The sequence below is a fragment of the Neovison vison genome, chromosome 1 (genome assembly GCF_020171115.1).
Source record: "Neovison vison isolate M4711 chromosome 1, ASM_NN_V1, whole genome shotgun sequence".
In the NCBI taxonomy this organism is placed as follows: domain Eukaryota; kingdom Metazoa; phylum Chordata; class Mammalia; order Carnivora; family Mustelidae; genus Neogale; species Neogale vison.
The window spans coordinates 96,979,585-97,051,455 of NC_058091.1; the positions used below are offsets into that span (position 1 = coordinate 96,979,585).

General features: G+C 42.2%; 1 protein-coding gene and 1 pseudogene across 4 annotated transcripts; both read left to right on the top strand.

Moving 5' to 3' along the window:
* The first annotated feature begins 10,200 nt into the window (after positions 1-10,200).
* TFAP2B (transcription factor AP-2 beta) lies at positions 10,201-36,091 on the top strand. Of its 4 annotated transcripts, none has more exons than XM_044252606.1 (8): positions 10,201-10,316; positions 10,517-10,653; positions 15,096-15,554; positions 20,414-20,474; positions 28,079-28,298; positions 29,956-30,074; positions 32,292-32,433; positions 35,429-36,091. In XM_044252606.1, exons 2-8 carry the CDS (start codon positions 10,573-10,575, stop codon positions 35,727-35,729), a joined length of 1,383 nt encoding a protein of 460 aa, XP_044108541.1. In that variant the 5' UTR covers positions 10,201-10,316; positions 10,517-10,572; the 3' UTR covers positions 35,730-36,091. The 4 variants fall into 4 exon arrangements, with proteins under 4 accessions (XP_044108541.1, XP_044108557.1, XP_044108533.1 ...); XM_044252622.1 differs by lacking the exon at positions 10,201-10,316 and adding an exon at positions 13,820-13,846 and having other exon boundaries at positions 10,337-10,653; XM_044252614.1 differs by lacking the exons at positions 10,201-10,316; positions 10,517-10,653 and adding exons at positions 12,619-13,616; positions 13,820-13,846.
* Positions 36,092-54,751: 18,660 nt separating this feature from the next.
* Positions 54,752-55,223, top strand: LOC122899690 (annotated as a pseudogene).
* Positions 55,224-71,871: the final 16,648 nt, after the last annotated feature.

The following is a 71,871-nucleotide window of genomic DNA, read 5'->3' on the forward strand; positions in this document are numbered from 1 at the left end:
TGCACCACAGATTCGTGAACATCAGAAGAATGCCTGCCAGGTAGAGCTAAGGTGTCTGTAGGTAAGTCCTGAAACAGATCCTTTTTAGCATCTCTAAGTATCTGACTAGTTCCTGCCCCCATCTGGCTGTTTCCATGAGCTGTCATTCAACAGGCCAACACACTCACTCACAGAATCTCATTCCTGGATGCTGAGACCCAAGGAGAGAAGGAAGACCAACCAAAGCCACAGGCTACATTGGTGTCCAGACCAAGACTTGCCCCCTTATAGGTACACAATCCAATGCTTTTGTTGCCCAAGGGTCAAGGACTAAAAGCTATGAAGTGATAGAGATGTGGCTTCCATTGGTGACTCATAAATCAAGACCTGGGGACACTTGGGATGTATGGACAAAGTCAGGACTGGCAGAATTTAGAAGTTTCTCCTATTAAGAAATGGGAGAGAGGCACCTGGGTGGCTCAGTTGGTTAGGTGTCTGCCTCCGGCTTGGGTCATGATCCTGGGGTCCTGGGATGGAGCCCCACATCTGGCTTCCTGCTCTGCAGGAGACTGCTTCTCCCTCTCCCTGCCACTCCCTCTTGTACTCTCTCTCTGTCAAATAAACAAAATCTTTAAAAAAAAAAAAAAAGAATTATAAGTTACTTAGAAACTTAAACTTAGAAACAAAATACCCCTAAATGTATGTAGTTTCATAGTAAAGATCACAAGCTCCTCACTCCATAATATTTCATTTTCTTTACTAAGACAGCAAAACATTCCAAACCATTTCCTTCTCCGATTTATCTTCATATGTACTTAATACATGGCAAAGAATATACGCCCTGAATACATATTTTTTGAAAGGATGAGCCCCAGAAAGTCATCAAATGGCTTCAGAAGCTACAAATATGACCTCACGCAAGTCCCCATTTCAATTCCCTGAAGGTTTTAGGTAGTTTTCCCAATGAAAATGCGTATTTCACATATTGACCAAAATTCTGAAGGAAGTCAGAGAAAAAGGACTAAAAACTGCTCATTCTTGGCAGGCCTGGGCGGCCCAGTCAGTTAAGCATCTGCCTTCACTCAGGTCATCTCAGGGTCCGGGAAGGGAGCCCCACATCGGGCTCATCAATCCACGGGGAGTCTGCCTCTCCCTTTCCTTCTGACCATCTCCCCCACCCCGTTGTGATCTCTTTCTCTTCTCTCAAATAAATAAATAAAGGGGCACCTGGGTGACTTAGTGGGTTAAGGCTTCTGCCTTCAGCTCAGGTCATGATCTCAGCGTCCTGGGATCCAGCCCCACATTGGGCTCTCTGCGTGCCATAGAGCCTGCTTCCCCCCTCTCTCTCTACCTGCCTCTCTGCCTACTTGTGATCTCTGTCTGTCAAATAAATAAATAAAAATATTTTTTTAAAAAAATTATAAATAAATAAATAAAAATTAATAAATAAAATTAATACGTCTTAAATATTGTTTTACTCTTTGTTTAGATCATAATGCTGGAGTTAATAAAAAATATTTACAATATAGCAGGAAAAGAACATGCTTCATGATTTCTTTATAAGTAACCATGGGGGTTTTATGAAGAATCTTCGCATTCTTCCGCAGTTGAAGAAAGTCTTGGAAACGATTGCTTTTCTATTTGTTATGCACTTATTAAATCACCTAAAGATTTTTTTTTTGCTTTTATTGTTGCTTTTTAAATTATTTACTCTTTTAATATACCTTTCTGTGAGGTAAGATGACACAGTGTTCCTATAATACGGAGAGCAGAAAGATTTGCTTATAGAAAAGAACCCAGAAATAAAAGTTACTGTACATTGTTTACAAAAGCAAACTTATAATAGCTTAAAGATTTTGGAAAATTGCTCAAAGGGAGTCTGGCTTGGAGTGTGATCATTGGATAAATCCTCTACCAAAGGATTTATTTCTTTTAGGAATGAAACAATTGTTTCTCAAAAATGATGGCAAACAAATGCCTAAAACGCCTTTCATCCATACTCCAAATAAATAAATTTCCTTTTTTCCGTTCTATAAAAGCACCCACAGAAATTCTATTAAATATGGGGGGAGCGTGATAATTACAGAAGCAAAATAATCAGAGACTGACAGACCAATAAGGTTATTGAGTATAATTACTGTGATGTTATTTCTACTAATAGAAATCAGATAACATATGCAGTATGTGGAAACATGGGTTCAGTAAATGTGCACAATTCCCCAATCAGATAATACTTACACAGATGCAGAAATAATGGGATCTTCCACATATACCTCTCAATGCCCGTCCTTCACAATTATTAATCTGCTAAATTCGAAATGCAGCATCCAGCTGAGCACATGGGGTAGAATCACAATATGGTGTCCCTCGTAAAGGACCTCATGGCCAGGCTCACGCCCACAGACCTCCTCCCTAGCGCTACCACATCCCTGACAGAGGTCATCCAGGCTCTTTTCGAATCCTGGAGGGACTGGCAGTTCACCACAATCAAAACTGCTTTGTCCAGTACATCCAATTTTTAGAAAAATGCTTTTTTTCTTACACTGAGTTAAATCAACCTCCTGGGGAAACATCCCTCTACTGATCTTTGTTCTGCATCTTTAGAGGAAGAGAATTATTTCACCTAAAATGCGTTGAGCACATTTGGGCTAGCCACTTCGCTGGCTCTAGAGCAATGAACAAAACAAATACCAACTTTTTTCTCCATCCATTACTTCTTCCCCAAGACCAGCCCCAGATATTGGAAGACAGAGTTCACATCCCTACATTTCCTCTGGTCTACAATGACTAGCCCAGGTTTCTCAACTCTTTGTCCTTTGATGTGGCTCCTGATAATTTATAAAAAAATCTGATTGCTTTCTTTTAGAAACCATTCAGTTTATCAAGGACAATCTCAAAGCAGGCTACTTGAGTGGAACACAGTGCCTAAAATGCCATTATATAGGACTATGGGATTGCAAATTCTCCAGAACCGAACACAGGACCTTGACTAACGTAACCTGAGAGGTCACTCACTATCTGTGCTTACCAGTCTCAGTGCATTGTTGGAAAGAATGCCAATGTGATTATTGTGTTTCAGATACCATAAAGACCCTGAGCAGTGGAAAACTATAGGTGGTTTTTTGTTTTGTTTTGTTTTTGAGGTTGGGGAAGAGCAGGGGACAGGAAGAGAGAGAATATCAAGAAGTCTCCTTGCCCAGCACCCAGCCTGGAGCCTGATGTAGGGCTCAATATCACAACCCTGAGATCATGACCTGAATTGGGATCTAGAGTTGGGCATTTAACCGACTGAGCCACTCAGGTGTCCCAACTGTAGGTATTTTATTATCTTCCTCTGTCAGTCTCTGATTCTCCCCTTCACACTTATATTTTTGTTACTTTTGTGTTTGTTAAAATTATAGATTGGGGGATTTGTTCCAGAGTATCATCCCGTTAAAATGTTTTGATTTCTTATGCTAGTCTACAGCCATACCACCCTGAACGCGCCCGATCTCGTCTGATTTCTTATGCTATAATCCGGTGTATTGACTGTTCTCCCCAGTGTTTAATACCTGAGCAATACAAAACTCTTCTCCTGTTTCATCTTCTGATTCATCAGTTTTTCAAAAAATATTAGAATAAGGGGCACTGGGTGGCTCAGTGGGTTAAAGCCTCTGCCTTCGGCTCAGGTCATGATCCCAGGGTCCTGGGATCGAGCCCTGCATTGGGCTCTCTGCTCAGCAGGGAGCCTGCCTTCCCCCTCTCTCTCTGCCTGCTTCTCTGCCTACTTGTGATCTCTCTCCCTCTGTCAAATAAATAAATAAATAAAATCTTTTAAAAAAATATATTAGAATAAGACTAAAGACAACCTCCCATGGAAACTATCCAAAAAAATGCCCTCAAATTGTTTTTCATTAATCAATCAATCACTTCAGGAGAGAATTATTCAAATAGCTATAAAATCTATGATGGTAACAGTAGATAGAACATACCAAGTGGTTCTCTTAAGCTGGAGACCAAGATACATATTTTGTATGTATTATCTCATTTAATCATCATCACAACCCTCATCCAATCATTATTGCTATGTGCAAGTTTTATATAATTAGTAAGTCTCCTACATGGAAATGTATTTCAAATATTCCATATCAGGAAATGGAGGCTGAGGGAGGTTAAGAAATTTTCCTACCATCCAGAGAGTAAGCGGCAGATCTGGACTTGACACACATCTGTCCCACTCCAAAAGCTCATGTCTGTAGTCAAAAAACAAACCGCTTCTATATACCATGGCATCACTGAACTCAGATGGGGGAGCCAATGAGAAATTCTTGACACATCTCTGTGTGCTCCGGATAGATTATGTTCCTGCTATTCAGTCTACTAATCCTATAGCAAAAGGGAATGGGAATGTATGGAACAATCTGTTCTTCCTGTATCTATGTTGGCTCCCAGGGATTTCCTCTTCCCCTTCCAGAGTACATGGCTAACTACTCTTGACAACCTAAGCTATCATTTTTTTCTGGCTAGACAATAGCATGAGTCCCTACCTGTGATTTTCCCTCTTTCTGAAAAATGGAGTGTTTTCCAACCTCTATTATTAGCCATTCCTTCCCTTTTGCATGTTTTATCAAAAGGTTATTGGCCATAATTTCAAGAGCACAACCACAAACTCTTTTAGTACATTAGGATATAATTCTTCTAGACGTAGACGCTTGACCTCCTTCAAAGTGCCAATTAGGTACTGTTAAGATTACATCCTCTTCCTAGAGCTGTATTCTTATCCTTTCTTTCTTTGCTTTCTTCTCAGATGATACTCCTAAAAACCGTGTGGATGTGTGTGTGTGTGAGATTAGTATTTATCAAAAGATCAGAGTCAATTCTCTTAAACTCTTCCCAGAGTCCCAGAGAGTTGAGCTTTTGCTGTAATGTGTTCAAAAAGGAATACTTTCATTTTAACTTTTCTTTAATTCCTATTTGCTGCTTTCATAAATCTCACAAAGTCCATTTCTAAGGAAGAAAATTGGCTATCACCTAGTAAATTTGCTTCATTTTATAGATAAGAAAATTGAGATCTGCAAAGGTCAAAGGACATGCCCATGGTGACATACCTGACAAGTGGAAGAAACATCTTTTGTTAAGGGAATAAAAAGTCATAAAATGAATATCACTTTCTGTTTTTATCAAAATTCATAAATGTGAATTTTAGCAAGTAGTTCCATGGTAATGTTAATTTCTCCCAAATGTCCCTTGTACTTAAGAGACATTTCAGCCCTGATGTTATACATTGTATGTGTTTATTCATGCTTTAAAGGTTATATTTCTGCTCTACATCTTTCCACGTCTTTATTTGCAAATTTTTACTCACAGATATGTATTGGTCTATTGCTTGCATTTTGAAACCAAATTGTTTAGTGTTCTCACCCTTTGAGATTGCTCCTTCTTAAAGCAATAATATGGAAAATGTCCACAATGATGGAAATACCTGTCTTCCCGCATTAGTCACACCAGGGAGAGCGCGCACCTCTCACATTTTGTGTATGAAATATCCCTTGGTATTGGGAACAACTGTGCTGTGGCTGTTTGCATCATTTACTCCAACCCCCCATCTTCCATTTCTTAACCTCTTTATCTCCAGGAGATAAAAATTTGAAAATTGTCCCCTGGGCAACTTCATACCCCTGCAATTAAACAGAAAAGCCTAAGGACATCAGAACATCTAAAATATGTAATAAAATTACTACTGCTCCTCAAAAGTCCAAGAGAAAGTAGTTTCTACAGGCACAGCGATTTTCATTCTTACAAGTGATTTCAACTAAATATCACTTTACAAGTTCACAAGTGCCCAACTGTTTGAAGATTGCGGTTAAAATAATAAATGCTATTTCCTTTCCAGTGTTTGTCTCACTCTATATAATCACAAAGAATCAATAGTCACTCTGTATAGTCACGAAGAGATCATTTCATCTTCGTTTAATTTTTGTAAACACTCCTGTGTAATTAGCTCCTCCTATTTTGTTTCCTCAGACCCAGACCACTGAAACCTATGTAGTAGCAAGGTCTTCTATAGCCAAGGATAAGTACTTGAATTGTGTTTACACATTTGACAGTAATTTTTCCAAGTCAATGTTAAAAATATATGATCAGGGGGCTCCAGGGTATCTAAGTCAGTTAAGTATCTGCCATTGGTTGAGGTGGGATCGAGCCCCATGGCTGGCTCCCTGCTCAGTGGGGAGTCAACTTCTCCTTCTCTCTCTGCCTGCTGGTCCTCTTGTTTGTGCTCTCTCTCTATCAAATGAATGGATAAAATCTTTATATATATATATATATATATATATATATGTATATCTGATCAAGATTCTTTTAAAAATGTGATTACAAGAAAGCTTCAAGATAGAACCGTGTTAGAAAAGAAGAGTCAGGCTGTCACCAATAAAAAGGGCAACTGTCATGTCTTATTAATCAACTTGGTAGACAATCAATGGTTCTGATGGGTGAAAGGTGGGAGTGGAATCTGTACATGTCAGAGTAAGTCAGTGCTCCCTTTTGCCTTTTCCTTTGCCTGTTTATAAATCCAGAACAAAAACAACTCTGAAAAAAATCCAAAAATGCTATCATCTTAATTTCAGAAGGAAGGGGAGAACGAAGAAAGACAGCATCATGGTGCTGTGAAGAAAGTGCTCAGTATGTGGAAGACCTAAACTGGTATTTCCATCCCACTTTCCAAGCAGGGGCTTATTCGAGCTCCTGCACCCAGACTGAGGAGGATCAGGGTCTTGACTTGGCACAATAATCCTAATTCTAAGTCTTGGCTTTTTCCATTTTATTATTCCTGTGTTTGTGGATGATTAAAAATAAAAATAAAAAGGAAACCTAGGCGCCTCACGTAATGTCTAAAAGAAAAGGTAGTCCATCAGGCAGCCGCAAAGGGAGCTAGTTTATGACCTGAAATCATAGGTGCCAAGAGCGGAAGGAAGGAAGTCTGAGAAAATTAGTTAATTCGTAATTAGATTCTTAGAAAAAAGGAGACGTGACAGTGCTAGCAGTTGATCTTGATTTAATATAATGGTATTTTTCAGGGATGCCTGGGTGTCTCAGTCATTAAGTGTCTGCCTTCAGTTCAGGTCATGATCCCGGGGTCCTAAGATTGAGCCCCACCTTGGGCTCAGCAGGAAGCCTGCTTCTCCCTCTCCCACTCCCCTTGCTTGTGTTACCTCTTTCACTGTGTCTCTTTGTCAAATAAATAAGTAAAATCTTTTAAAAATATATAATGGCATTTTTCAGTAACATTTTTAAATGGAAAGTTATAATCCTACTCCGAAAACCACCAGCAGAGGGCTCTCTCCTAGGTGCTGTCGCCTACGTTTATCAGAAAATACTCCCTCCATCTGAGACTGAGAAAACGAGGGCATTATTAACTCTCCTTTCCGTTCTTATAAATGGAAATAAATATAAGTGAAAAGGAAAAATAATGATATAACTATCTCGATTGTCTCCAGCAAGCTTTTAACCTAGATGATTGTGTGCGTGCCCTGAAAAAGAAATACAGGCATAAGGCAGGATGAATGGAAAAGTGAAATGATGAAAATGCATATGTTACCCGTTTATCCTCCTTTCCAAACCAGAATTTGTTTCGCCTTTACGTTTGCTTTGTTTGGCATCTATTAAGTCCTCCTGGAGTTCTTTTCCCACATCGTGTGACTGGAGGTTAAAGCGAAATGCAGCAGAAAGTGAAGAGCAAAGCAAAGCAGGCTCAAGGGAGGAAAATTTTCTCAGTAGGGATTGAGTTTTTAAGTGTACATTTTTTGAGACGTATGAACATTTTAGATTTTGAAACAATCGTTTAAAAATTAGTACATGTAATAAGAACTGAACTTTTAAAACGCTTTTAACGAAAACAGGTTTTCAAGAATGGAACTGGACAGCTAGAAAAAGAAATCAGCGGTCCTGCAGGATTTGCTTGTTTAAAATCCCGACAGAGGGCGCTGTTGCCCGTTCGATGACTGAGCGTCGGCCTCCCAACGAAAGATTTCTCTTGCAATTTCTAGGATTTTTTTTTGAATAATGCCCATATGGAAAAATTGACGCGGGTTTTAATTATTCTTATGTGTTTATTTGCATATCTCTTTATATATGTGTGTATATTTTTAAATTTATACTTTGTTCTTAATAAAACTAGATTTGGAGTTTTCTTTTTTTTTTCAGTTTTCCTAAAGAATGTATATAAACTTTAACCAAATATTTCAAGATGTTTCTAATCTTAAAAAATACCTAATATTAGCAAAAAGTAAAATTACATATGCAAAATTTGAAATTATACATGTACAAGACTATAAAATAGTTATGCTAGTGATATAATTTAAATAGCTTTACATATAAAAGTATCTTCATGGTTTTTTTTCTTGTTTTAAGCTCTAGAGTTTGCTTATTAAACTAATCAATGCCATACCAGAAAGATTGAAAGGATTTTAGAGGAAAAAAATTAAAATTTTTTCAAATGCTTTTTATTTAGGTTGGAATGATCTTTAGATTTAAAAAGATAATGGAGTTATTGACTTAAAAGGAAAAAGACAATTATTCTCATTAATAAATTTGCATCCAAAGCATCTGAATTTCCAAGTCTGTAATAACTGTCTTGCAAAATATTGATCTGGGACTGATTTTAATTCTGGAAAAGGTGGGAAGGAATGGCAAAACCCGTTCCAAGTCCCACCACACAATGAAATTAGATAGAATGCTTTCCCATGTCCAAACCAGCTCTGGGGGCAAAGAAGAAATCTTTGCTCATGCTCCCAATGGGAAATCTCTATAGATTTTGTATGATTTAGGGTGTTAATATTTAAAGTAGGGGAAAAGAAGAAGGAAGGAGAACAGGATGGAAGGAAGAAAGAAAGGAGGGAGAGAGGAAGGGTAGGAGGGAGGGAGAAAAGGAGAGGCGTACCATGAAAATTACAACTGGAAATGAAGAAAAAATAGGGTTTATTCCTGAAGTTCATTCTGAAGCACATTTTTTGGTGTTCTTATCGTTAAGAAATCAAATAAAAAGCCTGCAGAATTCTGAATTCTGCAGTTCTGCATTATATGAAGCTTCTCCTTGGTTTTTATCGAGTCCACCGCGGTTGTCCGGAGCCCTGTCCTGAAGAGCGTCTGTCCTTGCGCGCACAAGGCAGCGCTCAGCAGTCGTGAGATTTACAGACAATCGCCCTTTGCAGATTCACTCTTATCAGGTTTAATAACTTCCACCCCAAATTGTCCCATCCCTCCTCATTCCCTCCTGTCATTTATTCTCTGCCCCACGGGCAGAGATCCTCCACTGGATTTCCCTTCTGGCTGTGGGAATCCTTCCGTACCCTGAAAGGGAGTAGAAAAATAGAGGGGGTGGGAAAAAAAGGAATGAACTGAGTATTCACTTCGTGATGAAATTCGGAAACCTTGTCCCTTAAAGGGCACCCATTTGCAAGGTTTGGTTAACTTTGTTATTGTTGTTTATCTGTTCCTTTTTGAAAAAAAAAATACACAATTCACCTAAGGGGGAAAAAATACATTCAAAACAAAAACAAAATTTGTACATAGTAAATATCTTCACTATCTCTTTGAAGAACATTCTGCTTAAATCTTCTACGGCTTCAGGTGAACATTTCTTGACTGTCCATGATTAAAACCACTCAAAAGTTATAGGCAACTGTGCAAATACAATGTCCTATGCCTCTGCAAAGAAGGCTTGGAATTAACAGTGTGTGAATATGTGCATGTGTTGCTCCCAACATCTGAAAAAAAAAACCCACTTCATAATATGGAGACTTTAGCCAAGGCACAAGGAATTCGTTGAAAATGCACACAAACAACCCTTGAAACGACAAACAAGACAGACTGAGGTGTTCATACAGTATTTAAGTTTCTAAATGTGTAGGGCAAAATGGCTAAAAAATATTAGACATGGTCACCATCACGAGCTGGCTTTTGTTGTTGTTGTTGTTCTAGACTGACAGAGGTACAGCTTAAAAAAAAAAAAAAGTTTGTAGACATCAATACAGGGAGATTGCCCTAAAAAATCCCCAAATCCAGCTTTCAAAATACCCTCCTGCTGAACACACATGAATAGGAGCTTTTGTGTATAAAAATCTCAGAAATGGTCCCGCTTTTAAAATCTACATAGAAAATGGGGGACTCGTGGCCCCCTGGTTTCTCATTATGAATTGTAAAGACTTCAGTCAGTGGCTACAATGATTCATCATTTTCCATCTAGAGGTTTTTTAAATCTGTGTATTTATATTAATCACAATGAACGACTATCTCTCCTTTAAATGCATGTTCGGAGCCTGTAGACTCTGCGTGACCCAGGGGTGCTTATATAACTCAATGTGGGTGTCTGGGTGTAAATACGTGTTTATGATTTTTATAATATATATGTCTGTGGGTTGCATCTAACTCCTGTGTGTGTAATAATGTTTTTCTCTCTGCTGAGGCTTACTTCTCCAGCCTATTGTTTGAGACAACAGATATAAGTTGCGATGGGAGAGGAGCGTCGGATTTGGTGTGTATCCCCCATTTCCAATTATAGATGGATCATTACAGACAGCGGAGTCCTGAGAAGCCAGACATCTGCTCCTCACATGAATGCACTCACCTCCTAGAGACCAGGCTGCCATCATGCTCTGGAAGCTCGTGGAGAATGTCAAGTACGAAGATATCTATGAGGTGAGCCGACACCCCCGGATGCATCTTAGAGCTTTGCAGATAGAGAATTTGAGCTTCTTGACACCCCAACTGATATATATTTTTCGGCGTTTAGTCGTAGATTTCCGGCCGGTTTTCTCAGCTTTCTCTAACTTTTAGAAAAGGGGCAGAGGGGAGACTTCGCTATTCGGAAAGAGAACTTTAAGGTTGAAATCTGGCTACTTGAAGTTAGGAGATTTCTCTCGCGCGGCTCTCTCTTTTTCTTTTATTTTTCTTTCTCTCTTCCTCGCCCTCCCACCCCCACCTTAAGGTTCCGATGGGGAATGCGGTGCTACTGAATGTGGGCAGAGGAAATAGGGGCTGATAAAGGCAGAGGCTCTCGTCGTTTTGAGTGTGGGAGAGCATTAGATTTTCAAGCCTCATTCGTAACAGACTCGGGCTTTTAATTTTTATTTTCAATAATATTTCTGAAACCAATAACCAACGGATCCAAGTAGAGGATGGAAAATTAGAAAGAGGGAGGTAGATAGACGGCTAGACGGGTGCAGACAAAGCACAAGCCAAGGAGCCCTAACAGATCTTTTATTTCTATTTTTATTTTTTCTTGTGTTTTGCTTTCTTGAGGGCCAGTGCGTCCAACCACCCAGCGTCTGGGCATTTTTAACTCAATGTTCTGCCCTTGTTCAGCGCGCCCGGCTCTCCGGCGCTGGGTTAGCGCAACTCTCCTCGGGCTGGGGAGGTTGCCCGCCGCTGGGTGGGCGCGTGCCGCCCGGCGGGGACGTGGCCGCGCCCGCCTCTGCCCTTCCCGGTCCGGGGCGCCGACCGCTGCGGCGGCGGGGCAGCTCCGGGGCTCGCGGGCGAGGCGGGCGTCCGGGCAGGGCACGCGGCGGGACGGGGAGGGCACGTCGGCGGAGGCCCGCGGAACTTCGCTCGGAGCGGAATGGCCTCGCAGACCCCGACTGCGGGTGCCAGGGCAAGAGGGAAGCGAAGGCTGGAGGAGACGTCGAGGGAGGCAGGACAGACAGAAAAGCTTCCAGGACGGGCGCCGCCGAGTCCAGGCGGGGGGGGGAGGAGGTCGAAGCTGGAGAGCCGGGCGACGGAGACCGTAAAGCGGAAAAGTTGGAGCGAGGAGGGAAGACGGGAAGCAAAGTCCCGGGCTGGGAGGGCCAGGAGCGCTCGGTCGGCCGTCCCCAGCGGCCGCGGCGGGACGCACAGAGGCGCCCCCAAACCAGTGGGGGAGAAAATGCGACCCCCTCCGCGCCGGGACCACTCCGGAAAGCCCGGCGGGGAGCCGCCTGGCGGATAATGGGCCGCGCACTGCTGCGGCCGGGAAGCTCCGACTGACGCAGCCGGCCGGGTCTCAGCCGGCGGACCCGGGCTCCGAGGCCCGCCGCCGCCTGGCCGCCGCGTCCCGCAGGCAGCCCGCCGCCCCCAGCTCGGCCAGCTCCTAAGTGTGTGTGTGCGCGTGTGCGTGTGTGTGTGTGTGTGTGAGTGACAGAGATACGGAGACAGAAAGGGAGATTGAGGAGACTCGTCTTTCTGCGGAACGATGATTAGGGTTTTCCTTTCCTCTTTTGTGGCTGGGTATTGACTGTAACCAAGAGCCGCGCCTCCGCCTGGTGGGGCTTGTTTCGGGTCGGCCTCCTTTTCTTTCTCTAACAGGCGGGATAATGGTCAAGTCGAAGTCGCTAGAACTACCCTAAAGAATGTGAGCGCCCGAAGTAGGCAGGAGACGGGCGGAGACGGGGGCACGGTGTGTAAATAGCTCGGAATATGCATACTGGGATTTCAGTGGGTTCCCAAAAGTGAGCAGGATGAAACTTGTTCTTAGTTTATGAAAAAAGTAAATGGCTAAATGGGGAAGGAGGGAGAGAGAGCAGAAAGGACTGACGGAGGAAGAGAGGAAGAGGGAGGGGTGGAGTAGAAGAGGGGTAGAGCCAGGAGGATAAAATGAGAGGGAGGGGGGAAGAGAAGGAGAGAAGACAGAGGAGGGGGAGGGAGAAGAGAGAGAATATTGCAGGTATCCCTATTTGCCTAAATTTTCTGCTCAATAATGTAGGAGAACCCGTAACCCTGTGGAAGGAACCTTTTTAAGTCGGGAGGAAGGTTGAACTTTAACAGAAATGGCAGTCAGGCCAGTTGAACGGGTTCCTGAAACATCCAAAAAGGTTTTCTGTTGCCCCTGGCTTTGCCTGGAAAGGATAAGTTTAGTGTACTTGAAGATTGATTGCATATATTTTAAACTGAGGTAAAAATCACGGGTCGTAGGAGCAGTATAAGGAGGGAAAGTCTACACAAGGGGTGAAAAGCCCCCATCTCGCTCCTGTCCTTTAGAAAGTAAGCATAATCTCCAGTATTCATTACAAGTCTTTAAACGTCACTGTAAACAACCAGGCCCACCGGTTTACTTTCCTCTCCCCTCCAAATGATGAGGCAACGCCTTTTTATTTTGTTTTTTAATCTGCACACAAAGCACCTAGGGCGATCAGTTCTTCCCATTAGGAAAGTCCCTCTCCAGGAACAAGGACACCTACGTTCTGTAGAAGCCCCCAGCGATGCTCTCCCTCACTGCCTTGTCCAAAGGAGCAGGGGCTGCTTTACGCGTGTCCCCGGCTCAGTTAATTGAAGTTCTGCCTCTTTCCTGCTAAACTTTTTCCCCAGTCTGCCTTTGCCAGCCCCCTCGTCTGATTACATCTAGTAATTCTCCACTGAATGAACGTCATTTACAATAGTAGGGGAGCTCTGCGCTCGCTGCTGCTTCACGCTCCATTTGTCCTCCATTCTCCCTTTAAAGTACTCGTGTAATATTAATAGTCATGAATATCAATTATTATGAGGCGGTGTAGGCAAGCGGAGGGAGGAAGGGGCGCCCGAGCAGTCTGAGCCCAGCTTCGGGTGGAAGAGGACTGCATCTGGAGCCCCCGAAGAGCGGCAGAAGAAAAGAGGCCAAAAAGACAGCAAGAGACCGATGAACAGTTCTGTCTGTGTGTGACAGGCATCGCCAATCTTGTTTGAGGGTGGTGGGGGGGGGATTTTTTTTTTTTTTTTTTTTTTTTTTTTTGGATGGCTTGTCCTGGAAACCCCTCAAGCTCGGCTCCTGTGTCCAGCTCGTTTCTCTGCTGGACTCCTTGATTTTTTTTTTTAATCATTGTTTGATTTTGAGCAGTAACCAGGCTTTTTTTTCCAGATGTTAGTCCACACCTATTCATCCATGGTGAGTTTGGATTCACGTTGTACCAGAATTGCATGCTCCCTCCTCTCACTGTCTCTCTGTCTCTCCGTCTCTGTGCGTGTGTCTCACTCTCTCTGTCTCTGTCTTCCTTTGAGCGCCTTTGGCTTGGTAATTTAGCACCATAATTGGACGAGGCTGCAGCTGCTTCTCTCTGCATTGTGTGTTCTCCGTCTGAGCTCCATGAGTCAGCTGGGAAGGGGGGAGGCCTCAGAGAAAAACTTTTTATTTGCCATTGCAGTTTGGAAATTTAGGTGACTGTTTCTCCAAAAAGAACCATAGGGACTTTACCAAGGCATTTCCACAGAGGAGAGGGAGAAACTTACACATTCCTCACACACACACCTCCCCCCTTCTCCTTCCACTTAGTTTGCCACTCCAGATAGACCCAACAGTAAGTTGTCTGGGTTTTTCTTGTTTTTCCCTCCCAACCCCAGGTCCTTCATTTTCACACCCTGGAGTTTAATAGCATTAAATACAGAAAGGCAGCCTTAGAAACAACTCCTCAGAAATACAATTCAACTTAATTTAACGTGGGTTCAGGATATGATTTCAAATGAGAGTCATTCCATCAAATACTATTTAAATTATTTAATTCCTCATGGGGAGGGAGGGGTGACTGGGAACTCAGAGCAGGCAGATTCTTCAGAGCTCCTGGAATTATCAGGTTCCTGTGGGGAGCTCTTTGGTCAGCCGGCTGGGTTGCCAGGGAGGGCAGAAGTTGGTTTTGAGCAGGAGGAGCAGCACAGCAAAAGTATGGAGTTTCATTTGTTATGCTTTGAACCTCTGAAAGAGTTAGAAATAAAATAGTTTAAAATACCCAGAAGAGGAAATGCTCTGGATAAGGCTACTGTATTTTTAACCAAGGAATTTAGAATCTCTCCCCATACATAGTTACTTTACCCTCACTCCTTTTGCCCGCTTTACACTCCCAACACAAGGCTCAGATATTGGTTAAGTGGGTGGTAATTCTCCCCATTTTCCCCCCAAAGCCTGGCATTTGGAATTGCTGAAATCATGTGCCCTCTGAGTCAACTTGGGAGTATAAGTTTCAGACTCTTGCTTTCCCTGTCCTGGGAAGAATATACAGAAGCCGGGCTTCTCCATTAGTCGCTTGTATTTTTTTTTTCTTTCTCTCTCTCTCTCTGTCTCTCTCGCTCTCTCTCTCTTTCTCTCTCCCTCTTTCTGTCTCTCTCTGTCACTCTGTTTCTCTCTCTCTTCTCTCCGCTCCCAGGACCGGCACGATGGCGTCCCGAGCCACAGCTCCAGGCTCTCCCAGCTGGGCTCGGTATCCCAAGGACCTTACTCCAGCGCCCCGCCGCTGTCCCACACCCCGTCGTCAGACTTCCAGCCGCCCTACTTCCCGCCTCCCTACCAACCGCTTCCCTACCACCAGAGCCAGGATCCCTACTCCCACGTCAACGACCCCTACTCCCTGAACCCACTGCACCAGCCCCAGCAGCATCCCTGGGGACAACGGCAGCGGCAAGAAGTGGGTTCGGAAGCCGGCTCTCTCCTGCCCCAGCCTCGGGCAGCCTTGCCCCAGCTCTCGGGCCTCGACCCCCGGAGGGACTACCACTCGGTCCGCCGGCCAGACGTGCTGCTGCATTCGGCGCACCACGGCCTGGACGCGGGCATGGGTGACAGCCTCTCGCTGCACGGCCTCGGCCACCCCGGAATGGAAGACGTCCAGGTAACCACAAACAAACAAATGAAAAGGACAATAAATAAATAAATAGCGAATGCCCCTGGGAGATGGGAGGGGTGGGGGAGGGGCAGCTCCGTATCTTCTGGGGGAGGTAGCTTCCCTCTTTAGAACAGAAATAGCTGGACACCACATATATAACTGTTTCTGTGTTGTACTGGTATGGCCCTGTAGCGGCGATTTCTGGAGGTCCGATTATGAAAGCTGGAACCACTTGAAATGAAATCACGAAGGAGAAGAATATTTGTGTGTGTGTTGGTAGTTTAGCATCATTAGAGTTAAGGTTAGATGTTTTTTGTCTTGCCTTAGCTACTTCCTACTCCCTTGTACTTGGTGCCACCCAGCTGGGTACCCTTCCCAACCAACTCTCCATGCATGTCCCTTAGTGGGCCTGGCCTCCTGACAAGGCAGGTGACAGACTGGGCTGCCTGGAGTCTGGAGCTTCAGCAGAGAGGCACAGGGTCCTCTCGGGCTCCAGAGGTTCCTGCTGGATGTTAAGCATGACAAAGCACATGGGAAGAAAAACATGTGCTATGATTGTCCAAACTGGGTCCTATTTTGAATGTCTCATAAGCTGCTGAGCCCTTTTTCAAGATAACTGAGTTCCAGAGTCATCTCCTGAGAAATGGAATAATTGTGGGGAAAGACCCAGAAAGCCATAAATTCTGCTTGGGAGTCCAAGAGGACACATACCATTTTGGAGATTGTTTTCACCTTTTGAGCCATTAAATGACTGTGGAGCAATATTCTTCACATCCCTCCCAGTCCTCCCCCTCTGTTAATATTCTCCTCTCCCCAAAGCCACTATCCCAGTTAAAGAGGCATCACGTGTTTGTTTCTTAAAACAAAAGGCTCAAAACACTCCCCCCACCCACTCCCTAACCCATCTGCAACCTACACAATGGAGCCTGATTTGGTTGAGAATACTTGGTTAAACTAAACAAAGAAACATCAAAGAAATGATTTCTAAAAAGTGTCTGGATGATTCTGAGCAGGTCTCTCTTTGCTCCCTAATTTAAATAGTCTGCAGAAAAGATAAATATGGTTGAGAGGTATTTGACACTTCGGTCTCATTGGCATAGTTGTGTATATTATGCATCATTTTAGACATACCTCTAAAGCAAAGAAAAATGAAATGGGGAAGAAAAAAGAGTACTTGAGTCCTTTTTTACCTTACTTGAAAAAGAATGTATTTCGAACAGTTAAAATGTGGTGACAGCATCAAATGTTGCCTGTGTGTAGTTAATGATGGTTTATTGTTTTAGAGGAAATTCAGTTATTTATTATTTCCAAAAATGATGGAATCACCTGATTTGTGGTTGGATTTCCCCGTAGTAATAAGAATGATAGTTCTGTTGGTTTAATCAAGCTTTATTATCTCCGTCTGGAGGGATTGCTCTTTTTGGAATACCATACAAGAAAGAAATATTTAATAGGTTTTTTAAAAATGTACTGGGGTAATGAGTGTGTTTTCGCGGGGGGGGGGGGCGTAAGTTCTTAAATTAACCTTCCTGCGTGCGCTCAAAGTGCCAGATAGTGAAAGTGGATCAACTCATCACCAGTGCTGTTGGCATTGCCAACATACTAGCCGAGTCATCATCACCCCGCAGCCCAGTGACTTAGTCAACTGAACCCAGGAATTGCCCTAAAAGAGGGAATATAGTTCTTTAGTTTTAGTTTAGTTTAGGTTTAGATTAGTTTTTAAAGACATAATAGTGAGGGGTTTTGAGTGTTCGGCCAAATGCAAAGGACGAGAGAGCAAGAGCAGTTCAGTGTGTGTTGGGGAGAACAGCCTCGTCCAGGCGTCGCGCGGCAGGCTGAGTTGTTGCGTCAGAACTCGGACCGCGAGGTGCAGAGAGCCGGGAGGAGAGGAGGCGCAGGCCCCGGCCCTCGCGTGCTCCCCACCCACACACCTCTTCCGGGTTCCTCCAGCAGAAGCTTCGCAGCCGCTCCTCTGGCGAGGTGGGGTGGTTTGCGGGACTTTATCTGGACGACCTTCAGTGCAGGGGGGTTGGGGGGAGACACCCCCACGCCTGTCCCAGGCAGCGGGGACGATCTCTGCTTCCGTGGCCATGACAGGCCTTCCGAGGCCTGGGTGTGCTTGACGTGACACGGGACAGGTGACGAAGAAAGGGTAGAAGATGTACCTAGGACCAGAGCCCCGAGTGCAGAGGCTGTGTCCCATCTGCTCCATCTTGGAGGATCCACTTCCGAATTAGGGATCTGGAGCGCACGGGGGCAAGGTGGGGGGAGCTGAAGTTACAAGAGTCTGTGGGGATCTCACCGTTTCCTGCTGCAACGGTTTGGGTTTGCTGCGGCCGACCAGTCTTTAAGAAGGGACCAGAGAGTGCCTCGGCCTGGACTTCAGTCACTGTTGGATCTCAAGAACCTGTTCTGTGTTCCGGATCCACCCCCACCACCACCCCCCGCCCCTCACCCCGGCCCCCAGCCGAAGACCAGACAGATCCCCAGGGCGCTGCTGGGCCAATGGGCTTCACAGCGAGGGGTACTCACCTGGCCGAGGCTTGGTGTCGGGGTGTGTTGGGTGACCCGGACACACACGCAGACGGCCACCGCCCCGACCGTGAGAGAAGAGAAGGACGGGAGATAATTAACCAAATGCTTCTAATATTTTTTAAATGAAACTATAAAACCCTGTCAATTTCTATTTCAATTTACTCGCAGGGGCTATTAAACTAGCAAATCGCTGTTTGGATTCTGGGTATGCTACATTTCACCCATTGTGTGTATGTATGTTAGGGGGTGCAGTGTTAAAAACTCAGAAAAACAGCCTCAGAAAGGAAGGTGGAGTGAGATGACACCTAGTTTGGAGTTAAGTTGTCGTGAACGCCTCTTCTTTCCAGTCTTTGCTCTCTAACCTCTCTCACCTCTACTACCCCTGAGTATAAACATATCAGGATGTTGTCAAATCCACCACACACACACACACACACACACACTCTCTCTCAAACACACTCTAGTGTCTTAAAGCAACCCCTGGTATCACTTTTAACTAAAGAAGTCTAGTAATTACGAGTCTGAGTTGTTTTTCTGCGCTTCCGCATGCAGTCCTAATTAAATCTTTACGATCCTCCCTGTGACGATTAAGCGCCAGCATGCTGCGTGAATATCCTGTACAAAAACCCAGCAGGCGGCCGTAATTAGATAGAAAATCAGACAAGAGCCTTCTCATTAACTACCACAACTACCCCAGTCGCTGATGAGGCGTATATACATATTTACGTATCGATGTGAGGGTGAGGTGTGGGGGCGCCTGGGTCCTGGCCTCTGAGATCCCTGGCCAGCCCGCCTCCAGACACAGGCGATTATTTTTGTCTTGAGTGGATACCTCGCATTGTAGACACGTGAGCATAGCAAGGTGTGAATCGTGTGTGTGTGTGTGTGTGTGTGCCCGCGCGTGTATGTGTGTGTGGGGGGCAGGGTCTCCTGAGGAGTTTCAAACAAGTTATATGAAGTATTTTTTAAAGAAGTTTTTACTATTTCTTAATATGTACATGGCATGTTGCAACATGGAAAACGGTTCTTCCAGAGAATAACAATTTTCCTCACCTTTCCGACAACTGAAGAGTGACTATTAAAAACGAAAAGAAACAAATTAACATGCTCCCTTCGCGATTAGATCATCTCATTTCTAATGTGCTGCTTGTTTGGGGTAGACAGTCTCCTCCTTGTGATGAACACACGCCCTGTCTGGGGATGCAGCGTGAGTGGGTGGAAGGTGCTGTGAAAACATAGCCTCGCTCTCAAGCCCTTTGCTTTTTACTTCTCTGTAGAGTGGGTGACAAACTGGTCCAAACTTAGGTTTCTAAGAATCAGGGAAAGCAGCAGTACATTTTAGAAAGACCTAGTATTTATTTTTCTTTGGGAATTGGAGGAGGGAGTTTTGGATGCTCTGGGATACACAGCCAGAACTCTGTTCTTGTGCATCCTGACAGTAAGAAACTCATTCCAAAGAAAGAAAGAGAAAAAGAAGAAAGGGAGAAAGAAAAGAAACTCATTCCAACAGCTGTTTCCCCTCAGAAGTGCTGCCAACACCCAGGGTTGAAACTTCCCTTTTTTAGGATAAGACTGTGGCACAGAAGACGAATGCTCTTTGCCATTATTACCTAGGTGCTGCCTGGGAGGATCTGAGTCTCTGTATCTGTGTGCCTGTAGTTACTTCCCTCCTAACAGGTGTGTTTCTTGCTGGGAAATAGCAGCAGCAGGATGGGGGTGGGGAACAAATTGTGCAGGTTCCTCTCAGGGATTATCATGCAGCAGGAAATTCATAGCACACAAGGACGTGTATGGACTGCATGGGTGTGCGGTCCTGCCAGTTTGCAAACGTGTTCCTATGTGTTGCTGTTTGCATTCCATTCCAAATTGCTCAGACTTTAATTAAAATCCCATAATGTAAACTATTATGTATTTGTAAAATGACTCTAGGGTGAAGATGTGCTGGGATAGAATTGAAAACAGAAATTATTCTTACTAATATTGGTGAAAATCTTTCAGCTATTGCCAAATTTTCACAATTCATAAGAGCAAATAATATAAAATTTTATATGTCTGTGTAACATCTATGTTTAATATAATAACTAAACCAATACTGCATCCCAGATGTCTCTCCCAGTTTCCTTTTTCCTCTGCTTCCATTGGAAGAATTTATAATTTGGGTGAATTTCATTTCCATGTTGATTTGGAGGTAATAATGATAATAATAAAACCTCCCTTTGTGAATTAATATAAATGGAAATAACAGAAACTCCAGTTTGGAATGACATGATTTATGTGTGCAATTCTTTAATATCCAGTCAATTTGAATAGTGATGTTTTTATATTCACAGTCAGTTGAAGATGCCAATAACAGCGGCATGAATCTATTGGACCAGTCTGTCATAAAAAAAGGTATGGATTATCCCTCCCAAAAGTAAGCAAAGTTTTCCTGTGCAGTCATGTCTTTATGAGTTTTCACTTTGGGGGGTTTAGTTATTTTAGAAGACAGAAATGTTTGTTCACAGTCATAGGACAGGGACTGTCCAGATGAAAAAGGCATGTCTGGAAGAAGGAAATTTGGGGGTGGGGGCAACCAAAGTCAGAAGCCCAGATAAGACACAGAGGGACAGAGACTATTGGTATTTTTCTCAGGGTACATTTGGTAGCAATTCTAGATGTATCTTAAATAACTGAACTACCATCATGTATGAAATTGACTAGGAAACACTGCTTTCAAAAATGTGCTATAATTATTTCATTGATAACTGGAATTTGCTGGGCTAAACCCAAAGTTGTTGAGATAGTTCCTCTTCTTGTTTTTGTATTTGGTGTGTGTGTGTGTGGTAATTCTGTTTCCAGTTCCCTGTGTTTTAGGATTTGTTTCTTATTATGTTTTTAAAAATTGTGCCAAATGTGTTGCTAAATATGCACATCCTAAGACGTTGAGACAGCCTATGCCCATTCCTAAATCTTTCTACATATGCATTCATGATTTAGTGTGACTGTGGAATCACCCCATACTGTTAAAGGGCATGTGATATTAACAAATGTTTGCAGTCTCTTGTACAGCTGTAAGCAAAATAATTAACTAATTAAACTAATTAAATGTAATTACAATAACTCATTTTGGGCGTATTGCAGCTGCTTAATTTTTCCCCCTCTCTTCTGACAGTCACTGAGAGACTGCCTGGCGATTAGTGTGGCTGTTGAAAGGCCCGAATGTCACTCACATGCCACTATTTAGGAGCCTGAATGTGTAAACAGTGCAATCTTTAATTATCACAAGAACTGATATTTGGAGATAAAATTTTAACTACTGTAACCCTTGCTTATCGATTCTGAAAAAAGGCCCGTCCTTATATTTGGTGTCAACAATCTCTAGTTTCAGTCATTTATGATTAAATTGAGCCACATAACACTCACAAAAATAATTGAAGAAAAAGTGCTTTGGAAAGTAACCCAAAGTCAAGCTGTTACAGTAGGAGTGCTGTGAAGTCAGAATTCCAAACAGGGTTAGGTATTCTAAATTATCTTCTTTTCTACAGACAGAAAAAGTGGCTTTAAGAGGTGGAGGATGGGCGGGGGAGAGCTGTACTTGGAATAATGCCATTTGGCTTTGGAATGTAATATCCTGAAGAAGAAATAGTAAGATTTGGGGCCAAACTATTTATTTTAAGTGTTGCTCCAAACATCCCTCCCTCTCTTTAGATAGTATCATTTCATTTTTTATTTTATTTATTATTATTATTATTATTATTATTATTTTAGATAGTATCACTCCAGTTTTTAATGCCAGCTTTTGGGTTTGCTCAGACACCCAGTCTTGGTGCTTAGATTTGCAACTGTGCTGACAACTCACTTTCACCATTTCCTCTGGGGTCCTTCTCTTTTGGTTAATTGCTGGTTGATGGGGGTGAGTAGGGGACGGTGGGGAGGCACTTCTCCATTGGCTTTTTTGTTTCAGCTCCCCCTCCCTTTTCACGGAAGACTTGAACCCCTTATCTCAGGGTTCTGTATCCTAGAAACAACATTTGGGCTGTCAGTGGGGCATGCCCAACAGATGACCAATCAGAAATGTTATTAATAGGCAGGCCAATAAAAATATTTGGAACTTAGCTTGCTTAACAAAACGGAGCTGAAAATGTTCTTAGATGTGGGATGCTTGGGTTTCAGGGCTTGTAAATGTTTGTCAGCAAAATGTGATTACCTATGCAGAAGGGTATCTCCGGTAATAAGAAAAGGAGAATATTGACTGAAGTTGCTGGTTCTATTTTGAAGACATGGAGTACTTTTTCTGGCTCTGAAAGCCTTTTTAAAAAAGACTTTGTGCAACTTTAAACAACTAAGTGGCATCCCAGTCACTTTATTGAGTTAGAGGGCAAGGTATGAATATGAAGTGTTAGGTTAACTGCATTATTTAGTATTTCAGGTATTTGCTTTATTACATGAAGAAAATATCTTAATATATGTTTATATTTAGAGAGGCATAGGTAAAATAGGAACAAGTGGTTGATTTACTGTTCTAGATAACTATAAACCACTTAAGGATATGGATTCACTTGCTTCCTGGCCCTCTGGCCTCTCATCTTTGTCACCTCCCCTCCCCTCCCCTTTAAGGGATCTCTCCCAGAGATTACTTTCATAAAAAAGGAGGTAATTAAGTTTCTGAACTAAATTTTCTTAATTTCAACAACTAGCAAGGGACTTGGTTACTTTATTTATGTTCTACTGGGCTTTTAGAGCAATTTTTTTTTTAAATTATGTTTTGTAGAGAGATTTTTAAAAGTCTGCCTCGTTAATAAAAGTGCAGCCACTGATCCAGGTTCGGATGTCTCTGCCATTATATATACTGAAGCCAGAAGACTTGGGCATAAAGGATATATATCTTTATGTCTCTCACTCTAATTATTGAAGGGTCCCCTCCTAAAATTTAACCAGTCCAATTTTTCACCCGTGTTAATATCACCCCATAGATTATAAGCTAGCTCTCTTGTTATGTTTGCTATCTGGGCTTAGCTGACATTTCTGAAGTAATTTAGTTAAGAGGAAATGAGTTGTTCCCAGTAGAGAGAGCAAACGAGTGGAGTGAAGGTAGCCAGCGTGATAAATGGCTCTTTCATTTGAAGATCTCCAGAGCTCGTTTACGGCTAATTTTCTGTATTGGCCCCCTTTGAGCTATTAATGCAATCGGCAGGGACCGTGGCCCCTCTCCTCTTAGCTGCCCCATTAGAGCTCCCATTAAGATGCCGAGTCTCAACTCCAAGGCAGGAGTGGAGGGAGTAATGAAAGGTGCTTTTTAAACTCTCCTAATCTAAACCGGCAGAGGGTGGTTAATACGATTTGAAGGGGGCTGGTCAATGAGCAATCAATAAAGTAATAATGAGAAGGATTCGGTACATTAACAGTCTAAAAATCCAACGAGACATTAAAAAATCATTCTTAACTCTCAGTTCCATTAAGATTAGGAATCTGGGCTGGGGAGGGGGCAGGTTAGTGCCCAACTGATACAAATGATCACTGCCACCATCCTATAGCTTAAATTTTAAAAAGGCTCACCTAGGCTTTAAGAAAAAGTTTTCGGTGCAAATCAGAGGCTAATATGCAATCGGCTTGACACCTTAGAGAGCAGAAAATACACTGGGATTTCTTGGAAAGGCTTGCATGGCTGGAATCCAAGGTTCAAATGTGACTGTGGGGCATTTTGATTGGTCTTAGGGATATCCTGTTTGGTTAGTTTCAGTTCAACCTCAGTTCTCTCCCACTTTTTTCCCGTTAGTTCTGGCCCCTTCCCCATATAAACACTTTGGTTAGTGTGGATTTTCTTTGGGGCGGGGGAGGGGTTATGAAGAAATTGCCAATTTCATTGCAATGTTAGGATTCTTCCTTCTGACCTAGAAGGTAAAAAGCACCAAGAGTGTATCAGAACCTCTGAAGAGGTATGAGTTTCCCCTTTCTTAAAGAAAGAGGTTCGCATTTCCAGGGCTGACTTGGATCCCAACAGGTATTTATTCAACTGGAGATTCTAAGATACATTCCAGCCACCCAGGGAGTAATCAGAGTTCACAGAATTTCAAAGTTGGAAAGGTTAGTCACTCTTCTCCAAATCCCACCCCCTTCCACTCCCAGTGAAAAAACTGAGACAGAGAGAAGATAAATGACTTTCTCAAGGTCCCACACACAGAGTAAGTGATGGGACCCAATTCAGTTTCTAGACTCTTAGACTTTGTCCCTAGAGGGATGTTAACCCTGGATGTTTGTAGTTCTTTACATTCTAGCTTTCTTTGTAAGAATCCTCTTATTTTTCTTTCCAGGAATTTGGTGCTCACATCTATAGATGTGCTATATATCCATGTGAAATAACATTTAGCCCTCAGGTAGATTAGAAACAATGCAAGTATAAAGGAAGGGGATGTTCTGCTGGTGAGAAGTAATTATTTCAAGCAATGTTCAACCTCTTGGTAGCTTCCTGGTGTAGCAGACATATTTAAGTCTGAGTATCTGTCAGGGGGGACTTATCCTTGAATCTATTAAATGGGTTCATTTCTTCCCTTCCTCGACACCAGCAAATCAGATCCATAGGGGGTCTGTTTGCAATCAAATACAAAGATATCAAGGTTCCAATTTCATACTTGTTTAAAGAATACAGATTAAGTGCTGGTCTATTAACCATTTGGCTCTCTGTAGTCCACTAATGAATAATACTTTCTCTAATCAGTCTTTCTTCTTCTCTCTTAAATAAAATTCCAGTCACTGTAATGAAACATTGACCAGTTTTAAATCTTTCTTCTTCTCCCCAATATAATGCAAGGAAAAAAAAAAAGAGGGGAGCAAGTTTTGTGGATGTAACATCCAGGAGTTGGTCATAATATGCAATGGAGAACCAAACAGGGGGGAAAAAAACCACCGGTTTTAATATATGCACAGAAAATTGTAAACATGTAAAGAACTGAAAGCTTCACGCTGAGTTTTGCTATGCTCCATTTCCTTACCATTTCCTGCTGTCGCTTTAAACCTATCTTAGTCATCTCTGGGTTCCATGAGCAGGAACAGTGTGCTCATAATTACTAACAAATCAACCGGGCCCTGTTGCTTTCTGGGTTTATTGATAAGCTGGAGGAAAGCAGAAGGGAAAAGACAAAGAGAATAAAATATGGGGTTAATCAGCTGAGCTAAGCAGGTGTGAGAGTGAAAGGGAAGGTAGATAATAGTGCTAGGGATTTTAAGGAAAGTTAGGACAAGAAATGGGTAGGATCTATTCTACCTAGACCTAGTCTAGGGTCTAGGTTTAAGGCCAGAGTAGGAGAGAGTTAGAACCTGAAGATGAGAGGGTAGAGGGTAGGAACATGATTTATACTTAAAGTAAGAAAATGGAAATATAACCTGAAGCATGTCTGCTCCAATAGTTTGCCTCTTTGGGGGGAAAACAACAACAACAAAAGAAGACAGTGGTGTGCTGACAGAAGCTAACTGGATTTGTGATATTTAAGTGATAATGCATTTGTGAAAGGTACAGCCCACAGGAGGGAACAATATACATTCCCCATAGGAAATGGCTCTTGTCAGGTAAATCAGGCAATTAACAATAGTGAAATTAGAGGGCAGGTTATAAAGTGTCTCTAAAGGCCTGGCTCTTCAAGAGATTTGACAACTGGGACTCTCAGAAGCAGATAAATTACAAACCTAAGGAGATATTTGGTTGTCCGATATGGGAAATCGGAACTGAACTTACTATGTTCAGCTTAGCGAGGTTCTTTATTGTTAAAATACTCTTTCTAAAAAATATTTAATAGAATTAAATATTAAATATAAAAACATTGCTGAGTGTCGAAGGTAGATTTTTTTTTTTTTTTTTGTCGAAGGTAGATTTTTGTGCAATTTATTTCTATAGTTCTTACCATGTTAAAATTACAAAAGGCCATCATCTGTATTTTGGGGAAAAGTTTCTCCAAGATTATCTGATGTTAATTCCTATGATGATAAATTATTTGCTTAGAGTTTTTGAATATGAATCTGAAAGATGAAAATTGAGAGTATTGCAAAGAATAAGACAGATCAAAACAGATGTAGATGTTGTGTAAGAGAATTAAATAACAGGGTGTTCCCACCCAAATCACTTGCTTTTAAATAACTTTAACTCCATATTTTACTCAAATTTAATTAATACTTGCTCTTGGACTTTTCATTGGCTCACTCTCAAATGGGAAAGAGCTTCACTGATAAGAGTATGATGAGGGGAATCAGAAAGAAGAAAGCACCCTCTGTCGCACCCCACCACCATCACAGCTGTGCAGAAGATCCGCTCTGTTACCTAAAATCATTCACCTGCCCTGAGACAAGGCTTTGGACTCTGTAGACAGATCCAGATTTACCAAAATGTGTACTAAATGGTAGCAAAGGGGAATGTTCTAGGACCCCCATCCATTCTCCTAGGAAAATCCTTTTCCACAAAATGTTTCTAAAGGGCCAAATGCAATTCCTAATAAATAAGAAATTTGGGACCTACTTGGTTTTTAGCAGTCTCTAGACAATTATAGAGGTCTGAATGGCAGAATTTGAGTAAAGAGAATAAGCTGTCACAAAAATACTGTGTGTTGGTTATTCTGTTCTATACAAGGGAGTTTGTACAATTTGTTTGATATATAGTATTCTAGGCTTGAGATGGTGGAAAGAGCTTATCTTTCCCCTACCAGGATTATAGGATGAGACATTGTGTTTATTAAAAAGAAGTAGTGGAAACCTTTTTCATGCCAGATGCATGTTCAACAAATACTGTTTGAAGATTTGGGAGCTTCACATCCTACTGGAAGTAGCTCAGGTGTACGGCAGGGCAAGTCAGGAAAAGTCACCTGCCCTGTGGCTTCTAGAACCTGCAGAAAGAAAATGGGCTTCAGCTGTGTAGAACTCTGAGGGAGTAAGATGGCCAGCAAGAACTGGGACACTGACCATTCATTGTTCCTCATTCCCAGCCTTCTGGTTCTACTGAGCCCCGCCTCTTCCTGAGGTACAGATGACACTGAAACACAATTAAACAGACATACAGGCTGGAGAGACTGAATGAGCCTGGGTAGCAGTGGCAACCAGCTGTCAGCTCTTATTAACTTCTGCATAAAACATACCTTGAGTGCGGTTTGTTATCAATTACTTGCCGAAATGAAACAACTGGGGCAAGGCAAGACCTCCGCTCACATGAATTAGAGTGATTGGTTGATTGATCAGGGCACCTGTTGTAAATCATAACTGCTCCAATCACCAGCCGGCGCTTTAGTTAATTTGTAAGCAAAATTCATGTCACTGTGGAATTGCTTTCACTGGAGAGGAGCATTTGGGTTCACTTCTAAATGAATGTATTGTTAAGATGTAGGGAAGAATGAGATCCACTTTGGAGCAATGAGCATCTCCTTTGAGCCCAAGCGGAATGGTATTATTACGTGGCTGTTCTTGAGCACAGTGTCTCTGATAGGGCCCACTCTCCAGTGCTCTCCAGTGATGACCACATAAATGGGTCCAATAGGAAAGAAGGGAGGGGTTCCCATAAAGAACATCGATATTACCATTTTATATCACTTATAGTATAATCACTTTCAGACTTCAGCACCAAATGTGGTTATTAGCCTTAGGAGACCGTGGAGGAATCTGAGAGTCAGAAAGGTTCACTGAGATGTCTCAGGTCACAAACTAGCACATGATGGAATAGGATTCGCCGGGTTTCGCAGCGCAATCCAAACTCGAGGCCGTGAGTTTTCTTGATTTATATAGCAAGCGGGACTGTGGCAAGCGACACGCAGAGGTCTACACACATGGGGTAAGTTTCCAGAGGAGTGATGGCTTTTCCATTTGTTTGTACACAGTGCTCTGAACGCACGGCAGCCCCTCTGGAACAAACACTTCCTCCTCCAGCTTTCCACTTGGCTCCTGTCGGGTGGCCTCGCCCCTGCGCACGCACCGACACATTCTATCAGCCGGTCACCAGGATCGAAACCCGGTCACCTTTATGGCATTTTTTTTTTCCTCTCTAGTTCCGGTTCCTCCCAAATCTGTGACTTCTCTAATGATGAATAAAGATGGCTTCCTGGGAGGCATGTCCGTCAACACCGGCGAGGTCTTTTGCTCGGTCCCCGGCCGTCTGTCTCTGCTCAGTTCAACTTCAAAGTACAAAGTAACTGTGGGGGAAGTTCAGAGACGGCTCTCGCCCCCCGAATGCCTCAACGCGTCTCTCCTCGGCGGCGTCCTCAGAAGGTAAAACCCCCAAACCGGTTATTACGGGGTGAAGGGAGAGGGCTCTCCCGGAAACCAGCAGATAGCCGCACGCAGTTGCCTAGCAACCGGGCGTCCAGCGCGCGGCCCGGCGCTGCGCGTGCGGAGAGCCACGGCCGCCACGTGCAGGGGGCCGCGCGCGCAGACGCCGCCGCCCTGGGACCCACGCGCCGCAAGCACGCGCCGCTCGCTCTCCCGCTGTTGTCGGTACTGGGAACCTCCCTCTCTCCCTGCCCTGTGCCTGGCGCCGGGCACTTTTTCTCCCCGGGACACTTGGAGGGCATTCTGTAGCCTGAGTGAGACTCAGAACCTACACACTTATCTAAAACAGACGTTTCATGGAGTAACCTGCTTTGTACCAGTAATATACTGTAATATTGCTCTGTTTTGTTTTAAAATATGGTTGGCCGCCGACTAAATTGGTCACTGCCCACCGAGGCATTGTTCCCTGCAGTTTGAAAAATTCCATACTAGACTTGCGACCTCCTGTCTTCAGTAAGACCACCACCAATAATAATGAAATAGGAATAGTTCTTTCTTGGGGGCATTCAAGTGCTCCTTAATATGGGAAGAAGACACTCCATAGACTCCTTTGGGAAAATGCGGGAAGAGATGGCTTTTATCTTCAGATTTACAGCCTTCCCCCGGAATTTCTGCCTGTGCCTGGTCGAAGGGCAATTTGGTAATGTCTCTAATATGAAGGTAACACTGTAGGAGATGAACTTTTCAAGTTAGCCTCTTTGGGGAGTTGAAAGTCCCTTTCTTTCCTGAAAGTGGCTGTGTTTGAAGAGTACCACAAGAGAGGTCAGAGTAACTGGTTTTTTTCTTGTATTTTTGCCCAGAATTTAACACATAGAGGGACAATTTGGGGAAGAAGTAAATGTGTGACTCATGGATTTTTCTCACTTTGAATCCTCTTGCTCTGCTCTCTTGAAGTGAGCCCTTTGAGCCCCAGAGTGTGGAAGTTTCTTTCAATCACCCCTGGGCATTGAGCGTGTGTGTATAAAACTTGCTATGAGATTAAGTGAGATAATCAATATACAGTGCTTATCGCATAACTAAACTCCCTAAAGTGTTAGTTTAACAGTTACTGTGATTACCATCATCGTGTTGGTTTCATGTTTCAGTCTTCCTTCCCCCTTTTAACCCAACTCCGTTTTATATCGACTCTTGACCCCTTCCTTCCTGGAAAACCCCACCTGTTTCAGCTAGTTAGTGCCTTCTCTCTGAACCACCCAGTTCTTTCCCTCTTTTCAGCAAGGTTGTGCTTGCCCAGTTTATGTTCACCTAACTGGCTCCATTACAAGGAAAAGAGCTTGTGTGTTGCCTATGCAACTTCTACCTTTTCTGGACCCACAACCTGATTATTCCCATCTGGTATCTTTTTTTTTTTTCTCACAAGATAAAAAAAAAAAAAGAAAAGAAAAGAAAACAACTCAATTTTTTTTTTATGCTCTGTATTGCAGAAATTAAGCAAACCTCAGCAAACTATCAGCAAATAACCAAAAGGAAAGGGGGAAAATGTGCTAACCTCGAGTTAAAACCTCTTCAAGCTCCACTGGGCTTTAGATTGCTAAGTCTAAACTTTGTTTCAGGAACACTCTGAGGTTAATCAGAATGTTAATTCTTGCAATTTCAGAGCCAAATCGAAAAATGGGGGGAGATCTTTGCGAGAAAGGCTAGAAAAAATCGGTTTGAATTTACCCGCGGGCAGGCGCAAAGCAGCAAATGTCACGTTACTGACCTCCCTGGTGGAAGGTAAGCAAGACGTGTGGCCATTTCACGAAGTGGCTGAGTTTAACTGTTGGCTGAAGGCTGACATTTTACACGTTTCATGATTAACTGGAAATCATTGCGATTGTTGTGCCCTTATGAGTTGGATGTCAAGCGGCTGCCTGAGAGAAGTTCAAAGGTCCTTTTACTTAGAGGGAGCTGGCAATTGCAGAGAGGCCAAGGGACATGTGTGAGGGTCCCTAAGCTCTGAAGAGTGCTCAGGTCCAGGCGCTAAAGCAGTGCAGGGGTCACCTCTGCCATCAGGTGCAGGATGCAGTGTGTGAAACCCCTCTGCATGAACTCTTGCAAGGTATCTCTGGAAGCAGCAATGCATTCTAGACCTCTCTCCTTCCCAGGTTCTACCTCTGAATCGTCAGTAGTAGAAAACACATTGTCAGTTTATCAAACTATTACTGCATTCATGACCCCTATGGTTATTTTCGATCTCATGCCACTCCCAGCGTCCTATCTCCTACTGATTACCTGGGACTTGTTATTGATGAAATTGGCTTAGTGAAGCCAATGAGGCCTAGGAAAAAAAATGAGATCGAGGGTGGTGGTGAGGAAACAAGGAGGGGAGTCACATAGGACCTACTGTGTAGATTCATTGATTCATTGATTGTGAATTAAAGGCCCATAATTATAACAAGCACATTCTAATTTGCTCATCATTTTGGGGTTGGGGATGATATTTATGGTATATAATAAACAGGATCTTCTACACAGTTGAGAACAAGAGGATCTGCAGTTAATTTGCAGGATGGGGAAGGGATAGGAAATACAGCCAGATGGTCCTAATGAAGGAAGTAGAATTTTCTCTAGAGTCTAACATGTTGGTCTTGGTTTTTTTTTTCTTTCTGTTTTTATGGATATGATATTATGACACTCCTATGGGGAACTGATTTTCGGAGATCTTAGAACATGCAAGTAACAACCATAAAGTCATCACATTCACAGGCGTTGCACTTTGCCATCTTTAAGGCAAAATTGTCTGGCCCAAACTTACCCTCCAGGGGCAGCAGTCACCAGATTTCCTTATCACACTTATTAGCAGTTGATTCAGCCCCTGGTAGTGGGGTGGGGTGGGGTGGGAGGTTGTTTTTTGCCCTTCAGGGAATTACTAATATCACTGTCCTTATTTTGTAAAAGCAGTCAAGGTAATCTCTATCCAAGATGTGAATTTGGGTGGAGAAGGGACAAGACAGGAAAACTACTGAAATTCCAATATTCATTTGGCAGTTTTCAGTTTTATGGATTTGGATCATTGTAAGCATCATGCCTGAAGTCTTTTTTTTTTTTTGTTACTATAATGATGATTAAAAGTAAGCCATGCCCCTTAAAAATATGGTAACTGTGGGATAATTCAACATATCTCTTTTTCATGTTTGGTATCATCCCTTGAACACCTAAGGCTGTGCGTTAAAGGGTAATAATGCTTTATTTGAAAGGGACTTCCACATTAGCTGAGGAATCTCTCAGGTGTCCAGATTTTCTGTAGCTGGTGTGTCATCTTGTGCAGTGGAAAGTCCTTAAGTAGGAAAACGATGACAGGACCCTCTAAGGAGAAACCTGAAACCTATCAGGGAACTGACAAAGAATGAATACTTCATTGCTGGACAGAAACACTTATTCCATATATGTTTTACATATGTTCTTTAATATATGTGGGCATGTACACACATGGAATTATGGTTATATGTATATTAATTATTAACAAGAGGGGGGTTTGTCCTAGTGCAGTTATAGGAAGATATGAAAGATAATACAAAAGATAGGAATACTTTTAAATTTTATTTAAAGCAGGTGTAACAGGTGCTTTTAAAAGGAGGAGGAAAATCTGGCTCCAATATCCAGCCAACTGTCTAGATGCAATTGTAAGGTGACTCCTGAACATATCTGCCCATCTTTCCCTTAAGAGAAAGCATGGGGTGTAGGAAGCCCCAAGCTATTCCAGGGATGTCTAGCTAGGACTTGGCCAAAAAGATCATCAAGGAGAGGCTGGAAAGAGCAGCAGGAGCAAAGTTTCTTCCATCAACTTTATGGCCTGAGAGTCATTTTTATTTGGGCTTCAGTCTCACCTTTGCTTTTGCCCCCAACAGCTGGTCTCTTCTGTAAATACCAACAGTCGAGCAGGAAGGATCTCTTGGCCTGGGATGATTAGGAAATAGGGACTGATTATTACCTCTGCTGCTGTCTTTTCAGGAGAAGCTGTTCACTTAGCTCGGGATTTTGGGTATATTTGTGAAACAGAGTTTCCTGCTAAAGCTGTTTCAGAGTATTTGAACCGGCAGCACACCGACCCCAGTGACCTGCATTCCCGAAAGAATATGCTGCTGGCTACCAAGTGAGTGTCCCAAACCCTGAGCCCTCCCATCCTGCTGCATCACCTCATCAACTCCTGGGGCAGGGGGCCATGGCCGGGAGGAGGGGGGCAGTACTGGGGAGGCAATGCAGCCCCCACTGGTGGAGCAGGAAAGCAGCTCAGTGGTAGGAGTAGCTTGTGCAGCCTGTGGATTGCTGGCAAGGAGCTCTCCGGGCTCCACCCTGCTGCCCTTCTCTCTCTCCTCTCTCCTCCCTCTTCCCCACCCAGGTTGATTATGGGCTATGGGTTTGTCTGGGTCTGCTCTATTACCAAGTTTTGGGGGGAGAATGGCTTTATTAATATGAATCCAGGCTTTTTACATTCTCCCCAACCCTGGGGAAACCAGGCAGACTTTCTCTGGGTTGGTCCTTGTTCGAGTTCTTCCCCGGATCCCTGGGTGCCCATTTCTGCCAGGTTTCACCTCTCTCTGTCAGATGCATGCTCCGGGTGTCTTTATGTCACCCATGTGTACCCATCTCTACCCACAGCTCTAATTATTCTCTTTCCAACGTTGCTGTTTGGCATCTTCCACAGACGCAAAATTTACTACAACTCCAGAGGGGAAAACAGTAAATCTCTGGCTAAATTTAGGTCTAGAGCTCATTTGAACTTTTACAGTGGGTTTTCTATTTATTTGATTTACTCCTGTCTTTGGCTTCGGTGTCATATTGTTGGTGTTTTATGGCCCGCTCAGGCCTGCAGTGGGCGGCGCTGCGTCCACTCGCACGTTTCTCTCGCAGGCAGGCTCGGCCCAAACAGCAGCGCTCATTTATTTAGTGCTGGAGGACGCGGTTTGTTCCGTTGACAGCGTAATTTAAAGAAATATATGGAAGGCTGAAAAATCATTTGCTCAAATTTGTCCAGATGTTTTTGAGACGTGATTGGAATTTGATTGCCCCTTTCCGCAGGGTCAAAAAATATTAATGTCCCAGAACTTTAATTGCTTACAGACCCTGCTTTGGGCTTTGAAGATTTAGAATGTTTGACTCCAAGCATTTGTTCTCCCCAGTTCAGAATTTCCTTTTTGGCACTTTGGTAATGAGTACAAACTTAAGGAAAGACTTCCTTAACCATCTCTTCCAACGATCAAAACCTGGCACCCATCCTCTTTTTTGGAAGGTTTCTTTCTGATGCACCAACTAGCAATGTAATAGATCTATTGCCCTTCTGCCCCTTGCCTCTCTCTCTGATGGTCGGGGAACTGTTGGTGCTTCATAAAAGAGTAAATGTACTTTGGGGAAAAAATAAAACTAAAGTGTATAAATCAGGTAATAGGATTTCCCTAAGGAATGCTTGTAACTTCCCCTACCTCATCACCTCTTGAAATCCTGTAACGTCACTTAGAACACCAATTCTTAACCTGGGGAGAGTATCAGAATCATCTGGGGAGCTTTTCCAAGGTATTTATTTGTGGACCTAGCCCCAAGCTCCCTGAATTGGAATCAGGGGGCAGAGGCATGGATATGAGCATTTGAACCCTGCAGGTGATTCCGAAGTACCCCTGGCTTAAGAGCTGCCCTATTTAGATAGATAGAACTCTTACCTATCTTTTCCTGGTTGTAAGGATGTAGGTGTGCATTTCGAGTTGAGAAACCAGTAGAGAGGACGACAGAGGGTAGAGAGAGGGTGTGTGTTAGGATTCTCTACCCACCAGTCTTAAAACCAAAACCCTTTCTCTTGCTGCAGGTGGGAGTGGGGGGATGTATTCTCTGTCTCATTCAGCCATTACTCTTCCTGGGAGTAATCTCCCTGGCAAAGGATGCCCCAGGGTCACTCATATGGGCCTGTAGTTACCTGCCTTGTTTACCTGTTGTCCAGGCTCCAAAAGTCCCCAAATGTCAGGCCATGAAGAGAGTGGAGGGGTTGGGACTGGAACTCTGTAGTTTTTCTTTCTCACCGCCCCCCTGGCCCCCCCACCCACCAGTGGAAACAGACTGACAGGAGATGTCTGCCAGTCCGTGAAAGGCTATGGCCTTTGGGATGTCATTCCTCTGACTGGTAGCAGAGCCAAGCCATTGGACCTTCTGGGCTAAAACCCTCCTATATTAACCCTCTTGTCCACCTCCTATATTAAAAATTTCTCAAATAAGCTCAAGTCATACTTAGGCACGCAGGATTCCTAAGGCTGAAAGATTCCTCTAAATTGTAGTTGCCTTGAGGAACTAAAAACCTTCAACAAATAAATATCTACCCTCCCATGTCTTAACCATCTACCTGTAGATGGTTAAGGCTTTTTGTTTTCTTTTTTAAAACAATGTAGGGATCCTTTTATATTGACAACAATCCTGTTGTACAATGATTTTCAGTAGCCTGTGCTTAAAAGAAAGGGCGAAAAGGGGAAGAAGGGGGGAAACATATCTTCCTCCCCAAATACTACAGGTAAACAGATTTTTGCTTTATGGAATCAGCATTCTCTCCTGGAATAAACAGTTGCATGCCCTGGGCCATGCAAGTCTCCGGCAATCTGCTTCTGTGCCAGGGACAGGCTTGTGGCTCAGGGGCTTAAATCTTTCAGGGCTTTTTGAGTCTGATCACCAAGAGGTTAGCGAGGCAGAGGAGAGAAGGGGGAAGGGTTTTGTTTTTGTTTTTGTTTTTTTACAAAACTGCCAGGTAAGAGCCAAAAATTACTGAATATTCAAAACCAAATGCTAAAGCCTAGCGAATTTCCCACGCAGACTTTAAGGGGTCCTGGAATGATGGGGGGAAAGATTGGATTTGAGGAAAAAAAAAAAGGCAAGGCTTTGGGATAGAAGGGGTGCATAACTTCCCCACCCCCGCTTTCCTTCTAGTCCCAGCTGCTCCAGAAGGGAGAGCGCTGGGAAGGGAAACAGAGCGGAATCGTCCACATTAGCCTCGCTCTCCGGCTCTATGGTGACCGGGCGCCTCTGGGCTTGTGTGAGCGTCTCCTTTCTAATGCCAATGACAACGACACTGAGTGATTTCCCCCCCCCCCCCCATTCCTTTCCCTTCTTCACAGGCAACTCTGTAAAGAATTTACGGATCTGCTGGCGCAGGACCGGACGCCAATCGGGAACAGCAGGCCTAGCCCCATCCTGGAGCCGGGGATCCAAAGCTGCCTCACGCACTTCAGCCTCATCACGCACGGCTTCGGCGCCCCGGCCATTTGCGCCGCGCTCACGGCCCTGCAGAACTATCTCACCGAGGCGCTCAAAGGCATGGACAAGATGTTCTTGAACAACACCACCACTAACAGGCACACGTCTGGGGAAGGCCCAGGTAGTAAAACTGGCGACAAGGAGGAGAAACACAGGAAATGAAAAATTAAAAAAAAAAAAAGAAAGAAAAATGTTTTAAATACAAAAGGAAAACAAAAAATTTAACTTTAGCTTTAAAATGTTGGATTGGCTTGGAAGAATTATATTAGGTAGAATACACATGCAATCAAATTTAAAAAAAAAAGAGCTAAATAACTTAAAAAAAAAACTGAGGCGTACAACGGAGCAACAATATCGGTTCTCAGTGTCTATTTCAAGATACACTTGGAGACAAACGTCTGGATTTTCCACTTCGGTTTTTTCGAGCTTAGTAATACTGATAATAAAAGAAAACCATGATTTTCCCCCTTTGGAAAATAAACATAAGACTAAACATGAGAAAACGCTAACTTATTGGAAGAAAATCGGAGAAACGTTGGTGTCAGTGCTTTGAGAGTTGGTTGACTGAGACGCACGAACTTTTTAATTTTTAATATTTTTTTAGGAAACTCTCTCGAAGTCCCCACCCTTTCACCTCACCTCACCCCTCTCCAAGCCACTCTTTTCTACGTTGCCCGCCCTCCCTCCCTCAAGCTGTCTCGGGAATTTTCCGGGATGAAAATGAGTGTGGTTAGCCCCTTTGCCTTGTGTTTCAGTCCCCTTGGTACCCCGCCCCCGCCCCACCCTGCGTTCTTAACTCACCGGCGCCCAGCTCCCAGGCCGTTGGCACCCTTGGGAGGGCGAGGGCGGGCAGGGAGGGAGGCCCGCGGTGGTGCCGGTGGGGCTCCAGCCAGCGGAGCAGAGGCTTCTGCGGCTGAGGAAAATCCAGATTAAGTTGATTCAGACTCATCATCAGTTCCTTTCAGAAATGTTACTAATTCCCAGCCTGGCCAGCATCTGCATACAGAGAATCTTGCATTTGTTTTATTTGTGTCATCTACCAATTTTAAGAACTATAGTAAAAAAAAAAAAAAGCACAATATGAATACGTTGATTAGTATGTAATTCCTTCGAAGGGGTATGTACCATTTCATTCTCTTCTGTTTTCCAAAGCTTTGCCCGCATGGTTTATGAGCTTCTTCAAAGAGGACTTGGGCTTCCTACACAATCTATAAGGTACAGAGAAAAAAAAATCCGATCCCTTTTTAATCAAAGCCTGTGTGTCAGAATTCTGCAGGTGCACTTCTTTAAAGAAGCTCAAAGAGAATAATTTAGAAAGTGGCCAATAAGAGATTGAAGCTGCTTTGAGTAGAGTTGCTAACAGATACCTCAACACGGAGTTCCAGGGGAGGGGGAGTTGGAAAATGAATTTTAGGGGAGAAGAGTAAGGGTTCTTGGAGCCCAATATTTTAGCAATATTGCCCTGCTTTTGAAATAGATTCCATTTCCTTGGGCTCTTTGGTGATTGCTGTTCTAGCGCATAAAGAAGCAGCTTTTCCAGTGGTTGTGGGTAGGAGGGTGCTGCAAGCTTTCGTGTTTCAGCCACAATTGCTTTCTTACAAGATGCTTTATGAATGAGACACTCCCCCCTCCCAGATGCGTACTTCTTTTGGCATATAATGGCAAAATAATGAATGCAGAGTGAAAGGAGATGTATTTCAGCTTTGAATTTTGCCGTCTGTATACACTGAGAATATTCCCAGTGGATAAAGTTTCCTGCACTTAATGTCTCTCATTCTGGCAGCTCTACTCCTTTCTTGGGCTTCATCTGAGCATTATCATGAAATAAGATCTGGAACCTGTTGTCGCCACCCTCCCCAAAGCAGTGGGGAAATCCACCCTCAGTGGTCTCTAAACTTAGTGTTGATGCACGCGCCTCTTTATACAAACTAGACCTTAGGACCTTTGCAACACCCCTGAAAGATAAAGATCCAGATGTCTGTTCTGCAGGATTTACACGTAGGAACCACGGGGACTCTCAGTTCTGCTGCCCCATGGGCTTTGGCTTTGGGGGGAGGTTGGAGGATTGGGGTTTAGGCACCTGCTGGGAGCTTTGCGCTGACACTTTTATGGGGGAGGGAGTTAGGGAGCTGGTTTCAGGTCACCAGGAAGGTCCAAGCAACAGTTTATGTCACATCCCAGCCCATCTGCCGCTAGCTCCTTTGGGAACATCTGGGTGTGCAGGGCTCAGCCCAAGACGAGGTTAAATACAAAGGTTGGGAACTAAACCTTATGGAGAGTGTACACACTCCATCTCTCCCCAGCTCAGAAGCCTGCGCCTTTGTCGGAGGGCCTGGCCGCTTGCATTGTATGTATTCTGATTGCACAAGGCCAGGAGAAACCACATTGAAAACCATCGTCTCCTTTCCTTGCAGGGCAACGCGCCCCACGCGTGTGACGTGCGAGAGACGCGATGGACGCGCCTTGCTCTTACTGTGCAGGTCCTGAGAGCGTGTGGGCCACTCGCGCCCAGTCGTGTTGAGGACATAGCATCAGCCGCTGCAGGGGCCTCGGGCCGCGCGGGCCCTTTTCGCACTAGGTCTCACCCTAAGGGCTAAGGCGAACGAGAAAGCCCCATTCTCCAGTAGGTAATGGGGTGGCGCCACGCGGGCTGCAGGCGGGGAGGGGTCTCTGCGCTGCCCGTGCCCTTTACCACCAGCGGCCGCTCCGGGCGCCTGCTCCCGGAGGGCAAGTAGCCTAGAAATGTCCGGTGGAATCGGAAGCTTCCCCAGCCTTTGGCAGGGCGAAAACGCTCCCTCCTCACGTTCCTAAAGGCGGGTGATGGGGTACAAATTGTCCTATTTGGCTATGCAGGCTCTCTTCACCGTCCTTCGCCCTCATTCGAGCGTGCCTCCCGCGCCCCAGTTAAGTAGAGCCCCTTGCGCGTTTCCCCTGCCTATCCCCCACTCCGCGTGGAGAGAGCCCACTGCCTCCCCTCTCCCTCACTTCTCCTTCTCTGTACGACCCCCACCACCTTTGCTTTCGTTAGCCAGGCCCGCTACGTTTATCTGATAATTGAGTTATTAAAAGATTTGGTTTCCTTGGGCCCATAAATCAATAAACAGTAGGATTAACGCAAGAGTTTGCCTTTTAAGTCAAGGGAAACGTTTAAAACAAGCCCTTTTGAGTTTTGTTTTCAAACCAAACAGGTGAGTTGCGGCTCTTCCTCCTCCCTGCACTCTGCAGACATTTTATCCGTACCGCGTGCCCCCTCCCGAATGCTCACTCCCAAACGAAAAGAGCTAAAGATAGAAAAACGGAGTCAGGATGTGGCAACGCTGCCTTCACACTTTCCACTTTCCAAGTTCCCTTTGGAGGTTCCAAAGGTCTCCTGACCATTCTCTGTCCAACCCTGACTCCTCCTACAGGTATTATGGGTCTCAGGGGAGGGGGGGAAAAAAGAAAAAAAAAAAAAAAACGGAGCAGATCTCGGGAGGGAGAAGTTTCCACCATCAAAATGATCTTTTAATTTCTCCCCACACTGGGAAACTAACTTTCTCTCACCACCCCCAGCACAAAAATTATCTTGCATTTTTCTTTCCTTCTCTCTGGCTCCACATCCTTAGCTTTCTCCACACCCCCATAAAGAACCGAAGAGGCTTTCAAAGACCTGGCTGTTTTATTTTCTTTGGCCAAGGGAACCGCTTTCTCTCAAGCAATTATTTCATATCCTATGAAAACTCTGGTTGAATGGAAAACCTGAAGTCCCGGACTTATCTACACACTGTTCCTCTGGTACAAAGCCTTACTTAAAAGGGCAACTCCTTCCTATTTAGAGTGTTTATAGAGAATTTGTCATCACATCTGATCTCCTGTATGCGTAATACATTATGTGGAAAGGAAATAATAACCTTAAACCATCTGATGTTGCCTCAAGAGCCCAAATAGTGTTTCCCCTCCTGTGCCAATATATGTTAAATTATCGGGGTTAAAAAGAGAATGAAAGAAAAAGAGAAAGGAAAAGAAAGAAAGAAGAGTAAGAAGAGATATCAAAATATCAAAATTCATTTTTCTTTTCTTTCAAAAAATGGAATGAACACTATTCTTTAAATGCCAAAATTGACTCCACTGTTGAGTTTGTCTCTAATCCACTAATATTGTTTTTGCCACACAATCGAGAAGTATCAATCTATTGACTCTTCTGAAGAAGAGTTCTGGAGGGTATCCATGTTAAGTTTGTATATATTTATTTATGCTTAATTTAATGGGAATGTGTAAATATGGCAAGTAGTTTGGGATTATTTATCTGTGAATCTATACCTCTGTGAATGGGTGGTTTAAAAAAATGAGAAAAAAAAAAAAAACAACGCTTGACCTTAGGTAGAATCCTATCTGAATTTTTCTGTTCTTTATAGACAAGCTGTTATGGTAATGGGTAGAAATTGGTTTATTGTCCAGTGTTGATCTGATTTACACAAATAAAAAGACTGTTGTGTTTTTGTTGTGTTTTCATCTTCAGTTTCTTGAATATGGACATTGTTTAATTCCACAGACAGAAAAAAAGTATAGCCAAGAATTTTTTTTTTGTCTTCTCTCCCCGAAACGCAGGCAATGTTTTCATTACAGCATAAACACAATAAATTTTGTTTCTTAGAAGAACAGATACTTTTGTTTTCACTAGGAGGTGTTTTTTTTATTTTCTTAATTCCAAGTTGACACTCTTCTCTCCTATTTCTAACTAGATTTGTAATAAAAGCTCATGTTCACTGCATCTCTTGGTTTATTTTTGCCCTTTAAAAAAAAATGAGGTGTCAAATTCACTTTCCAGGTAACTAAAGGCTCTGTGTCTCAGTAACTAAAGGGCTCTGGGTCCCAGTCAAAGATGATGCTCCCCTCCCACTGCTAATAGGATTCCATTCTGGCATGGTATTCCTTCGAGGAAATGGTGCAGGAGATGCCCACAGGGCCAGGTATGGGCTCCTGCACCCTACACCTGGGGATCTGGAGGAGTTAACTGGCTTATTTCAGGATTGAACCCAACCCTGACCTCACCAGCTGTGCAAGGCCCTCCATAAACAAATGAGGAACAGCTCCTTTGACCCAGAGGAGGAAAAAGACATAGTTGTCTTAGGAGGCTGGATCTTACCTTAGGCTCAGAGGCTGCCTAGAGAAGCCAGAGCTTTTCTCGTTTGGATTAATGGGCTGCAGCCCAGGCCTAATGGGCTGCAGTGATCTTCTCAATCTGTGTTTCATCCCAAGGCTTGGGTGTCTTCCCTGAGGCAAGGAAAGTAAAGTCATCCAAGATGTTCCACAGTTTGGACAAGTCGCTGTTTCTCTTTGGACCTCAAGGTCTTTATCTGTAAAATGTGGGCCTCTTAGGGTCCTTTCCAACATTGAAATACTGCCTGGTTTAATTATAAAAAGCAGAAACAGTAACATGTATATACATTTAAGGATAACCAGCAAAGTCAAATCTTGATAACTCCAGATTAGGAGAGTACTTAGCATGTAGTTGGTGCTCAGTTAATTAATAATATGCCTCCCATTATCAATTTTCTGTTTTTCAGGTGAATCATTCCCAGTTGGACTTCCCTATAGGGAAAGACAGAAGGGACAATGGAATCTGCTTTATGTGAGATCTTCCACTTCTTGGTTTCCTTATTAACTAAAGAAAGGTGGGGGAGGGTATCATGGCTAGAACTATAAATGACCAAATCATAGAACCCTCCTCTCCTCCCTGCAGAAAGGAAGGGAGGTAGAAGCAAGGGAAGAATTGCAAGGGAAATGTGATTAAAAGGGCATGCAATCCATTTTTCTATAATGAAAATAGGTTTATGTATTTGTATTTACCTCTGGCTCAGCTGTATTGCATTGAGTTCCCTTTTCATTTACTTTTTGGGGAGAGAGGGCTTGGTTACCACTGGGATTATACAAAAGGAGTGGTGAGTAATAGCCATCTCCTATGGCAAATTCTCCTGAGGAAGCATCAGCTCCAACTCTGGTGAAACAGACCTGTCATCTATCATCCCATAGGTGAATTCCAGACCACCCCGCCCTTGCCACCACCATTTGACAAGGAGAGTATCTGAGACAATCATCTTTCCTAGGTAAAAGCCAGGATCCTGAGGGGCCCAAATGTGAGAAAAGAACTGTGAAAGACGTGGAGGGAAGAACTAGAAAGAGAAGGAAAGGGGTTAGGGAGCCTGAGACAGACTTGCCTAACAAAATGGCCTTCTCACAGTTCCCCAATTCCTTTGTTACTGTTTTACCAGGCTGTGGAGGGAGTAAGGAAAGCCACAGCTGGAACCGCTGGGCGAGGGACCCTGGCCACAAGGCCTGCAGAGGGACCCTAGGTAGAGGAAGTGTCCCTGCCTGCCCTCTGCCAGGAGGCAGCCAGCCACGTTGAGCGCCTTACAGTGCCCCCTTAAGCCCTCCTGCCCACCGGTATTAGCGGCTTAAGGGCCCTGATTTAAAATAATGCTAGGAGGAAGACTTGCTTATTATTATTTTTTTTAATGAGGCCACATTCTTTTCCTTCATTTGCAAATAACAGCCCCGTGAGGTCCCTCCCCTAAAACTTAGGGCAACCAGAGCCCTAGAGCCCCTAGAGGGGTGCTGGCCTAAAGGGGTGTGTCCCTTCCTGAGGGAGATCGGGGCTCCCTGACAGCAAGCTTCCTTCCATGCTTGAACTTCGAAAGGGCGGTTGTCTGTTACGTAGAAGCCACAGAAATTAAACGCGCAGCTCACAAGTCCATTAATTTTAGCTCCCCATTAATCTATTTATAAGTGAGCCAGCGCTGGCTCTATAAATACAGTCCTATAAAATTGAACTCCTTCCCATAAATCTTCCGAGTTGTTTATTTACATGTATTCCCTCGCCCTGTAAGGAGCCTCCTTTAAACTTGGGGAAGATTCGAGCAGACTCCACCCGGGATGGGGTGTGCTCACCCTCCCTAGCTTCCTGGTTGGAATCCTAAGCTCCTGGGGAAGGAAGGAAAGGCACAGAGGCAGAGGGAGAGGGGGTGGGGTGGAAAAAGAGGGCGAAAACTCATTTTTCCTTTTTGACTTTGTTTCCTCGTTTCTACCCCAAACTCACTCTCTCCATATTTCCCATCACAAGCTCCACGTTGATTTATATCGTCATAAACAGCATTCGTGAGACTATAGCTTCTCTCATAGCTTGGGGTGAGCTCCTTTTTCACTTCCCTAGCAGCCACTACTTTTAAATCAGGGCTCATAAATAACCCCGTTGCTTCTTTCGGATGAGGTCGCTCAAACGTCTCCTGGGGTCCACTTTCTTGCTTGGATCCCGATTCCCTGCCCTCCCTCAGGTCACTAGTTGGCACCGCCCTTCCCGCACGTTTCCAGAACGCAGACTGGAGCAGCAGCGCGCAGCCGGGGCACCAGGCGGGTGACACTGACACCCAGGCAAGGTGTCTGCGCGCGCACGCACGTAGCATGCGTGCGCCGCCCCTGCCTCCGCCGAGCCCACGCATACCGCGCGGCTGCCCGGGTGTAGGCACGCTCTCCCCGCCGCAGGGTCGGGTGTCAAGAATCACGCACGCGCGGACACACGCGCCGCCGCGCCTCGGGGGCGCGACTCCAGTCCCGGCTACTGCGCGGGACGCGCACACGCTTGCCGAGGTTTTTGCTGTGCGTCTTTGGGACTGAGGCTCCGAGTTTGCAAAAAACCGCTGTAGTGTGGGCTGTGTGTGTGTGTGTTCATACTGAGGGAGCAGTTTTGTCACACAAGTTCAATACGTGCCACGCAGGTCACAAGCTAGCCAGGGCAGGCGGTGATTTTTGCCCACTTGTTCGAAACCTTATTCGTTCTGCCCACCCTGCTTCTTCTCGCTTTCTCTCTTCCCTCCGAAGGTCTGCCGCCTTCTGGAACTGACTCAAGCAGGGAGGCATCCAGACCCAAGTAGAGGTCACACCTGCTGCCGGGAGAGGCCTCTGCATAAAAATGCTTTAAGAAAAAATTAAAAAGCAGTACAATAGCCAATGGACTTAGCAAAGCGTGACTTGCCCAGACCGCAAGAAGGGCAACTCTGGCAGTCATCTGTAACTCGCCCACCAGTTAACGTCCTGGACGTGCCTGTTAGTGGGGATATTAGCCAACGTTTCTAGGATGTGGCTGTCGAATGTCATTAGCCAACACACTTCACTGAAGGGCGGGCATGGGCAGGGCATATATGCGAATATTTGGGGGAGGCCAGAGTCCGCCCGCTGTAACAAATGTCCCTTCCTGTATGGACATTTATCAAATGACCAGAGAAAAGAAGCTAGCACAAGAACAGTGGGGTATTGTGGGAAGGGGAGCTTCCTTGGGACTGATACTGGGGGTGTGAGTCTTTTCTGAAGTGGAAACTTGACCCAGGTCAGACCTGTACTGCGGCAGATGGAAGGGAAGGAGGCTCAAGTGAACCCAGTGAGTTTTAGTGCTCACAGGGTGAACCACTGGGTCCTGAGCGGATAGAACCTGGCATCTGGATGCGCAATTAGAAGCTGGGCAGCTAGGAAACACCTGAGTACAGAAGGGCCCGTGGGCTGTTCAAGTGGCAAAAGTGAGTGCGACCATAATCTGAGTTTCTAAAGAAATAGGATTTTAGACAGCTTCTACACAGAAATCTTTTTTTTACTGTTGAAATGTCGACAGTTCTTGGTTTGGAAAGGGGCAGTGAGGGATTGTACAAAATGCCTGGGAAAATCACAGTCAAGACAAATAAAACAATATAAAACCAAATCAAACCTCAGTGTCCCCCTCAGCCCTCACAAAAGAAAAAATAAAAAAAAGGAGGGGGAGAAAAGGTGCCAGCACTAACTTTGAGATCAATGTATTAATCCTGGACCAGGATGAATTTTGTGTATATGTTATCCTACTTTATAAATCATTCTACCAGGAAACTAGATGAGAGACCTTTTTGGGGGAGGGGCATTATCGTTAGGGCTATTTACGTGTGCACGCCCCCCCCCCCCCACATTTCACAGTGTGGGAAGTCCCCAAGAATTGGACTAAACAAAAAACAGCCACAATGAAACAGTTACCAGTGTGAATTTTCTTTGCCATGAAAGCCCCATGTGTTGGAAAGTTTTTTCTAGGGCTCTTGTTTTTAGGACCAAATTCTTTTGACCAGAGAGTCCTATAAATAGGAAGCTCTTAAGAGTTGAAGCAGAAGCACTCTTTACTCTTTTTAATGCATTCACACACTTTCCCTTCTGCTGTCTTTAAGAAGCAGGGAGCACAGGCAAGAGCCCTACCAACAAAATAGGCCCACATGAGTGATTCATTCACTTTTATGTTCAATCTAAATATTCTTTTCTTCTTCAAAAAAATAAGAGCCATTCAAGACAATGGGGCCAAATAATCCAAAGAATGATCTAGCTGATCCGGGTCCCTCTGACCTTTTACCCTTCCTTTAATTCTCAATAGTGAACATCTGTGTTTGGTGGCCAGTGTCTGAAAGTAATAAAGACTATTAGAGCATTTTATTTTTTCTTGGGGGAGAGAGGTTTGGTTGCTGGTGTGGAGAGGTAAAAATTTTGGCTATGACAGTTTTACAGGATGAAACTAGAGGAATATTAGCCACTAGGCCTGTTGCTTCATAGGACCTACCTAAGGAATTGAGCATAGTAATATGTACATTGAAGTTATAGGTAATTCATATTGCCCCTCTGGTTGTTAGCCTGTGTAAAATTTTTTAAAACAAGCTTATCATTTGTCAACTCTACCACAAAAGGAAAATAATGTTCACCTCTCTCCAGTCTTGTTCTGAGTTTTCTTCCAATTGTAAAGACTGTTAAATTAGGTTCCTGAAGACATACTCCTTCTCCCACCACTTTTGTGAAGGTTCTTCTCTCTCTTCCACCTGAGAACAAACCATCACCAAGCCAAAGCCAAACAACTTGACATGTTAATTGACTGAAAAGTATTTTAGCTTTTGATGTGTAAAACTGTGAAACCCACCAATCTTGACACCATTTGAAAGGGTCAAAGTTCTGAAAGAATAAGATATTCTAGGGATAATCAATTAGAGAAATTTATTTCCCAAACAGATGTCGGGGTGAAAGAAGATGTTTTCTTAGTATGTATTGTCCTCTTGACACTGCTGTGGGTTTTTGATGATGCAAACTGGTTTCTTGTAAAGGACATATGAATTTCCTCGTATGAATGAGCAAACAGGAGATATATATATATATATCTCCATGCATAAAACTACATAGCTATTTTTTAAAGATGTATTTATTTATTTTGAAAGAGACAGTGTGAGCAGGGAGGGGGGTTGAAGAAAGGGGGCAGAGGGAGAGGATCTTTCAAACAGACTACTTATTGAGCGAGGAGCTCAATGTGGCACTTGATCCCACAGTCCATGAGATCATGACCTGAAGTGAAACCAATAGTCAGATGCTCAACTGACTGAGCCACCCAGGTGCCCTGCTACATAACAGTTAAAAACTCTTAGGTGAATGATTGTGTGATAGACTATATTATATATAGACTATTATATATTGTATGTAATATATGTGTGTCCTGGAATCTCAGTTGCAGTGAAAATTTTTTTATTCTTCTTTTAAGATTTTATTTATTTGAGAGAGAGAGCAGAGCCTGAGAGAGAGCACAAGTGGGCAGGGGGAGAAGGAGTAGTAGGACACCAACAAGTAAGAAGCCTGATGAGGGGCTTGATCCCAGAACTCTGGGATCCCAGAACCCTGGGATCATGACCTGAGCCAAAGGCAGACACTTAACAAACTGAGCTACCCAGGCATCTCTGCAGTGACACTTTTTTAAATGGAGGTCATTTAGAAACATTTTTAATGTTCTCAAATTTGTAGAAGGGTGTGTGTTTAAGAACTAGAGCATGAAACTTTAAAATGAGGCTAGAGTTTTCCCGTCCACTGGACACTGGATGGCTTCTGTGCATGTCATCACTCTAATGCACACACGGAAACATGAATTTGTAGTAGAATTGTCCTACATTTAATCGCATATGTGCATAGGCACACACAGAAGACTGTTTTCATTCACCATTTCTCCTTGATGTTAAACACGTGTTGGGAATTTTGGAAACTGACTTCTCCAGATCATATTTGTGACTTTGTTCTTACACATGCAGTTTAGAAACCTACAAGGTGATAACTAGGTTATTCTTCCTCTCTCTCTCTCTCTCTCTCTCTTTTTTTTGTTGTTAATAACTCTGCCCTTCTTCCTTTTCTCTTCCCCACTGGTTTCACCCCTCCCCAGCATTCTGTCAAGCAATAGGCTATAAAATAGTTATCCAGACCAGCAGCCAGGCAAGTGCCGGTTGAGAGTAATTTCTGCCCCAAGCATTTAGCCCAGGGCAAAGCAAGCGTGCTCTCTAACTGATCAACCTGGATATTTCATTATTCATTAATTTACTGTTTAACCAAATCCCACTCATTATCAGAGGCAACGCTTGGCAGAGCCCAGCGAACAGTAGCAGTTGGTGTCAGGCGTGGAGAATTGGCCCATTTGATCCTGGGCTGTTTTATTATTCAACACCACTGACTGAGAAAAAGGTCCATGAATAATAAAGAGCCAAAGCGTGTTTGAACTGAGAAGCATGACACAGCCTTACAAAACAGCAGTTAGAAAATTAAAGGCAAGGTGGCCCAGACTTTGCATTTTTTATCTTGGCTGTGGGCACAGACGTTTATATCCCTACATTGTTTTCAGTGATTTTTTTTTTAAGTCCTTAAGACAGAGGCATTTGCTTCAGTCAGTCTCACCCTTTCAAAACAGACCATTGAAGAACTCAGGAGCAAACTGACACAGCAAGAAACAAACATGCCTCCAGATGGGAACTTGAAAATGTCATTTCTAACCTTATAATCAGTTAGGTCCTTTGTGGCCCTACCCAGCTATGGGGAAGATTTGGGTGATTTTAATTCTCCTTTGGACCTGCCATGATTCATACCCTGGGTTAGTTTAATAATATAATTCACGATGCTGATCAAACACATGTTAAATTCCTTTTCTGTCCAACTGGTTCCTGGATAAGACTTTGGGTCCATGAGCACCTGGCTACAAAGCTCACATAGCTAGGGCTTTTGGGATCCTGTAGGTAAGATCTAAAATCTCATTAACATGGGGGAAGGACCTATGAAATATATAGTGATGAAGGGAGGGGTTTATGTTCCCTCAGAAACACCTTTTTTGAGTTTACAGAAGCAATAGTGGTCATGAGTTCTTTCAGGCTTTGTTAGGTCTGTAAATGTACAGATGAGTTGAACACACTTGTTGGATCCATTGGTGGTGGTGGGCTTGAAAGTATGACTGCCTTTCGGACAACCTGTCCTGTCATTCCACTCATGTAACCATTTTACTCATTGATTTACAGTCTTTGAATAAGCATGATGAAACCTAAAACAGTAATAATAACAGTACCTTTTGTATGTTGCCTTTTACTTACCTAACAGCCCCTTCACTTTATCCATACCCAACTGGACTTATGCAGAAAAATAGGGCTCAGGGGCTGTGACTCTTCATTTAGATGAGTAGTAGCTGTGTAGAAATAAATTTCTTGCAACCAATAAAGTCTATCTCGGCTGCCTATACTCATCAAAAGTTATAATCTTCCAAGATTTTCCATGACCAGATCAGGATAACATTGCCTTGGTGCTAAGATACTTAGAATGACACATGAAAGATGTGTCATCCAAAGATGTTGATGGTGGGTCGAACTTGGAATGATTTTTTTTTTTTTTTAATGTTCAAATCAATAAACAAAGGTTGAAAACACTAGAGGGAGACTTGTCCTTTTCTTTCCTCTGGATATTCTCTTGCCTGCCTTGGATGCATTTGGGAATTGTTGTTGATATGTTAAATTTAAAGTAGGACAGGAGGGTAGCATGGAAAAGATTCTCCTATCATCACCAACCTCAACGCTTTATTTTACAGATGCTTAGAGAATGGCTTATGCAACCTTATGCGTGTAGCTCCTGGTAGAACCACAATTAGTTCCAAAGTGCTTTTTCCTCTATAGAAGGTCTTAGGGCTTTGGTATGTATACAGGTATATATGTATGTGTGTATATATTTATAAGAGCTTGTTTATTTATTTGACAGAAAGAGACACAGCGAGAGAGGGAACACAAGAGTAGGAGAGAGAGAAGCAGGCTTCCCGTCGAGCAGAGAGCCTGATGAGGGGTTTGATTCCAGAACCCTGGGATCATGACCTGAGCCGAAGGCAGATGCTTAAGGACTGAGCCACCTAGGCACCCTGGGCTTTGGTTTTTATTCTTGATAAGATTGTTGGATTTTTTTTTCCTACATATATTTTAGTAGTTTTGAAGAAGAGGCTTTAAAACAAAAATACAGATCTCCTATGACTAAAGTACAGTATTTTGAAAAACACATCTCTTATAATGGGTGTTCTTTTGGCATTGAAATTTTGGGCATTAATTATAAGAAGAGAGTCAAAATCCTTCCTCCAACTTAATTGGGATTGGAGGGTCAAGATAGTAAGATAAAGAACTCCATTGTTTTCCTTCCTAATATGGTGGACCAGATTGTTCACTTTTAAATAAAAGCAAATGTAAGTTAGCATTAAGTATGAACATGACTGAAACTTATGACAAAGTTAATACCTTGACTTCTCAGATCATACCAGTCCTCAATAAATCATAAAACACATTCCCTTGCATATGACCACATATAAAGAACTCCCAAAATGAAGAAATTAGGCAACATCAGGCAATTCATCTATTTGAGAATCACAAGTTCCTTGTCCTCTCTTTTCTTTCAGGCTTGTTGCAGATTGAGATACTGAATCTTATTCTCTTGTGAACTCTATTTAGGACTCTTAAGATCCTCTGTTACCCCTTTAAGTCCTTGGGATTTAGAACTTCACAGGGTCTCTCTGGAGAGGAGACACTGCTGGAAATTTGGAAGCAGAAGCTATCTTAGCATTTTTCTGATCTTGTTGGGTCATAGGGACGAATAGGCCTGGTATAAACATGACCTCATCTGAGAAAAATTACTTTCCTGACTCCTTTACCTACTGTTATACTCTTTAACTTCTCTTCTCATGGTTCTCAACTCTGGTTGCACATTAAAATGACCTAGAGACAGTTTTTAAAGATACTGATGTCCAAGCTCCATCCTCTGATGTATTTAGTCTGAGACAGTGGTATGGCTTCACAAGATCCCCAGGCGATCCTAACGTGCACAAGATAACAAATCAGTGCTTTATGCTCTCAGAGTACTTTCTTCAAAATATGGCACTTGCCTCATTGTCTCATTATAAAAATCTCTTTCTGGCCACCTTATATCATAAACTTTAAGGGTAAACGGCATGTTTCAATCAACTTACATAAAATATGGCATATAGTAGTTGCTAATTCATCCAGTAGATTCTTATTAAGCAGTTACTAAATTGGAGGATTTGGTGATACATCAGTAACAAGATTGATCTGGTCTTTTACCTTGTAAAATTCGCGGTCTTTTGTTCTTGAAGGCAAGTATTTGTGAATCTCTCTAGGATTAGCTGATAGCTGGCCAATAGACATCATTGTATAACAGGTTATTGTTGAGGGCTTCCTATGTCCTAGTTATTACGCTAGTCTTGGCTACATTACAGTAGATGAACTGGGCTGCAGAGGCTATTGGTTAGGGCATACTGTTTTATCTGCTATTTGAATTGACCCATCCTGTGTGTCCCAAACTCTGTCCACTTGTGAGATTTTCACTTACCCATGTAAGGAATCTCAGATTTTTAAAACCTAAAAGATTTCTACAAATTGCTAAAATACCTATGGTTTTGATCCCTAAAGCTGCACTGTAGGTGGCAAAAAGAATGAGTAGGTGTTGAGTTCAATTTCCTCTACTATAGTTTCACCCCAAGCCAGGACATAGTATTTTTTTTCAGGTAATAATGAATTTGAAATTTGTATCCGGGTATTTTAATATGCTGTGCCTCATCAACATTTCCTTCTAAATCAAAGATAAGTATCTGTCATGTAGATAAAATGTTTGCATTTCACTTTTTGAAGTATTTTCATCAACTTAAGTAACAACATTTAATTTGATCCTGGCATATGATCCTCAGACATCTGTCTGAGATGTAAGATGGGTATTAAAACACCTTTCTTGGTTTTGCGGGTAGGAAACCTAGGCTCAGATTGAGAAACCAAGTTCCTGTTGCAGGAAAGTGACAGAACACATAAGTTTGATGCTCTTATCTAGATCATTCCATAGCCATACTTAATCCAAGTATGTATCCATCCATGCCACAGAAATGCACACATACTTTTTTATAGTCCTTAAAGTGCAAAATAATAAAGCTAGAATATGAATGTATAATAGCATGATATATATTTTAATAGTGTACTAATGTGCATCAACTGGATGAAGGTGTGATACGTTTGTGAGAAGTCTGAACCATAGAGTATTTTAAAAGGATGCAGTATTACCTCTTTTGAGTATATAGAAGTGGACCTGCAATAATTAAATCTTCCTTTTAGAAATCCTTAGAGTACTAACTTTGATTAATACATAAGATTGCCTTGTAATTATACTCTCAATTATTTGTATGTAAATGGGTGCTCCCCAAGTGCTGGAGGATACTGAAAACAGTGTCTTCTCTTAAACAGTTTATATATTCTCCCTATAATCTTTATTTACACTAGCAATTTGTTCAGCAAGTCTTTTCTCCATTGATATGGTAAAGGCAAACTTCCTCAGCCAGATCTTTGTTAGATCAGAAATTCTGATTTAAGTGACTCTGAATTAATGAGGTTTTACTTTATTTGCAATGTAATAGGTTTCCCACCACATGTCTGCCTTTACATGCACATATAACCTTATTAATACATGTTTTCATACATTTAAAAGTACTCTGCAGAGCTAATGACTTGATTTATCAATGAACCTGAGAGGTTTCAAATTATTTTATATTCAAATTATTTTATAGCTTCTTAGTATAGATTTGCCTTAGTCCATCTGTAGCAGTGGAGGAAAAATTCGGTTTCCTTAAGTCCTTTTATGAGGGTGCCAAAAGGTATAAAAATATGAAGCCATTTAATAGCCAGGCTCTTTGAAAGTACCAGCACACACAGTGTGCATGCTAAGTTTAATCACACTGATGGATTTCCATGTAATGTCTCAATTCCAGACTCCCTCATTAGTGCAGTCAATCTTGAAGTTCTCCCCGGTGAGTGAAGGGTGAAGGTGACTTGGACACCCGTGAGAGGGTGGCAGGAGATTGCCAACACCCAGAAAAAGACAGTGGGAAAAAGCTCTACCATATGAGGCTATAATCCTAGCTGTGGTCAATGTGTTGAAAGCTTTATATTTCCTGACCACAGGATCTTTCTATAAAATGAGCAGGGAGGGGGGACATTCCCAGGATTAGCCAGCTGGCTATTTCTATATGCTTATTAAAATTTCTGGAAGAAGTAGTGGGGCCTTTTAGCCCTTTTAAAATATATCTGCTCGGGAAATCATAAACTTCTCCCTCATCCCAACTATTTAGTACAAGAGAGCTGGATAAAATATTTTCAAACTTAAATTTTGACAGTTGCAGTGAGAAAATAGGAACATAGAAAATGGTGGTAAAAACAGTAGCAGTAGCAGAAGCAGGGAGAGAATCCAGATGTCACCTTCGTAGGAAATGTTTTTCTCCTTGAAGGACCCGCAGGTCAGGCTTTTTAATTTTGGACAAAACACAGTTTCATTCTATCCCATGCAGGGTACAGGGACAACCTCCTCTTTTCGAGGCTGTGTTTGGAACCTGCTGCCTCTTTGTATTCAATATCCACATGCTATTCCCCTAGCTTGCTGAGCGAATCCCTGCACAATAGTGGCATTAAGGAAAGCAAAGCACCAGCAATGCATTTGGTTCTTTCTTTAGGGAAGATAAACAAACAACTTAATGCTTAACATTCATCAAAAGACACTGGGCCATCACATATACTATTGAAGTAGAGGTAGAGTTGAGTCTTAAAAGTCCTCAGAGCTTTTAGTCAGAACTGTGTGACAGAGGGATATTCTTAAAATTTTTCTTATTCTTTCTCCTTCTTCTCTTTTTTCCCTCTCCTCCTCCTCCTTCTTTGAGAGGGATTTAGTAAATAAAACCAAGTTGCTCTCTCTCTTTCCCTTCCTCCTCCACTTCATACATATATATACATGTATATGTTTATATATGTATATGTGTATATATATATATATATATATACACACACACACATAGAGAGAAAGAGCAGGATAGATATAGGTATAGATATAAACGAAGATATATAAACACACAGATATATAAATTGCTCTTCTCCATTTCCTTCTTCCTCTTCTCCTCTGTTAAATAAATCACTGAGCTAACCAAATCTTCATTTTCAGTTGTAGGCTCCCAGGATATACATAGAGGAAATCCAATGTCCTTTTAGTATCTTGAAATTTTATCATTCCAACTGAGACACCTTTTCTCCTTTAATTAATATCTTCAGAACCAGTGCATAAGCATGGGTATTAGATTGGAGCTTTAAGCCAACTCCAAGTAAATTCTTTTGTTGAAAAGGATCATGAAAACAATAGCTTTTAGTTTTTTACATTGTATAGTGTGCCTTCACATATTCTGTTTCATTCAATCTCTTCCAAGTTCTCTGGAATATTATGGACCTCATAGGGTTGGTTAAATAAAGGGAGATTTGAAAGTTAATAGGCTTGCCCAGTAACAAGGAATGAAGAGATTCTCAGCTGATTCCCTGGAAGTCTTCTAGAGGCCAACAGACATCCTACTATGCTAGAGTTCTCTAAATTGTAACAGAAAATACATGCTTATCCATTTGACTATAAAAATTTAGTTCAATAGTGAAATAATGAATTAGATGACTTGTAAGTGTGTGTGTGTGTGTGTGTCCAATTACCTTGTTCCTAAGGAGGGGTTATGTGTCAGGTCAAAGGTAGAAGCAAGAGAGGAAAGGAGGGCACTGATTTCTGAGAAATATTTCTGCTTTTTGGCATCTAACCATAAGGAGTTTGGAGCACAGGAAGACAAAAAGTAAGTTGAATGATTATCTAAGGAAGGAATGAGTGATGGGAATACAGGGATAGAAAGGAAAGTAAGATAGAAAGACAGAAAGAAGAAATAAAAAATGAATTAAGGAATGAGCAAATAAAATGGCAAGTAATGGCATTTTTCTTTCGCACCTAAAGCCTGATATTTAGGACCCTAAAGTATTATGTTTACATTAGAGTTAGGCAGACATTTAATAAGACTGAGGCAAGAGAAGGCTTCCTCCCTCCTAAATAACTCTTCTACTTGCTTTTTGATGCCAGAAATTTTCTTAACACCAGGTAAAGTTTTCAATTCTCTATTGTAAATTTAAGATTTTAAAACAAATACACTGGTAAAATAGTCCATAGCATGAATGATTTTTTATCGAAGTATAAAGAATGATTTCAACTTATTTACTGTTTGGATATAGGAGAAGTATTTCTACTAATGTGTTCTTTGAGCCTTGGAGAATGGGATGGAGTTGTTATTGAACTGAATATGAATGGAGGACATCAGGGGAGACTTTTAACTTATCAGTGGAGAAATCTGGTTAGCAGCGTCTTAACCAGTGCTGTGTGCCTCCTGACGTGATATACTGAGAAGAAAATGTCACTTGTTTGTCACTATGCACTTTGATTTCTGGCCAAAAAAAAAAAAAAAGGGAGGGCATCATCTGAATTTGATCACAAGGACACATCCTATAGATCCTAATGTAGGGACCATATATGCAGCAACTGGTATGTGGTCTTCAAAAGTATTAGTTTGTGTTGGGGAAGATGAAGAATGGCCAAGGAACTCTTTCAGATTAGAGAAGACTAAAGAGACATGCAACCAAATGCAAATTATGATCCCATAATAGGATGTGGACCAAAGAAAAAATTGCTATAAGGATTTATTGAGGAAATTGATGAAATTTAAATATGAATACCATGTTAGAAAATAGTATTGCATCAATGTTAGGTTTTGTGATTTTGCAATTGTACTATGATATAAGGGTGTGGTATGGGCAACTCCTTGTCAAATAGTTCAGGACAGAAAGAGAGAAGGAGAGAGGGAGGAAGGTAACAAATATAGTAGAACTGAATCTAGGTGAACACAGAAGTTCCTGGTTCTATTTTTGTAATACTTGCGTAAGTTTGATAATCTTTCTACATAAAAAGTTTTTAAAAAGTAGAGAAAGAACCCTTTTACGAAGATGGCGCCGAAAGCTAAGGAAGAAGCCCCTGCCCCTCCCAAAGCTGAAGCCAAAGCAAAGGCTTTGAAAGCCAAGAAAGCGGTGCTAAAAGACATCCACAGTCACAAAAAAAAAGAAGATCCGCACATCACCTACGTTCCGAGGACCCAAGACTCTGCGTCTCCCAAGGCAGCCCAAATACCCTCGAAAGAGCGCCCCCAGGAGAAACAAGCTTGACCACTATGCCATCATCAAGTCCCCCCTGACTACGGAGTCAGCCATGAAGAAAATAGAAGACAACAACACACTTGTGTTCATTGTGGATGTCAAGGCCAACAAGCACCAGATCAAACAGGCTGTGAAGAAGCTTTATGACATTGATGTAGCCAAGGTCAACACCTTAATCAGGCCTGATGGAGAGAAGAAGGCATACGTTCGGCTGGCCCCTGACTATGATGCTTTGGATGTTGCCAACAAAATTGGGATCATCTAAACTGAGTCCAGCTGGCTAAATATAAATACAGTTTTTTCATGATAAAAAAAAAAGTAGAGAAAGCATTTTCTTTTCAAAGAAGATTTCCTTCTGTTGGAGAGGAAATCGAATTAGGCATTTTGGCTGTGTTTCTGCAACTGGTAACTTAGCAGCTCTCACTGGTGAGAAAGAGCAACAGGTTTAGATTATGTCATATTTCTTTAGGTTCAAACAGTCCATTTTGAAGATGCCCATTGGTCAGACAACATAGCTCCTCCATTTGCGATATGTTAAATAATAGTTATGTCCTCCACCTAAAGGTATAATAGAAGATATATTCACACAGGGCTAGACCTAGAAAAGACATCATTTTGTTTAACATGCTTCCCTGGAGATAAAGATCTTGATTGAAAACCCAATTTGGGACATTTTAGTAGAGTTTACTCTCCTTAAAAATGATCAAATGCAGTTACTTAAAGTCTTTATAAAGATTCTTTAGAAAGATCACAATAATTAAGGACAATTAAATGCTCATGATGGAATGAATTAGATGTGCTTACTGAATCATGAATGTAAGCACAGCTATAGATGAAACAAATTCTAAGTTATATTTGGAAATAATGATATTATAGTTTTATGTTATCTCTCCATTTCTTCTCACCAAATCCAGGAGAAGCAGCAGATAGGGGTAGGAAAACATTTCTGCCCTCGGGCAGGTCCAGCCATTAGTTTTTGTTTGTTTGTTCTCATCACCTGGTGTCCCATTGATCCATGCATGCCCATGTGGACGCATTCCATTTTACACTGGCCAGTATATGCACAATCTACTTATGTCAGGTTGATATATCAATTCTGGAGAATTCTTAGTCTCTCAATCTGCCACAACCAAGTTTTGTATTAGTATTTTTTTTTTTAGTATTTGAAGTGCAAACGTATATGCTGATTTTCATGGCTTTAGCTATTTACTTCCTATCTTTTACTATGTGGGTTCATGTAAATGCTGAAAATGTGATTAACTTCCCATTCGGTAATTGTATAGTCCTTCCATAGCTGCCTAGATAAAAATATCTCTCCTTTGTAGTAGCGACGAAGAAGTTTTGAAGATTCTATTGGCTTTTAGGGGTGGGAAATAGAGCAAACTTCAGGCTGAGCACTAGTTAAAAGATGGTCTCCCCCACTACTCAGAAGTCATTTACTTTATTGTTGCTTCCTGTGTTTTGCCATCAACGACCCCTGCATGACATCAGCAGCCTTTGGTTAAAAGCTGTTCACTGGCTGCCTTGACAGGCTTTTGCTGTTTAACTGTTTCATGGCCACTTAAATATGTCACATATACATGCTTCCCAGTGATTTCAGTAGGGTTTCCCACGACATAGTTTCTGGATGCAGATTACAATCTGTAAAGACATGGCTGTTTTTAAAACTAGCAGGTTTTGAGTGAAACTCTAGAAAAAAGGAAGGGGCAAATGCACAGAATCTGTGGGTCTCTCACCATAAATTCTTTGCTGTCAAATTTCCATCATAGCACAGGACACAGTCTAGTACAATGCCAGTGGGGATTTGGGGGTTGGGGAGGGAGAAATGAGGGTGTTTCTACTTCTGTATAACCACCCCGATCCCTGTCTACAACTATCCAGTCCTCTACCCAAGAGTGGTTTCTGTGAATCTGAGTTAGCTCTCTACCAGCATCCGTCAGAACACAGCTATTAGCAGGAGCTGTCACAAATGTGGGGGCAGTAACATGCTAAGATTCTCCCTTCAGCACTGGCTGTTCCTTGGGGTCTCCGCAAATGTAACCTCCTATCAGGTTGGCTTACAGATTGCCATAGTGTTTACAGATTGTCCTGAAAATGAGATGTCATGAGAGGGGATCCCGGGGTGCAGCTCTTGAAATGAATTCAATATGAAAAATTAAAGTGATGTGGGATCTTAGTATGAGTCAAAAAACCTATGCAGAATTGTAGATGAAAGGAAGTTAGTACTGTAAATTAGGTTATCATGGATGGGGAACATTTATATCAATCATCAGGGCTGGAGGATGAATTTATATAGGGGTAATTGATGAGTCACATTAAAAAAAAAGCTAATGTGGATAATAAGTGAGTAGAGAATAATACCCCTGGTGTTTGGGCCTGAAGCTGTCCTCTGGGTCACAGTAGCTAACATTCAAGAAATTATTTTTAACTATAGGTATAAGAAAATGCTGAGTACCTTTTCCTTTAGACATCCCTGAACATCCTAAGTCATTACAGGTGCTAAAGCCATGTAAGGATTTTAAAGTACTACTTCCAGATTCCACAAGAGAAGTCCTGTGTGGTCTGTTTTACTGCAAGCACAGTAAAAATTACTGGGCCCTATTTATTCATTATTAATCTGGTGGCAGAGATGTATCTTAAGTCCTCATGTGCTTTAAGTGCTGCTGTTATTATTTGTTGGGAAATTTTCCCTTTTTTTCCTATTAAATCTTCATTCCAGGAGTTGTGTTTATTTGGCACTAAGTTAAAAGGAGAGGATGTTGTTAAAGGAAGGGACCACTTTACTGTTCCTATTAACACAGCATCGCACTCCCTACCGCTACTAAAATCCAATTGATTCAGTCTCTGAAGTCTGTCATCAAAGGGTAATTTGGAAACTATTAGAATTCACAGATATCATTTTTAAATTTAAATACAGATCATGGTAAAATGGTTGAAATGTGGTACAACATATTTCCTTCTTCTAAGTTTTGGTAATATGATATTAGCCATATCATGGCTAATTAAAACCATTTAATTTTATTATTTTTCTGTGGTACTCATAGAATAGAGTTCCTATCCTAGAGGGGCAAATGCATTTAAAAAAAGAATGAAAAACTTTTATTGATAGAGTTTTATTGATATACTGACAAATACTAGTAAGAGCATTTCAAATTAGAGCCGATGATGGGCAACACTTGAAGTCTCACAAGATTGAAGTGGTTAATAAAGATGTATCTGTCCATGCTTTAAAACTGAAGTAAACAGCATGGACAGAAACATAATGAAATCCAAAGAAGTATTAAATGGTATATTTTCTTCCCAAAGAGTGATAATTTATCTCCTGAGATTTCCCTTTCACCCAAAGAACTCAAGTGACTAAGAAGGCTACATAGGCATAATTGAGTGAACACTCCCTTTAAATTCAAATGTTGAAAGAGTACCCCCCTCCCTATATGATAGTATCAGGAGGTAGAGAGTTTGGGAGATAATTAGGATTCAGGGAGGTCGCAAGAGTGGAGCCCTTATGAACAGGGATTAGCACCCTTACAAGAGTCATTGCTTCCCCTTTCTGCTCTCGGCTATGTGGGGATATAAGGATAAGTCAGCTGTCTGTATCCTGGAAGAATCTCATCGGAACCCGACCCATGCTGGCATCATGTTCTTGGACTTCTAGGTTCCAGGACTTCGAGAAACGAATTTCTGTTGTCTCCCCACAGTCCGAGCAATTTTTTATAGCAGGCTGAGCTAAGATACTCCCTGAGATAACTTCCTTTACTTTTTTAAATAAGATTTTATTTAATCATTTATTTTAGAGAGAGAGAGAGGGTGAGCCCACACAAGCAGGGTAGGTGGGGCAGGGGGAGGAGGGGAAAAGAATCTCCACCAGGCTCTGCCAAGTGCAGAGCCCCACACAGGGTCTGACCCTATGATCCTGCACCCATGCCCCCCCATGCAAGACCACTACTAGACTGAGCTAAGAGTTGGACGTAACCAACTGAGATGCCCAGGTGCCCCAACCTCCTTTATTTTTAAACCTGGAGATCAAATTAATGGTTTCCTGTAATATGAGCATATTTGTTTATTTAAAGAGTTTTGGGGGTTGTTTTTTCTTTTAAGATTTTTTTTTCATTTTTTATAAACATATAATATATTTTTATCCCCAGGGGTACAGGTCTGTGAATCGCCAGGTTTACACACTTCACAGCACTCATCATAGCACATACCCTCCCCAATGTCCATAACCCCACCCCCCTTCACCCAATTTTTAAGATTTTTATTTTTAAATAATTTCTACACCCAACATGGGTCTTGAACTTACACCCCTGAGATCAAGAGTTGTATGCTCCTCCAACAAAGCCACCTCTGGTGGTGGCCTATTTTGATCCCAATCTAGTTTCAGATGTTCTAGGAATACTGGAATTAGTTAATTAACTAATTAATTAATTTTAAATATTTATTTATTTAAGAGATATAGAATGAAAGAGAGAGAGAGATGGCCAAGGGTCAGAGGGAGAAGCAGGCTGAGCAGGGAGCCTGATGTAGGACTTGATCCTGGGACTCCAGGATCATGACCCTAGTCAAAGGCAGTCGTTTAATCAAATGAGCCACCCAGGTGCCCCAGAATACAGGAATTTAAAGCTACTATTTTTGAGGGTACTTGACAGAGTCAGGAGAGTACCGCGGTTAGTCGGCTTTTCCCTCTTGTCACAGGCTCTCTGGAGGTAGGGAGCAGTGACCCCTAAGCGTGTTCTGGGCAACTCTGGGTAGGGATCATACCTAGGGTAAAATGTTCTTTTTGACTTACGTTGGGGTGCATCATACATTTTTGCTGCCAGCCTTTTCCTTTTCCTTGCAAAGGCTTTTAGTGGTAGTGCAAAGCAATGAAACTTGTCTCAATTACTAGCTTTTCTTTCATTGAGCCATCTTCATTTTGTTTTTTTCCTGGTTCATCTGAAATGGGTTCCCCAAATTGGGCTGCTGTAAGACTTGCTGCAGAGGCTGCTGAAGTTTCATGGTGATTCTGAAGACTTTCATGGCACTGTGTCTGCCCCTTCCTATCTATTCTGATGTTCATACATTCAAGAGATGTTCAAACATTCTTGAATATGAACCTTTACTTTTTTTTGTTGCTCAGCAAGGAAGTCTTGTATAAGAATTTAATTTATTTTAATAGGAAAAGAATGCCTGTTACAGGTCAAGGATAATGCACAAAAATGAAGACATGATAAAAGAGGAAACATGTTGCTTCCGTGAAATAACCAGAGAGCAATACAAAGCAATGAACACTAGTGCTGTTATGGTCCAACATGTCATTTCATTTCCTTCATGGGTGAATTTGGGAGAGAGTACAGACGAAGCTTTACGACTGTGATGTCAGCACTTCCTCATCAAGGAAAGGGGACTCCTCTCTTTCTGGCAGTCATGACTTCCTTGAGAGAATATCCCTCTCACAGAGGATCTCCTACACTCCTCCCACTCCAGAACAGGAGAAGAGGTAACACGAGAAGAAATGCTTAGTGTAGTACACCAGTTCCTACTGGGTGGATGTGAAATGTCCACAATGCTTATAAAAGCACCACCCTCAGGAGCCATGCCCACTAGCACTTTTGTGTGTGGACTGCCCCACCATCCTCTGCCAGCCTAAAGAAGGAAAAGCAAAGCTTAGAGGAAGATACTCCTTCACACAGGAGCAGCACTAAGAGGCACCTGTAGCGAGATGAGTGGGAAACCATCCTGACAAAGACATTTTAGATAAAAAAGGAAATGCGACACGGCCTTTCTATTTTAGTGACATTACAGTTTTTCAGTGGCTATCTGAAAGAATGATATCTGATCAACAGGCATAACTAAGCTCTTAAGAAAAAAAAAGAATTCAACTATGTTAAATCTATAAAGTATGAAAATAATGTAATAGCATATTAGAGATTACTGTTTTTGGTGTGAGAACAACCCTTGATCGGTGGTCAAGATACGTGAACACTAGTGCTGTGTTCTGTCACTGTGTAGCCACATGACCTTGTACACCTCTCCTAAGGTCCTTGGGCCTTAGTTTCTTCACCTGTAAAAGGAGAGAGCATAGGTAGACCAACTGGACTTTATAGGCCTTTTCAGGTCGGTGACTCCATGCCTTACAAAGGCATTTTAAGAAATAATAATCATTCAGCCTTTCCCCCTCTTTCTTTCTTTTTATTTTTTAAATTCTCCTGTTGGGGTGTGTACCCAGGTGACAGCTGGGGCTCTGGTCAGTCAACTAATTAATGAAAATATTACCGAGTTTGTTCAGGAGATCTACAGATATGCTAATTGGCAGCTGCTCCATTCTTCTCAGGGAGCGATTCCAAGGGAAATATTTGGAATTGGGTTTGAAATACTTCTTCCTTATTCCTGCCTGGGGGATTTATGTAAAAGAATAAAAAATTTACCCTAAGTCAGAAGATTCTCTGGTCTGATCCACCTTTTCTAGGACTTTATGAGCAGGAGGGAAGGTTATGGCAGTTTTTCATTTTCTATGAGAATGTCAGAGCTTGGAACAATAATGGAGTCTGGAATTGCTCTTCATAAAAGTGTATGAAATTATCAGCAGAATGGAAGGGAAATGCAGGAGGTGAGATCAGAGATATAAAAATAATTTTCTTATTACAAAGTAGTTTTCTTTCTTTAAATGGCATGCAGGACTAATCCACCCTGATATCCATGCTGTCTATTTATCTGGTAATATATTTCTTTGCAAATAACTTCACAGGCTATTATTATTGTGATAAATTCTTCTCTATCTGGAGTTTTCCCAAGTGGCATAACATCCTAAGCAAAGTTTCTTCTGCCAATGATGCAGGTGACTATGTAACTCTAGAGCTCTAGGGCAGGGATGAGGTATACTGTGAAACATAACATCCAAGAGGTTAATAAAAATCATAAAAGTCTTGACTAACTTTGCAAGAGGAATGGGCATAAGGCAACTCAAGTATCCCAGCACAAGCCAACCACAATGCCTGAGAAGAGCTGGCATTCATGTAACCCTAAGAATGTAAATTGAATAATAATTTTGTAGACATTAAAGCCACAGAAGATGCCTGGGGTCAATATTAAATGCAGAAAAAAAGATTCTGTGCTTAAAATTCTGTTATAGAAACTTGAAGACTTTGTCAGATTTTCAAGCCTTTCTCTATACAGAAAAAACATATTCTGTTGAGCACATGCATGATTCATTATACATGCAGACATTCTAGGGGTTTCTGGGTGGTGGTGGAGGGAGTAATTATGGACTACTGTTCAGAGAAAAGGAAAGAGGAAAGATAGAATTACATTTTAATGTCACAGATATTTCAAAGACAAGCTGAGACATTTTTAGAAAGGGAAGAAGCTGAGCAGGAAGATGCAGAGCTGTCTCCAAAGGATTTGCTCAGAGTGGAGAGCCCTCCAGATCATTCTCTGGAGAGTGGTCTTACAGTTAGAATCACTGAAGACCTTGAGCTTAAATTTAATTCCCTGCTCAGTCTCTGGAAATGGTGCCTTTCTTTTTGTGTTTGCTTTTTCTTTTTTTAAGGATACATATCAACCCTGTCTATTATATCCTCTTCAAAGAATTTCTTCAATTTATAAAATTAAAAGTTTTAATTCTTTAATTCCAAATTCTATATATTCAAAAATTGGTAAGTCAGGCCTCTTCCAGTCAATTTCTATGTAATTCAATTCAATTCAGACACACAGCTACTTTTCTAAATGTATGTGTCAAGTACATTTTCCATGTTGGTAGGCAGAACTTCTAACAGCTTCCACCTTTTTCTGTTTTTTTTTTTTTTTTTTTTAAGATTTATTCATTTATTGGAGAAATGGTGAGGGGGAGAGAGTGTGAGCATAAGTGGGAGGGTCAGAGGGAGAGGAAAAGAGAATCTCAAGCAGACCCCACACTGAGCTGGGAGCCCCAACACAGGGTTCAAACTCACCACCCTGAGATCACAACCTGAGCTGAAACCAAGATTTGGTCGCTTCCAAAGGTCCTTTCCTTCCTCCCAAAGGACCACAGATCTCTGACTGAGGAGTGTAAACTCATTCAACTCTGTTGGTTATGGCTTGTAAATAAACATGGACTACTTTTTTGGAGGGGCTTTCCATTGGTGGTTCAGAGGTAACATAGAACCCACTACCTGCTAAACCATTTCCTTTTTTGTACTTTTTCTGTATGTAAATTTCAACATTACTATTTCACCCAGTTGTCTAACTCATTTAACATTTTATTAGTCTTATACAATTTTGATACTAACGATAACTGTACGAAAACTATAAAATCTATAGAATCATATTGGAATCCATTTTTTTTCAGTTGTATATCTTGTTTACTCCATTTAAACATGGGTCTCCGGGTAGGGATGTGAGTTGATAATAGGTGGGAAGGATGACATCTCACCGAGGCTGGGGATCATCCAAAATAATGCCACTTACCATGAGACTTTTCACTTTGGTCCACAGATTTGCCGGAGGCCTTCAGTATAAATCTGGCTTATGTAACTCAATTATAAAAAGAAAGCGTTTGAGTATGTCACTAATGCCGTGCTTGAAATGTTACGTGGGATTTTTGCTGTGTTTGGCATTTTACTGTATTTTTAACAGTAACTGTGACGCTTGATGGGCTTGGCCCTTTTAGAGCTCCATCCAGTTGTCTAACAGGCCAACTCTCTGGGACAGTCCGAGATCTTCTCCCAGGGTGTTTGTTGTAGTCTCATCTACTGACAGGCGTTTTCTTAGCCTAGACCCCCCTGAAAGAGGCTGAGAAAATGGCTTGGTATGGGTCATATAACTTGGGAAGCGAACCCGAGAGAAAGGAGTGACAGGCTGGTGCCAAACCAGGAAAGAGGGAAGGCAAATCAGGAAGTTTGTTACAGAATGGTCACTAAGTACGCACCATCGAGAGAGAAGGGCAGTGCGCATCCTCCAGCTCCGGACCCCACGACCCCACGGGTCCCGAGTTGCGCTATCGCCTTGCCCCTCGCTCTGTGCGCATGCGTCAGCGCGGCTGCGTGCTTCCCGGGCACCCAGGACCTGGAGCTGCCACGGAAAGGGAATAGGGCAAGTGCTGCTGCCTCCCTGGGGGGTGCCTCGGGAGGACACAAAATGTCCCAGAAGTTGTGAGCAGTATCAAATCCAGAAGCGCTCTTTCCCTTCCATTCTACTGAAGAAGGACCTCGTTTCCTTGGGGACCCGTTGCTTTGGTGAGAAACCGGAAACTTTTTACTTCACTCTGTAGTTAGTGTCCACAGGCTTCTGCTACTTTAGGGCAGCGTCTTCGCTGGGGTCCCTTGAAAAAAGAGCCTGTGACAGTTTGGATGGAGTTAGTGTGAGGTTTTCATCTCTGCGAGCTGGAATTCAAGATAGGGGAACGGGATACAGGGAACCGGAGAGCCAATTCAAAGATGCAATAGGATGCAGTAACGTTTGGTCACATTAGGTGGGGGTGGGAGTGTGCGTTTGGATTGATCCTTACAGGTCTTTTTTTTTTTTTAATAATTAAAAAAAAATTTTTTTAGAAACATATAATGTATTATTAGCTCCAGGGGTACAGGTCTGTGAATCACCAGGTTTACACACTTCACAGCACTCATCATAGCACATACCCTCCCCAAAGTCCATAACCCAACCACCCTCTCCATACCCCTTCCCTCCAGCAACCCTCACTTTGTTTTGTGACATTAAGAGTCTCTTATGGTTTTTCTCCTCCCGGTCCCATCTTGTTTAAATTATTTTTTTCTACTCCCAAACCCCCCACATTGCATCCCCACTTCCTCATATCAGGGAGGTCATATGATAGTTGTCTTTCTCTGACTGACTCATTTCGCTAAGCATAATACCCTCTAGTTCCATCCATGTAGTCGCAAATGGCAAGATTTCATTTCTTTTGATGGCTGCACAGTATTCCATTGTATATATATACCACCTCTTCTTTATCCATTCCTCTGTTGATGGACATCTAGGTTCTTTCCATAGTTTGGCTATTGTGGACATTGCTGCTATAAACATTTGGGTGCACGTGCCCCTTCGGATCACTACGTTTGTATCTTTAAGGTAAATACCCAGTAGTACAATTGCTGGGTCATAAGGTAGCTCTATTTTCAACTTTTTGAGGAACCTCCATGCTGTTTTCCAGAGTCCTGCCAGGTCTTTTGAGGATCTTTTGAAATGTGTGAAATGTGTCTGCTTCATTGTTCCTTAGGCTTAGGAAAGTTACCTACATCTCCTTAGATAAGAGGTGTAAATAAATGGCAAAATATGGATTTTAATCCAGGGCTGTGTGATTCCCAAGGCCTTCTACTTAACTATCAGGATATAATGCCTGTCTGATTTGCATATTTGTCTGGTGATACTATCGTGCCTATTCAGAACTACCAATCTAGAAACAGAAGAAGATGGGTGAAAGCAAAATTATCACCCGTTCTTGGTTATCAGACATAAGTTTGATCTCCAGTGGAACTTTTTGTAAAGATTGTTATATCACTCTCCCTTCAGTTCTGTCCCTCATTAGACTGTTACCAGAATTTAAGGTGATAAAAAATGGATTTTCCTGCAACTGGTCATTCCTAGACTAGTAGACATCAGATTTGACAGTGAAAGTCTCTTGAAAGAAGGCATTACTTGTTAAGCACACTGTCATTGTTTTTGTTTGCTTACTTTTGAAAACAACTAGGGAATCTAATGCTTAGGTATTATATGTGTCATTATAAAAATTTAAGAGTATTTTATATTACTCACCTTTGTGTTTTTTTTGGTAATTAGAACAAATGGAGTTGTCAAAATAATATTTTGATTAATCATAATGTTGCTGATATTTTTGAGTTTGCCTGCATGTGCTTGTGGCTTCGTTGTTTATGTTGTAGGCAAGCTTAATCATCTGCGGATGGTATTTTTTGATGTTAGTGGGGAAGTTGTCCCTGCCTAACCAAAATTACAAAGGAGCAATGTTTATCCTTAATGTCTTCAGCTTCTTTTTGGGTACTGGTTTTTCCTTTCTCCACACTCTGAGATGCCAAGTTCATCTATCCTATCAAAAAGGTTTTGTTATCCATCATATGTATAGTTCAGTATGGACTTAAGTCAGTGTATTGGTGCTACTCTTCATCGACTTTGTCTCCTCACTCTCCAACAATCCTGAGTTCTCTACAGTAGCCTAAGTACAGGATGGTGGCTCTGCTTTTTGCTTTACTCACAAGGCCCCTTTTTTAAGTCTGTCTTCTCTCTTCTTTGCTTGGTTGTTTTCTGCTCAACCTTTGAGACTCAGCTCGGGCGGGGGGGTGGGGTGCCTGGGTGGCACAGCTGGTTGACTGACTCTTGATTTTGGCTCAAGTCATGATCTCAGTGTCCTGGGATCAAGCCCTGTGTTGGCTCTACATTCAGCGGAGAGTTTGTTGGGATTCTCCTGCCCCTCTTCCTCTGCCCCCATGACCCCCAGTAAATAAATAAATCTTTAAAAAAAAAAGAGAGAGAGAGAGAGAGACTCAGCTGAAGAATAACCATTTTAGGAAATAACTCCTGACACTCCTGTCCTTTCTAGAAACTTAGGAAACCCTTTTTTCTGGTCCTATAATGTTCTATATAGAACTCTATTTCTGGTACTTACCACGTTGTTTCATAGCTGTTGTTTCCATTACATAGTGATCATCTTGAGGGCAATAACTGTGTTTTATTCACATTTGTCAACTCAGCACCTGGTAAGTAGTAGGTACTTCATGTATATTTGCTAAATTGAATTTGAACTAAATTTAATATTTTGGGGGCAGGAGTTCTTTCTATCTCGTTAAAATAATATAATAAAAAAAAACTCCTTCTTCCACTTTCCCTGGTGGAATATCAATATTTCCATTCTATAATTCAGGATTTATAATTTGGTGAAAAGTTAAACTTGATCCACATAGTTTCATTTGATTAAAATAATTTTGCATAATAGTGTGGGGGGGTAGAAGGACGTTGGCATGGAGTAGAAAATGTGTTTCTGAATTTTAACTGACACAAGAAACCAATTTTCAAACCAAAAGCATATCCTTTGGTTTTAGTAATGTTGTGTGCCAATTCTGAGTCATTGCATAGCTAATCAGAAGCTTTAGAATATTTTAAAAAATGTACATGCTCTGTAGATAGTGGAATGTCCAGAGAGTTATAACCTTGAACTTCTGTACTCAACTGTTTCCTTCCCTGCTCTTTGCAGTTCTTTCATATAGGATGATTACCATATATATGTAATCGTTTATATTTGAATGTTTGAATCTAGTGCTTAGGCAACCTACATAATTCTAAAATTTAAAGACTGCATAAATACATGCTCATGGATATTAAGGGAATTTTCAATTCCCATTTCATACATAATCATGTCATGCATTCTAAAAGCATAGTGTTGGGGGAAAATCACAAATCAAAGTCATTTATATCTAATACCATTAGTGAGGAAACTTTAATATTAAAATGGTAAACATCAATTATTGCTATCACTATGACAGCTTGGAAGAGTGAACTAAAAGATTGGGAACCTAGACAAATAAAATACATGTTTTGTAGCATTTTAATTATTTGGAACTCTGTTCAGAGAGATATATGTGGGTATACATATATTTCACTATTTACTTGTCCTGTCATTGTTTCAGAAGTATTTTTCTCATTTTATTTTGCATTGCTATCAGTGTCAGTCTACATATAAAACTTACCTAGTGACTTCATTTCAAGCAATTCTTTTGCTTTCCACAAGGTTCATGACTTATACTGGCTTACTTTTATAATTTTTTTTTCCCGTTCTTAAGCATTTATTTTTCCTGCTTATCCTGCATATTTTTCTTTTTTTAGTCCTGCATATTCTGTGCATATAATAGTTTGTCACAATTTTAATCTATTCGGTTTATTCACTGATATTTGCTAGGCACCCAAATGTGCCTTATATATTCCAAACGTGAGTTTATATGTATGTGTGTGTATGTTCTGTGTGATCTAGTTTCAGGAAGAAGAGATAGTTCCTTCTATTTCATGCGTGAATTGGTCAGGTTCAACCAGGGAAGTACAATCAGTAGGATGGATATATGTGTGTTCGTAAGTTTGTATGTGTGTAAACAAGGAATTGGCTGACGTAATTGTGAGGTTTGGCTTAAGCAAGTTCAAAATCTGCAGGGCAGGCAGTCAGGACGGCAGGATAAAACTCCCTTTTCTGGGCACAGACCAGAGCCGATGTCCACAGGCCCAGTCTCTCTCAGTCTTTCTCTCAATCTTTAGTTCCTCTTTTAAGGCCTTCCAGCTGATTTAACTCCAGCTCATCTCTGTCATCCAGGACACCTTCTTTTACTTAAACTGAAGTGATTAGGGACTCCAAATTCATTGGCAGAATCTCTTTACAGCAACTCAGATTAGCATTGGATAACTGCAGCCTAATAAAGCTGACACATTAAAAAAGTAATCACAGGGGCGCCTGGGTGGCTCAGTGGGTTAAGCCGCTGCCTTCAGCTCAGGTCATGATCTCAGGGTCCTGGGATCGAGGCCCGCATCGGGCTCTCTGCTCAGCAGGGAGCCTGCTTCCTCCTCTCTCTCTGCCTGCTTGTGATCTCTCTCTGTCAAATAAAATAAAACCTTTAAAAAAAAAAAAAGTAATCACAGTACTTTTAAACTTCGATGTGAGGGTAGATAAGTTACATATTGATGGGGCAACTGACCAAGAGGATAATTCACAGTTACAAGTGCTGTTGGAATTAGGAGGATTTGAAAGCTTATTGTTTACTGAAATTAATCTGGGAATCCTTCAAGCTAGGTCTTGATCCCTGGGTCCTGGGATTGAGCCCCACATCAGGCTCCCTACTCCTTGGGGGGCCTGCTTCTGCTTCTACTTCTCCCCTGGCTTGTGCTCTCTTTCTGGATCTCACTCAAATAAAGAGCATCTTTTATTTATTTATTTATTTTTTAAATTTAAAGAAGGATAGGGGCCCCTGGGTGGCTTAGTTGTTGAGCATCTGCCTTTGGCTCAGGTCATGATCTCAGGATGCTGGGATCAAGCCCCAGATTGGGCTTCCCACTTGGTGGGAAGCTTGCTTCTCCCTTTTCCATTCCCCCTGCTTGTGTTCCCTTTCTCGCTGTCACTCTCTGTCAAATAAATAAATAATAAATCTTTATTATAAAACAATCTTTAAAAAATTTAAAAAAATAAAAAATAAATATTTATAAATAAATAAATAGATAAAATAAAATAAAAAAAGAAGGATGAGTATAAGCTGATGGGTAAAGGACAACAGTAAGGGACAGGAATGAGATTAGGTTGATTGGCAGAAGTTGCAAACTCAAATATCTCTGAGGTAGGTGGATGATGTAAATTAATGAAGTGTAGGGAGTAGTGGGACTGACCTGAAGAGTTGCACCAAGTTTTAAAGTCATTCACATTAAAACAAACATAAAAAATGCTGTTTGAACCAAATGAAATGTACTGGGGCATTGCTGTAGAATGGAAGTTTGTACTACCTTCAAAATTCGAATGTTGAAACCTAATCTGCAGTGTGATGGTATTTGGAAGTGGAGCCTTTGAGGCGGGTGTTTAGGTCATATGGGTGAAACCTTCATGAGGGGATTAGTGCTCTTCTAAAAGAGACTCCAGAGAACTCCCCTCTCCCCTGTACCCTCCTGCCTTGTGAGGTTAGAGCTAGAAGACAGCCATCTCTGAACCAGAAATCTGGTTCTCACCAGACACTGAATTTGCCTGTGCCTTGATCTTGAACTTCCCAGCCTCCAGAGCTCTGAGAAATATACTTCTTTTGTTTATAAGCCACCCTGTCTATGGTTGCAATATTGTGATTTACAAAAAATATGTATCCAGACATTCAGATGACCATATATATATATTTCTTATATATTTGGTCTTCGTCCACAGTTCCTGGTTCACAGCTCTCAAAACCCTTGCATTTCATTTGATGAGAGCAATAAAGGTGTATTTTGTTATGATAATGAAGTGATATTTGGAAGGCCATTTGGTAACCTTATGGATGGGGTCTGTTTGCCAAGGGAACCAACCTGGCAATTAGAAGGTTGGAATTTTTCAGTTCTACACTTGACCTCCAGAGAGGGGCTGGAGGTTGGATCAAATGACAATACCAATAATTTTATCAGTCAGGCCTACATAATGAAACCTCCATATAGTCCCCAAAGGACTGGGTTTGGAGAGCTTCCAGACTGGTGAACCTGTAAAAATGTGGGGAAACTGGCATCCCTGGAGAGGGCAGGGAAGGACTGCCCTTTCCCTGTTCCTTGCCCTATGTAGCTCTTCTGTTTGACTGTTCCTGAGTTATATCCTTTTATAATAAGATGGTCATCTAGTAAGTAAAATATTTCTCTGAGTTCTGTGAGCTGCTCTAACAAATTAATTGAACCCAAGGAGAAGGCTTTGGGAGCCTCCTTTCTGTAGCCGTTTGGGCAGAAGTACACATAACAACTTGGGCTTATGACTGGTGTCTGAAGTGGGGGTTTGGGGGAGCAGTCTTAGAGAACTGCACCTATAACCTGTGGAATCGGACACAATTAAGTAGAATTGAGTTCTTGGACACCCTGTTGTCCATTGAATTGCTTGTTGGTGTGGAACCCTCTTTCTGCCACCAAAATTAGTCTCAGAACCCATGTAATTTATTTTATTACTGCAGCTTGAGCTGATTAAGACAGGCACAAACTAGAGGTATTTACATAGAGAATGTGACTTACTAGCTCTGTGACCTTGGGTAAATTATTTAATTTCTCCTTCCTAGTTTTCTCATTTGTAAATTAGGAATAACAGTAGTAACTAACCTGATTAGGGAAAAAGAAAAAGAAAAAAAAAAGTACATAAAAATGCTTCAAAAAGACCAGACACATAGTATTATTTAGGATGCATTAGTTGTTCTAGGTCTTAATATATATGTCTGTAAGGAACTAGTTTGGTAAACCAGGTTTAATTGGTAAGGGTAAGAATAGAAAATGTTTGAAGTGGCGGGGGGGGTGGGAGGTTGGGGTACCAGGTGGTGGGTATTATAGAGGGCACGGCTTGCATGGAGCACTGGGTGTGGTGAAAAAAATAATGAATACTGTTTTTCTGAAAATAAATAAATTGGAAAAAAAAATAGAAAATGTTTCTTCCCCCTTCCACCATTGTCTTCAAACATGCTTTGATAAATCTCCCTTCTTTACACACCCTGTCTGTATCTCCGTAGATCCCATTCCTTTTCCAGTTATTCACATATTAAAGTATTTCAGATGTTGAAAAGTATAGTCCGGTCGAAAACATCAGCCTCTCATTCCACTGAAACTTCCCCTGCCTCCCAATTCAGGGCTAATCCATGTCTACGGATCAGAAACTGAGTTTTCTTCCACTGTTGCTCCACCTCATTTACCCCTTTCTTGTCCCCTCTCATTAAGCTGCTTCTGACTTCTGCAGAGCCGAGAGACAGATGCCAGGAAAGGGGCCAAAATGCCTTTTAATTCACGTATGTGTTTTTGTCTTGGCTGCAGGGTACCCTCTGGCTCTTCAAGAGTCTAGTGCAGTCATTCTTATGGTGGGGAGAGGGGGATGGTAGGTGGGGGGACTGGGTCCACTGGAGTCCCCTGAAAGGTTATTCAGTAGATACCCTTTTAAGACTGATCTTGCCCTCCAGCTATACACCTCTGCAGTGTATAGGGTAGCCATCTTGGGCAGAGTCCTTTTAAGGTGCTTCAGGTCTTTCCACTTTTAGCAGCATTAAAGACTGACTAGATTAGGAATTAGAATGAGTTTCAACCTCCAGGTATATTTAAAATCCAGTCTTCCTCACCACCTCTATTGATGTAGATCTTTTGCCTGAATTATTGCAATGGCCTCATCTGGCTGCCTACATCCACCCTTGTTCCTCTAGGGTTTATTTTCAGTTCAGCAGTCAGAGAGGCCCTTTAAAAATATAAGTCACGTTGAGGTCTTTTATACATTT

Bases quoted from the DNA above. Each gene is read 5' to 3' on its own strand.
- TFAP2B (XM_044252622.1), top strand. From the start codon at position 10,573: ATGCACTCACCTCCTAGAGACCAGGCTGCCATCATGCTCTGGAAGCTC. The intron at 10,654-13,819 runs GTGAGCCGACAC...TTTTTTTTCCAG, and splicing joins AGTACGAAGATATCTATGAG to ATGTTAGTCCACACCTATTC. The intron at 15,555-20,413 runs GTAACCACAAAC...TTATATTCACAG, and splicing joins CCGGAATGGAAGACGTCCAG to TCAGTTGAAGATGCCAATAA.